The sequence below is a fragment of the Symsagittifera roscoffensis genome, chromosome 1 (genome assembly GCF_963678635.1).
Source record: "Symsagittifera roscoffensis chromosome 1, txSymRosc1.1, whole genome shotgun sequence".
Lineage (NCBI taxonomy): Eukaryota > Metazoa > Xenacoelomorpha > Acoela > Convolutidae > Symsagittifera > Symsagittifera roscoffensis.
Genome location: NC_087062.1, coordinates 18,223,734 through 18,295,822, shown reverse-complemented (window position 1 = coordinate 18,295,822; position 72,089 = coordinate 18,223,734). Strand labels below are relative to the sequence as shown.

Sequence of the window (72,089 nt, the reverse complement as noted above, 5' to 3'; positions counted from 1 at the left end):
CAAAATCTCATCAAGTTAAAGTATTGGAGGCCTTAGTGAAAATTGATAGTCATATTTTGAATATGACTATAGACACGGGTAGTCCAGTATCACTTCTGAATTTGGCGACAACGAAACAAATTCTGGAAGGACCTACGAATTCAAAATTTATTCCAGCAGAGAAGCTTAACCTGTCCGCGCAGTTTGTGGGTTACAATAAACGACCTATTTTGATATTAGTAGCATTGAAAGCGAATCTGCGTTCGGCGGGTTGGGAAGTGTTTGGAGCAATGCTGTTAATCACGGAAAGACCTATGCGGTGTGTACTAGGTCTGGATCTTCAAGGTAAACTAGGAATTCAGGCTACTCAGAAACCAGCTCCAACACGAAGATCCAGGTTTGACGTGCTACTGTGCGAGCAGTCAGAAGGTTGGAAACAAAAATTCTTTAGTCAATTTAAAGACCTTTTTGACAGACAAGGGCAGTCAAAGAACCATACTGTGAGTACAAAATTTAAATATCCTTTATGTCCGATCCAAGAAAAAGGTAGGAGAATCCCGATACACATTCAGGATAAAGTACAAGCAGAGCTAGAAAAACTACTTGCGGAAAGGCATGTTCAGAAATTGGATAAATGTACAATTGATTGTTTTATCGCTCCAATTGTCATCACAATTAAGAAAGACAATTCGATTCAGTTATCCTTGGACGCAAAACCCATCAATAGACATTTGTATAAAAATAAATATCAGATGCCAAACGTGGATGAACTGATAGATGGGGTTAGTCAAATAATCACGGCAACAGCAGAAGGTACACTGTTTTTCACCGTGTTGGATTTAAAGTATGCCTACAGTCAAATAAGGCTAACTGCGGACACAGCAAAACAATGCAATTTCAACATCGTAGGAGGTCAGGCAACGGGAACATATAGGTTTCTGACAGGCTTTTACAGGCTGGCGGACATGCCCGCTGAGTTCCAAAAAGCAATGGATAGAACATTGAATCATTCCAAAAACACCTTTTGCTTCCTGGTTCCTGGATGATATCTTAATTGTATCAAAGGGAGAAGCTAAGGATCATGAGAAATTGGTTCGAAATGTGTTGCAGAGGTTGATTGATGAAAATCTCGCATTGAAAATTTCAAAATGTGAATTTTTTCAGCCCTCTGTGAATTGGCTAGGCCATAATTTATCGGCAGAAGGTATAATACCGAAAATTACGAAATCGGAGGCCATTGCAAATCTACAAACTCCCAAGTCACTAAAACAACTTAGATCGTTCATGGGTAGCATTAATCAATTATCTAAGTTCATTCCGAATGCGGCTAATTTAACTGATAAACTCCGACCACTGTTGAAAGAAGAAAATGAAAAAAAAAAGAAAATGAAGAATGTTCGACTACCAGTGAAAAAATTTGATTGGGACAATCAACACTCTGTAGCATTTGAGGAAATAAAAAAAGCAGTAGTCAATATCGCTTTGTTAAACTATTATGATCCATCTAAAGAAACTCGAATAAAGTGCGACGCCAGTCACAGTGGCCTAGGGGCTACTCTTGATCAATGGTCTGATCAAAACGAATGGGTGCCGATTGCATTTGCATCTCGGTATCTAAATTCCCAAGAAAAAAAATATTCTACTAATGAACTCGAGCTGCTAGCAGTAGTTTGGGCTGTAGATCGCTTCAAACATTATTTATTGGGAAAAGAATTTGTCATAGCAACAGATCACAAAGCTTTAACGTCTGCTTTGGGGGAGCATAGATAGATCAAATAAAACGTATCAATCTCGACTAACTAGGTGGGTGGACCGATTACTACCGTATCAATTTAAGGTTATCCATATTCCTGGAAGGGATATGGGTATCGTTGATTATCTCTCGAGAGAGCCCAATGGAGATCCATAGCCTGAATCTGAATTAGATGAGAGATTTGTAGTGACTTCGATTGAAAACTTTCACAAAGCGCTCGACTGTCTGAGCAGTCGGTTTATCGAAACGGATCAAAAGATTGACGTTAACATTCTAGAACAATCTGGAATAAGAAGCGAAATTAACCACTGTAAAGACAACTCATCACACGGTTGCTATGGTGACCGGTTTGTTCAAAACTGGACAAAGCTCGACCGGAACGAAAACGGTCAAAGCTCGCGTTTTCAAAGAGAACCGAATGAGAAAAACACAATAAGCAAAATCTCTCGTATTAAACAGTCGGGTAAAAATTCAAACAAAAAAGATTGCAATAAAATTTCAAACCAATCGGCGATCAGTAGAAGGATGGACAAAAACCAATCGGGGTCAGGAAAGTCGAAGAAGATAACGACCAGACAAAATGAAGAACGAAGGGACGAGTTGACGACCAGACAAAATGAAGAACGAAGGGACGAGTTGACAGAGCAGGTGACGGAAACTACTTTTTCCCGGACACGTATGGTGAAAAGAGGAGCGTGCAGCAGACAGGACTCGGACACTTCCGATTCAGACTTACCCCAAGTCGAGTGGCGAACAGTAAAGTGGTCAATCAAACCCAAAAGACATAAAGAGATCACATCTGCCAACTCAGCAGAGACAAACCTAATCTCATTTTGGGACCTCATGGGGGGGAGAAAAATCTAGTAACCCGAAAAGCTTACTCGAACTCGAAGCACGGACAGTATTGGAAGATAGAAACAGACGAGAACAGAACTTGGAGACAAATGTCCAAAGAGAAAAACCACCGATAATAGAAGTGGATCTTACGGCTGAAAGTCTGTCCGAGAGCCCAGAAGTCAGTGTGATTAAAAAGAAAAGATAACTCACAAATCCAGGAAAGACGACCCTTGACAAGTGGAGATGAGTACAGAAAATAGTCTCGACAACCTTACAAAGTTGTTCGACAGAAACCTGTTAGTAGAGTTGATCTCTGAGGATGCTTGGATGGATAGACTTCTGCGAGTAATTGAAAGAAACGATCGTCATAGTTTCGAGTTGATGGGTCCCTATACAAATCATCTCTGGCACCAACTCTCCGTGGTGGATGATTGTATATTAGTGGACAACAGGCTGGCTGTTCCGGGGCAATTGCCGCAAGGAGTGCTGAAGAGAGTTTATCGCGGTCACCCAGGTCAGGAAGCGATGCTAGATGTTTCGAAATACCTGTGGTGGCCGCACATGCACAAAGATATAGTCAATCTGGCGGAGGAATGCAGAAGCTGCACCCGCTACGGTAAGAATGCTAAGTACATCATACCGAAAAATGCTAGTAAACCTCTTCCGCTGCTAATGCAGCCGGGTCAAGAAGTTCAATTAGATTATGCTGGTCCACTAAAAGACTATAAAGGAAAAAATATATATTTGCTGGTAGCAATAGATAGGTATTGAGTTTCTGTCGGTAAAGATCACTAAATCAACAGGGGGAAAATCGTCGACGAAATTTCTTCGTTCCTACATTGATATTCACGGAATACCCGAATCAATAAGAACCGACCAATTCTCTGGTTTTAAAGGTAAACTATGCGAAAATATTGTTCTGACAATAACATTGAACAAAAATTCTGTCCGGTCGGGGATCATCGCGGATGCGGCTTAGTGGACCGTACTATACAAACCATCAAAAGGAGATTGGGAGTTATGTTACTAGATGAAAATGTAACATCAACAAAACTATGTCTTAGTACAATACTTCGTGATCTCCGATGGAGTAAACAAAAAAACAATACAAATGTCGCCATTCGAAGCCCATTTTGGTCGATTTGCCAAAAACTGAATTTAAAATTCTGAGTGACAAATTTTTACGAAATTCTGATCGTTTAGATAAAGAACACCTGGAACGTTCTGCGCTCACTGCCTCACAACTCAAAAGGCGCATTGACCAGTCTCGCGATGGCCTGAAAATTGTCAGAAAAGGACAAAACAGCCGAGATATGAGCCCATTATTTAAACAGCAAGTTGACTCAGCCCATGATCGTGCGAGAGCGCGGCATTAAAGGAACTCTTGGAAGATAATGCCAGGTGGAACCACACCAGACGTGACACATCTGCAAATGAGCTAAGGCGTACTGTGGAGGATACGAGTACGATTAACCCCGAATTAGGTAAAGAAATGTTGTATTCGTGGGAGCGTGGCTTTATCGAGGATAAACCAGAAGATATCGTCAGTCAGCGTCAATGGTCACCCATACTGATCAGGAAAGATGTGGGGAGGAGAATTCGAAAGGCCCTCACAAGGCCGTTGAGAGGAAAAGTTGTTGCAGAAACGCCCTCTACTGTCAAAACAGCAGCGGGGGCCATATATAGGAAGAGTGACATTGCTAAAGCTAAGGTTGTCGTGCAGGACAAAGTGAACCATCGTCGTTCCCCAACAGGAGAAGAACCTAAGAAGAAACAGCAAAAACAATCACAACGGCAATCTGAGGAACAAGAAGAAGCTAAGGATAGTGGGTCTGACGAGGATTTACTGCTAGAGCAGCAACTTTGGATCCAGTAGAGGCACAGAGAAAATTCCAGGACAGTCCCACAGTGGTCACATCAAAAGATATCTTGCAAGGTGGTGGTCTAAATCTAGCGGTGAAAAGGGCTAAACCTAACATGGCCGGACCCTTCACCAAACCGTCTAAAATAAAAGGGGGCGGAGGCACAAAAGATTCGAAACAAGTCAATCTTAAGAATAAGTGCGCTGCCGCGGCAGACGAAGGACAACAACCTCAAGCGTGTTCGTCAAACTCAGCGGTGGTCCCAAAATCGACTTCTACACCTCACAGCACTAAAACCGGTAAAAAGAAAGAAATATCACGCAATAAATCTCCAGAAACCATTCTGGACACTTTCAACAGTAAAGATTTAACGGCAGCAGATTGGAATCGATTGGCTGATCAGGTACTTGAGAGAGGAGTACAGCGTACGGCGGCAGATATATTACATTCTAAAAAGAATGCGGGAGATGATGAAGATTCTAATAACCCTCCAGGGTTTTCAGACGAATCAGAAGAGGAAGAAACGTCTGTACGCAAAAGCGGGAGATCGAAAAAAGGACCGAGTAGATACGGTGATCCAATCAAACACTCTGTAAAGTCGATCTCATACCATAATGATCTCTTGGATTTGAATCAGGCCGCTTTAGAGGCATACAGGATCAAACTAGCAACTTTTAAACCCGATTCGACGAATTCGGTGGAAACGAAATTTGGTCTACTGGAAAAACATCTCTTTAGAAGAAAATTCGGCAGCGAGGCGCTTGATACTAACCGGTCTTGGAATGCTGAGTGGCGGGTTCCACTAAATTTGAGGAAGAGCATGAGGAGAAAGAAGAAGTGATGAAACCAAGTCGCGAATGCACAAGAGACAAATTAAGAAACAAAGCCAAAAGAAAAAACTTCTTAAACTGAGTATTAAAACTCGTATGCATTATTATTAAAATTTGATAATGTATTATAAAATTTTCTTGGTCAAGCGGGGTATGTGGTACCGCAACTGCTCCTGCATTTGCAGTAACCGTATAATGGCCTTGGCCTAATTGTTCATATTGTTATCTATAACAAGGTCAATAATGCGTGACATTTATTGTCATTGAAGAGACTAACTCTCTCAACTGTAGCTCGGCGTACAGTTAGCCGCAGATATTAGGCTGATAAAACAATACGGTTTCAACATTAAATGAACTCTTAGAAACCACTACTGTTCTCATAATAAAATACCAGAGATTTTATCCGTTATCAACAATTTGTCAACGTTTCATTTTTTTATTTATCTTTTCTTTTTTTTCGGCTTGATAGGTTTCTTCCTATTTTATGTCGGCTTAGTGGCCTCTTTTTGCCTCGTGCGACGAGCGAAAAAAGTTTGCGTGTGTGTGTTTTTGTTTTGAGTGTGAGTGGGACTTATTAACTTTTTTACTTCTTAAGTCTTGTTGAACTTTTTTCGGCTTACAGGGTTTCGGCCTAAGTATTTTTGGCGTTATTACTGCTTGGTAAATTTTCTTCCGATGCTAGTTTCACATTATGTTGTCATATGATTTGTTTTGTTCACAGTAGCGTCAGCTTAAGGTATAAATTGGAACCTTGTTTTTTTCCCACCTAACTCGCAATTATAGGTGCCACTTTTGCGGCACCTTCACAGCTTTTTGATAGCATGTGCTTTGACATTCAATAAGAAATAAGTTAACACAGTTTATGCATTTTTACACAAGCAATGCTTGTGTTTTAGTATGAACTATCTTTTTTTTCCAAATTAAGTCGCTAAAATTGTTGCAACGCAAACATTGTTGCGATAAAATGTGTTCATTTTGAAAGTGTTCATTTTGATCAATAACCAGCTATTAAATACAGCCATTGCTAAGGAATATAAAACAGACTTATTGTTCCGACTTTCGTAACGACAGTAGTGAAATATTTGTGCTCGGGGTGGTTTTTTTCTTCACACTTAAAATTGAACTGAGCTTAAATTTGAAAAGACATTTCACCTGTGATCATTTTTTGCCAAGTTATGGGGGTTTAAAAATTGCCATTTGGCCTATTTGGGACAATTAACACGAGATATATTTCGCACTGTTAGCGCGTAAGCGGAGATTTAATCCGTCATAGAAATCGTTCCAAATTGGTTAAAGGAAGCTTATTTGCCATAATTGATTTGTTGCTAGGAGCGAAATTTATCACTTGGTTTTTAATATGGCGCAGACCGAATCCTAGACCTAGCAGAGGTTTTGCTAATTCGTGGTTTATTGCCATTTTTTTGCTTTTTCTAGAGCTGCTTTTTGTCGTGTTTTTGCTAGTGTTTGCGAAGTGAAGCTTCGCTTCTGTGTTCAAAACAAGCGCTATTGATTTTGATGGATCTATTTTTTTTCAAATTTTTTTCTGACTTAGCGGCTTTCCTGTTTTTAAGAGTCGATGAACGTAGTTCAGACTCTTATAAAGGTCGCAAATACTTTTTTCGGATTTTTTTTCAGGGAAAGTCTTAAAATTTGTACAGGCTCAAATTTACTTTTTTTGCGGTTTGAATTTTGATTTCTTTTCAAGTTCAGTTCATTTCCTTTGTTAAAAGAAAGGCAAACTCCACTATCGAACCGAGAGCGGAAAGGTTAGAAAAACGTGATCGGCTTCTAGTTTCGAAACTGAAATCTAGGTTTCAGATTTCCCAGCGGAATAAAAAGTGAACCATTGATCCAGTTTTCGCAAGTTTAAATAATTTTGTCTAATGGCAATCAAAAATTCTTCTAAAATTTCAGAAGATCTTTAAATACATCTATTGTTGTCTTCGAATTTCGAAAGTTCGGATTTTTCAAAAAGTATGCGTTTCTTGACTCTTTCCATTTGTCTGTTGATGATCATATTTTATCAATTCAAATTCAACCAACCATCCAGCGCATCTGCCGTAGAGGTAACCTACTTGCTTGAGACAGCAAAGGCTTGTTGTTCGCATCCGGCCGGGATCTGTTTTTATCGCAAACTTGAGTTTTTGTGCTTTTTTGCACTATCCCATGTCTATTTATTTTTGTCGGATTAGTCTTAGTGCCCGTTGCCCGACTTTTTTTGAAGGGTCAGTTTTCGTCCAAGCTCCTGTCACACCCATGATTAAGACGACAATGCCCGGGAGTTTGATTCTAGGCCGTAGCTGTATTAAGGGAAGTTAAAGTTTCGGCTATTTTAGATTGTCTGTCTGCTGATTTTTGCGGGCTTAGTTCACTCTTAGAGGACTTTTTTTGGCTTTAATTCAGCATTGCGAATGCTCCTTATTTAGTTTCAAATGGTGCAGGTAATTTTTTTCACAATCTTATAATTTTTTTTTCGAAAAATGATTTGAAGGTTTTTTAGTTTTTGATTTTTCTTTTCTCCTTTTTGTATCACAAATCGATCGACTTCTATCTTCGAAAATGAAATTTAATTATGAAATTTCGAAGCGAAGTAAAAAATTTAATTATTTATCCAGTTTTCTCAAATTGGGTTAGTTTTATCAACAAAGGATCAAGCCTGAATTGTACATGAAATTGAAAGAGCTTCAAGGCTCGTATTTTTTCTTCAAAATTTGCAAGTTGAAGTTTTTTTGGAAAACAATTCATTTTTCTGTTTCCTTGTTACGCTTGCGATTAGCAAGCGTTATCAAATCGGAATGTAGATTTTTCCGGGTTAACAACTTGTTTAACAAAATCAGTTGAATCGCTTGACATGCTCGTCACTTGACATCCTATTCAGGTAACATGCTCATTTTCATCAAATTTCAAATTTAACTACTGGGTGGATACTACTAGTTACTACAGAATAGTTTCGGGGGGGGGGGGCTTACAATTTTTTTTCGGTGAAACAAGATTGTAACCTTGCTTCCGCTTCTTAAGTTTTGTTCAGTTGCTAATATGCTTTTATTTTTGTCTTGCTTGGCATGTTTGCCTAGAGTTCCTGTTTGATTAAATTGGGTTTCATGAAAATGAATGAGATTGGGGTGCTTTTATTTTATTTTTTAAACGCTTTGGAAATTTTGCATATCTATTTTTGCAAAAATTTTGTTTTTTATTCTCACAAACGCACCGATTTCAAAAAGGGTATCCATGAAAAGACTGCCTGCACCCATGTGTGCCTGCTTACTCCTCTGGTCTCTTTTTGCTTTACCCTTTTGTCTACAGCCTTCGAAAAAGTCTTAGGTGGAATATTTGACCGATATTTTTATTGACTTTTTTTCGTTTTCTCTCAAACTAAAAAAATATATATTCTATTCATTGAAACCAAATATAAGATTTTGGTTTCAATGAAAAGAATAGATTTGAAAAGTTCCCCTCCAGAAGCTGGTTTGACCAATGTTTTTTTACACATAAAATTATGACCCTCGGAATAGTCAATTTTTTTTGACCGTTTTTTGAATCTTTTTCATTTTTTCTACCTAACCTATTAAACTTGAGGTTGTAGATTCAATGGAGATAAGTGGTAGTAGGAAGGTTCACTGCATTAGTGGCCACTCAGAATATTTTTACTCAAAAAGTTATCGTTCTTTTTTTTTTTTTAATTTTTGAACTTTTCTAAATTTTATGAAGTTTATCAAAAATACACTCTCATATCTGAGATTTTGGGTTCAATTTTTAAAAAACGGATGATGGACAGCTCGTTTGCATGCGTGACTTTGCTCAATTTTTTTGGCACAAAAAGTTAGGGCCCTCAGAAAAGTCAATTTTTTATTCTTTTTACCGTTTTTTGAAAGTTTGACTTTTCTCGAGAACTTTCCTGCCAGACGTAGGTTTTTGGGGTCACTCGAAATCCAGGTTTGATAGCAGGTAATATGAAAACGTATGGGATCCGGTTTTTTTTACTTTTTTTTCAGACGCTTCGGAAAATTTTTTTACTTTTTCAAAAATTTAGTTTTTCTCAAAAACTAGCTACCGATTTTCAAAAAAGTAGTACCAATAAGAATTTCGTCACTCTACTGTGTGCCTGAATAATCCACTAGTCTCTTTTTACTTTACCCCACTTTCTACAGACTTCGATAAAGTGTGTGGGAGATTTTTTGACCAAATTTTTTGGTTTTTTTCTTTACATTTTCCCGAAATCTAGCCTTCCAAATCTGAAATTTCAGTTTCAATCGAAATGACGTGTTGTGGGGAGCTCGTTCGCAGAAGAAATTATGCTTAAACGTTTCTCACGAAAAGTTAAGGCCCTCAAAAAAGTCAATTTTGCGATTTTTTGACCATTTTTTTGAAACTCCTTGAATTTTCGTGAGAAACGTTTAGGCGTAATCTCTTCTGCGAGCGAGCTCCACACAACACGTCCTTTCGATTGAAACTGAAATTTCAGATTTGGAGTGCCGAAATTCTTATTGGTACCACTGAAGGGCCGAAATTCTTTTTGGTACCACTTTTTTGAAAGCCGGTAGACTAGTTTTTGAGAAAAACTAAATTTTTGAAAAAGTGAAAAAGTTTTTCTTTTTTTCGGCTTGATAGGTTTCTTCCTATTTTATGTCGGCTTAGTGGCCTCTTTTTGCCTCGTGCGACGAGCGAAAAAAGTTTGCGTGTGTGTGTTTTTGTTTTGAGTTTGAGTGGGTCTTATTAACTTTTTTACTTCTTAAGTCTTGTTGAACTTTTTTCGGCTTACAGGGTTTCGGCTAAAGTATTTTTGAAGTTATTACTGACTGTCTCAATTTTGTAGTTTATCAAACGTTTACAAAAAATTTTGCAGATCAATTAAAAGGCAGTAAAGACATTCAAAGCTTCGCCCTGTGTACGAGCAGGCTTGTTTTCTATTAGAATGTTCAAAATGAAGATGTTCATATTTACAGTGAGCAAAGCGAGTTTGTGTTACAGAGAAATCGGTCGATTAATAGCAGGCGAGGTTGACGGCTCAATCTTCAGCAGACTCGACGGAAATAAGTTTGCCTTGAAAGAGAACTTACAAATCCACCTCTGCATGACAATCAGTCCCTGTGGAGAAGCGCTGGATAACGGAAAGAAACTGGACCATGATGCCAGACTGACAACAAGGGACCTGGAAACCATTGCTTCGGGTTAGTTGAGTTTTTAGTAGTTTGAATAATTTTTTCAGTATTGTGAATAGTCGAGTTGAAGTTGTGTGGTTTCTGTAATGTCTCATGTGCATTTTTTCTAAGTCAGATTTCGTTTTTTTTTTTCTAAATCTTTTCTGTTACTAGGCGAGCACTTTCCCGGATTGCTGCAACAATCGGGCAGAGTGTTCCGTAAAGAAAGAGGTCTGTACACGAAGCAGTCCTCAAATGGTGCTGACCATCAATGCGGAAGTGTGTCTTGCAGTGACAAACTCTTCAAGTGGAATGTCCTGGGACTCCAAGGCACCCTCTTGTCCTACTTCGTTGAGCCAATATACTTGTCATCTGTCAACATTGGTGCGGATGTGGTTTTAAAATGGAGTTAATGCCAATTAGTGGCAACGTTTGTTTCGTTGAACAAAACTGAGCGAAATTAATCAACCTAAAATTGCTATTTGTGACGTCGAAGGAAATCTAGTTTTTACTGCGTCAAAAAATCGAATTAAAAGCGCCGGTTTCTGATCAATTGAGTTTTTAAGGTCACCGATATTGTCAAAAATTTGTCATCAAGTAATTTAATTAAAATATCGCCAGTCGGATCTAGAGAACTGATTCCTGTACTGTGTTTTGTTCTATGCTCTGCTTAAATTGGCCTAGTGTGAAAGAAAATAATTCTTTTCTAGGGGCAAAATATTACCACACCGCGCTGGTCAGATCGATCTGCTGTCGTGGAAACCAAAACAATGAGCTAACGAAACTCAATCATCCATACTGTTTGTCACATCCCTGTGTGGGGCGAACGACCAACAGTCAAATAGCTACTATTGACCTCGACCGAGAACAGCAGCCTCTGTTGGCTTGGAACTGGAAGCACTTGGATCCTCAGGTCGAGATTGTAGATCCAACTACAGGTAAATTGGATTTTTTAATCAAAAAGAACTTTTTTGTATATTATCTGGTCGTTTCTACGCAATTTCCACTAGAATTCAATAAAATATTTCTCTGAATAATTTCTTGGGTGACATCATTTGATTAAATTCAAGCACGGGGCTTGCAGAGTTTTACTTATATTTTTTTGACTGTAGGCGTGGTCACTCCTAACTCGCCATGTCATATTAGCGGCAACTCGGACTCTTCGCGGGTTTGCAAGAGTGCTTTCTTGCACCGATACAAAAGGCTTCGAAAAGATGTGCTCCAGATAGACGACAGCCTGTCGACAATGTCTTATCAGGATGCCAAACTGAATAATAAAGAAATGTCTCAAGCGAAAAAGACTTTCAAAAAACAGATTGAGATGGCGGGAAAAGGACGATGGGTCGAGTCTGACCTGAAACAGAGCACATATGTGTTCCGTAACTGAAACTGAAAAACTGCATGAGGCAACAGTCAAAAAAGTATCTTATTCCAATTCAATTGTTTGTTTTCGGCATATCCTGCCGGTTTTAAGTTTTATGATGGTCAAAACTAGGAAATTGACTTTGCATTGATGTCATTATATGTCATTTATGATACAATCATAAATTCAATTAATGCAGTTTGCGAAATTTTAATTTTATTTTACTTGGTTGAATTTTTTCCTGATAGGTTGTTGTTTACGAACTTAAAAACTTTCGCAAATATTGTGCCACTTTTGGGGCACCTTTACAGCTTTTTGATTTGTGCTTTGTCATTAGATTAGTAATAATTTAACACAGTTGATGCATTTTTACACAAGCATAGCTTGTGTAATAGTATGAACTCTCTTTTCTTTCCAACCTAAGTCGCAAACAAGCGCGGATCTAGGAATTTCCCAAGGTGGAGGGCGGATTTTCAAAAAAAAAAATTTGAATTTTGTCGACCGTTTTATTAAGGTCAATCAAATTGATTTTCTGAGCTCTCCCAATGACCCTAGCAGGCAAATTTTTGGAAAAAAGGCGTTTTTAGGCACTTTTTGGAAAATTTCGACCAAAAAGTTGCGTATTTTCGGCGCGCGCTCTCCCCCAATTAGTATAGATTGGCGACTGCGGCGCCTTTAGAAAAATCAGCCTTAAAGGTCAGTCAGCCTTAAAATGATATTGATATCTCAAAATAGTACAAAAGGGGGACCCTTTGGGTCGGCAGGGGGTCGAATCCCTAAAGAAGTCACCCCCCCCCCCTAAATCCGCTACTGGTCGCAAATATTGTTGCGATGCAATTTTTGCGGCAAAATCTGTCTCTTTTTGAAAGTTCATTTTGATCCAGCTATTAAGTGCAGCCAATGCTAAGGATATCAACACGGAGTGTTTTTTTTTACAAATAGCACTTTAGCTTCAAGGTATCATGAATCTGTAGCGTAGAGGTAGGGATGCAGACCAACAAAATAAGAGGGTTCGAACCTGGTAAATTTTGAATAAACTTTTTCGTATACTATTTAAAATGCGTCCGCTTTTTAAATTGAGGCATGTTAGCTGGTAAATTTCTTTTCTTTTCAATTCGACTGGTACTGCTAAAAACTCGATTTCAGAAATTTTCTAGCTCAATTTATCTCGCAATTTTTTAAAATGCATAATTGTTACATAATGTGGTTTTATGCTTTGCGATTTGTTACAAGAAAAGTTAGTGTGGATGCTTTCAGTTTGTTATATTCAAAAAAATTGAAATGAGCCATTCTATGGTGGAGTGCTCTCCGCGTACTTTCGAAGTTGCAAGTTTTGTTGCTAAATATGACTGCTCAAAATTTTTTAGCTTCTAAGATCTGACAGTTTTTCTGATTTTTAAAAAGTTTTTGAAAAAATAAGATAAAAATAAAGTAGCCCAAATTTAAAATTAGCAACCCTATAATGGGGTTTTTTCAGTGGTTGCAAATCATGCATTGAATTGTGTCTGCTCTAATCTTTTAAGCTTCTGAGAAATGACGTTTTTGAACGATTTTCGGAAAAGTTTTCAAAAAATTAAGAGTTTCACTTAATTTTAAATTCACAATCCTCTGGTGGACTGCTTCAGTGTAATTTCAGAGGTTGCCAATCTTTCGTACAAACTTGTCTATTCAAATTCTGTAAGCTTCCGAGATATAACGTTTTTTTATTTATTTTTAAAGAATTTTTAAATTGACTAAAAACTATTCCCCAGTTTGAAATTAACTATCTTATGGCGGGATGCCCTCAAGGATTTTCAGGATTTTGGAACTGCTCAAATCCTTTTGGCTACCGAGATATGGCGTTTTTATGATTTTAAAAAAAAAGTCCGAAAAGTTTAGTTTTAAATAAAGCTAACAAAATTGAAATTAGCTACCCTATACTGGGGTACTGTCAGGGTTGACTCCAAATGCGTCTGCTCAAATTGTTTTTGCTTCCGAGATATGACTTTTTGACTAATTTTTGAAATTTTTTAAAAAAAATTAATAAAAAACCCTGACAAAATTTGAAATTAGCCATTCTATGGTGGACTGTCATCAGGGTACTTCAGGTACTTACAAGTTTTGTAAATCTTCCTAGTACAAAAAAAACTTCATAGTTTGAAATTAGCAATCCTATGATGGAATGCCCTCAGGGATTTTCAGGTTTTGGAAATTCCGCCTCCAAATTTAACTGCTCAAATCTTTTTGGCTACCGAGATATGGCCTTTTTATGATTTGTAAAGTTTTCGAGAAGTTTAGATTTGAATAAAGCTAACAAAAGTGAAATTAGCTACGCTATACTGGGGTACTGTCAGGGTTGACTCCAATTGCGTCTGCTCAAATCGTTTTTGCTTCCAAGATATGACATTGATTACTTTTTGAAAATTCGAAAAATTAATATCAAAAACAACATTAATAAAATTTGCATTTAGCCGTTCTCTGGTGGAATGATCTCAGAGTACTTGCAAGGTTTGCAAATTTTGCCTCCATATATGACTGCTCAAAGCGGTTTAGCTTCCAAAGTATGACGTTTTTTTCTTCATTTTTTGAAAAAAAAATTGCGAAAAAACTTGGATTGAAAAAAGTTCGAAAGTAGCAAATCATCCAATTACCAAATCGCTCGAACGACTAGACTAAATAAACCAATTTTTTGGTAAACTTGTTGGTTTACCAAGTTTAAAAGTTTTTCATAGTTTGAATAGCTTGCTTAAAAATTTTTTTCGAACCATTCAAGTACAATTATGATAGTAGGGGGGTCATTAAATTTAGATGGATCCCCGTAGAAATTTTTTCAGACCTTAAAATTAATGAATACATGGTTAGCTGTTTACTGGTCATTCGATCAGTAATAAGTTAACAGATTTAATGCTTTTTCGTTCATCAAATGAACCGAAAAAAATCGATTTGTTTCAAACTACAGTACAATGATAAAAACTCGATTTCAGAATTTTTTCAACTCTATGCATCTCGCAAGTTTTTTAACTTTATACTTAGTTTTGCTTTATATTATACAATTTTTTGGGACAAAATTAAACTAAGTGTAATTCTGCATTTTTAGAAAAATGCGAAATATATTGAATTGAAAAAAATGTGGCTTCATTACATAAGTAGAGCACTTGCTGTAGTTTCCATAACCCATTCCAGGCCCATTGTCAAAATAAAATCTGTGGAAGTCTAATTTTCTACTAAATGACCTAAACCAGCATACGCCTAGAATCCAGAAAAGGAACTCATGATGAAACCTTGATTAACAATCCTAAGAAACATATCCTGAGCTCTTTTCAGCAGCATCATTGCATTAAACTGGAAACGATTGATAAATTGAAAAAAAAATGAACTTCCCCAGTTTTGAAAGTAACCTGCAACACGCTCAGTCAAAGAGGCTATGCTGCGCTTCGCAAACTCTAGCGAGAAATCAGCAAAGAAGCAGAGCTATACAGTGAAAAAAAATAGAAAAAACAAGCCTCGAAAATTAAAACTGCTGTGGCTGATTCGATCCGAACAGCAGAAGATTTAAGAGTCTCACGTTCTCGAATCAAAGCAACAGGCTGTTAACAAAATACTAACCCTAGCCACAGAGAAAGGTAAATATGCACATAAATTGCCAGAACGATGCAGCAAAAGAGGCACCAAATACATTTAGACACAATTTTACAAAAAACAATTAGGAATATAACAAAGTATAGGCATCTTTACATGTCGAAAAAACTAGAGGCATCTTTACATAAACTTTGCATGTAAAAACAAAAAACGAATTTAGATGCTTTTAGTGTGTTATATTCCAAATTAATTGTGCATTTGTAATTGGTGCCAGTTTTGTTAGCATATTTATTAGCATATTGAACTGCTTTAATTGAGGCTAGTTTTTGTAAATTGTCCAGGCATCGTAGCGCAGATGCGAGGACAAAAGATTATAAATCTCCCGGTCGCAGGATCGATTCTGCCCCAGCTAAAGTTTTATTTTTCAAGGTTTTTTCTTTTTTATCACGTTATGGAGCTACTTTTTGTCGTTTTCTGGCTAGTGTTTGCAAAGTGCAATTTTGCATCTGTGTAAAGATCGGTATAGATTTTCTTTCGGTTTTCAGGAAAAGTTTTCCTCAAGTTTGTTCAGTTTTAGTTTTCAGATTTGTTCGGGGTTAGTTTTCTCAAATTGATCCTGTTCAGGGTCAATTTTACTTATTCGCGATTTGACTTTTGAATTTTATTATTTCCGTTCGTTTTTTTTTGTTAAAAGGAAGGCAAACTCCATTATCGAATAAACTGTAGCAAATTGAGATCGACTTTAAATTTCATAACCGAATTTTACTACCTCTAGCTACCAACAAAGCGGCTACAGTTGCTATTAAGTTGCAAATGCTATGCAGCAAAAGTGCCACCAAAAACATGGCCAAAAGATATATGAACAAGAGTTATTGAACACGAGTTAACAGAAAAATTACTGACTTGCTTTAAAAAATCTCAATTTTCGAACTTGAAAGAAACAAAAGCTTTAAAGCTCTTTGAATTTCCGGAACAATTTATAATTTAACTTTTCGTAATAAATTACCTAATTTGAGAAAACTGTATCAATAGTTAAAATCTTAAATTGCTCGGAAATCTGATGATTAATTTCTATTGTCGAAGTGAAAAGTCGATCACATTTCCAAGCAATTTAAAAGTTTCTTTATTGATTCAGGTTTCTCAAGTTAAGTTAATCAATCAAAATTGTGTCAATTAGAACTTGTTCTGGAAAACCAAGGAGCTTTAAGGCTTTTTTCTTTGAAGTTCGAAAGTTGATATTTTTTCGAAAAACAAATCAGTTTTTTTTCTGTTTACTCGCGTTTATTGACTCTTATCTGATGGCTATGTTTTTTCGTTACACTTGCTGTATAGCATTGGCAATTTAATAGCAACTGTAGTTGCTTTATTGATAGCTAGTGTTAGTAAATTTTCAAGTGATCATGGTGCAGGTGCGAGGAAGTGAGAGTCTTTTTCTCCAGATCCGGCACAGAGAATTTTGTTTTTCAAAGTGGTTTTTTTTACTTTTTCTTTTTTAATACTTTTGCCATTAGCAGGGTGTTGCAACCGGCTACTGAACTGTTTTCCAATACCTTCCATATTTTAGGTAGTAGTGGGTTGTGTTCAAATCAGGCGGTGATTAAGAGTTGATGAACGTGCTATGAGTTTTTTTCGTGATTTTTGAAGAAAATTCCTAAATTGCTAGAATTTTTACAGAAGTGCTTTCATACATATCAATGCATTCATGAATGCTTCTAGCAATATATGCTTTTATAATTCATTTCCATTTCAACTGCTAAAAATAATGTATATTGCACTATCCAAATACGCAAGCGTACAGATCACGAAAAACGAGATCAATTTGTAGTTTCGAAAGTGGATTTTTGATTTCAGATTTTCAAGCGGAATGAAAACTTTACTTATTGATTCAGTTTTTGTAAATTGAGTTAATTGATCAAAAGAGTGTCAATCAAAAATAATTTTGAATTTCAAGAGCTGTAAGCCCTTTTATTTCTTTACTTTGAAATTCTAAAGTTGATACATTTTTTGAAAAAAAAAGTAATTTTTTCTTTTCTGTTTCCTTGCGCCCATTGACTGTTTTCCCGCTGTATGTTGGCTATGTATTTTATCATTAAATTTTTTAAAAGTTTTTGAGACTCGTTTAACGTAATTTCAGGAAAAGTCTTAAATTTGTTCATACTCAAGATTCATTTTTTACGGTTTGAATTTTGATTTCTTTTTAAGCTTAGTTCATTTCCTCTGTTGAAAAGATGGTAAACTCCAAATATGGAGTTTGTACTTTTTCTATAAGTTTCTTTAAATTTGAAAATCGAAAAACTATTACTAAATCTTTGTTTTTTCCATTTCAAAGAGCTGTAAACCCCCTATATTTTTGTACTTTGAAATCAAAAATTTGATTTTTTTTTCTTTGAAAATACAAGGAAGCTTTACTCTCCATTTCCTTGCTTGAATTGACTTTCCCCCCTTTCTTCTGGTTCTGTTTTTATTTTCATCAAGATTACTCGGAAATTTTTTGGTTTATTAAGACTCGTTGAACGTAGTTTCAGGAAAAGTCTTTAAAGTTGTTCAGGCTCGAGATTTTTTGCGTGGTTTGAATTTTTTAGGCTCAGTTCTTTTATTCTGTTAAAAGATGGTAAATTTACCGTTGAACAGCAGAGATTTAAAAACCACGGAAAACGTGATCGATTTCAAGTGTTGAAAATGGAATTTATTTTTAAGATTTCTCAAGGGAAAAAATTTTAATGCGGTTTTCTCAGTTTGGAAAAATTGTATCAAAAAATTCCAATCACGGTATGTTCTTGAAGTTCAAAGAACCTTAAAGCCATCTATTTTTCATTTAAAATTTCGAAATTTAATTGTGAAGTCTGTATTTTTTCATTTCAAAGAGCTGTAAAACCCCCTTTATTTTTTTTACTGTGAAATCAAAATTATGAAATTTCTTGAAAACAGTAAAAAAAACTTCGTTTCGTTGCGTCCATTAAGCGTTTTCCCACTGTGTGTTGGCGATGTATTTTTTCAATATATTTTTTTGAAATTTGTTGAATTATTGATACTGGTTGAACGTAATTTCAGGAAAAATACTGGTTGAACGTAATTTCAGGAAAAATCTTAAATTTGTTCATACTCAAGATTCATTTTTTACGGTTTGACTTTTGATTTATTTTTAAGCTTAGTTCATTTCCACTGTTGAAAAGATGGTAAACTCCACCATCGAACTACAAAAATTGAAAGGGTACGAAAAACATCATTGAGTTCAAGTGTTAAAAATGGTATTTAATTTTCAGATTTCTCAGTGGAATGCAACTATTAATGAAATTTTCTCAATTTGAAACAATTGTGTCAAAAAGTTCCAATCACAAGTTCATGAAGTTCAACGAGCCTTAAGGCCATCTGCTTTTCGTTTTAGTTTTCGAAATTCAAATTTGAAACTTGTACTTTTTCTATAATTTTCTTTAAATTTGAAATTCGAAATACGATTACTAAATCTGTGTTTTTTCCATTTCAAAGAGCTGTAAACCCCCTATATTTTTGAACTTTGAAATCAAAAATTTGATTTTTTTTTCTTTGAAAATACAAGGAAATTTTACTCTCCATTTCCTTGCGTGAATTGACTTCGCCCCCCCTCTCTCTTCTGGCTCTGTTTTCATCTTCATCAAGATTACTCGGAAATTTTTTGGCATATTGAGACTCGTTGAACGTAATTTCAGGAACAGTCTTAAAATTGTTCATGCTCCATATTCAATTTTTGCGGTTTAACTTTTGATTTCTTTTTAAGCTTTGTTCATTTCCTCTGTTAAAAAGATGGTAAACTCCACCATCGAACTGCAAAAATTGAAAGGGTACGAGAAATGTCATTGAATTCAAGTGTTGAAAATTGTATTTAATTTTCAGATTTCTCAGTTGAATGCAACTATTAATGAAGTTTTCTCAATTTGAAGTAATTGTGTCAAAAAGTTCCAATCACAATTTATTGAAGCTCAACGAGCTTAAGGCCATCTGCTTTTCGTTTTAACTTTCGAAATGCAAATATGGAGTTTGTATTTTTTCTGTAATTTTCTGTAAATTTGAAATTCGAAATACGATTATTAAATCTGTGTTTTTTTCATTTCAAAGAGCTGTAAACCCCCTATTTTTTGTACTTTGAAATCAAAAATTTGATTTTTTTTTTAAAATACAAGGAAGTTTTTCTCTCCATTTCCTTGCGTGAATTGACTTCGCCCCCCCCCCTCTTCTGGCTCTGTTTTCATTTTCATCAAGATTACTCGGAAATTTTTTTGTATATTGAGACTCGTTGAACGTAATTTCAGGAACAGTCTTAAATTTGTTCATGCTCAAGATTCATTTTTTGCGGTTTAACTTTTGATTTTTTTAAGCTTAGTTCATTAGTTTCCTCTGTTAAAAAGATGGTAAACTCCACCATCGAACTGCAAAAATTGAAAGGGTACGAGAAATGTCATTGAGTTCAAGTGTTGAAAATTGTATTTAGTTTTCAGATTTCTCAGTGGAACGCAACTATTAATGAAGTTTTCTCAATTTGAAATTATTGTGTCAAAAAGTTCCAATCACATTTTCTTGAAGCTCAACGAGCTTAAGGCCATCTGCTTTTCGTTTTAATTTTCGAAATTCAAATATGGAGTTTGTACTTTTTCTATAATTTTCTTTAAATCTGAGATTCGAAATACGATTACTAAATCTGTGTTTTTTCCATTTCAAAGAGCTGTAGACCCCCTATATTTTTGTACTTTGAAATCAAAAATTTGATTTTTTTTCTTTGAAAATACGAGGAAGCTTTACTCTCCATTTCCTTGCTTGAATTGACTTCACCTCCCCTTTTTTCTGGCTCTGTTTTCATTTTCATCAAGATTACTCGGAAATTTTTTGGCATATTGAGACTGGCATATCGTTGAACGTAATTTCGGGAACAGTCCTAAATTTGTTCAAGCTCCATATTCAATTTTTGCGGTTTAACTTTTGATTTCTTTTTAAGCTTAGTTCATTTCCTCTGTTAAAAAGATGGTAAACTCCACCATCGAACTGCAAAAATTGAAAGGGTACGAGAAATGTCATTGAGTTCAAGTGTTGAAAATTGTATTTAATTTTCAGATTTCTCAGTGGAATGCAACTATTAATGAAGTTTTCTCAATTTGAAGTAATTGTGTCAAAAAGTTCCAATCACAATTTCTTGAAGCTCAACGAGCTTAAGGCCATCTGCTTTTCGTTTTAATTTTCGAAATGCAAATATGGAGTTTGTATTTTTTCTGTAATTTTCTGTAAATTTGAAATTCGAAATACGATTATTAAATTTGTGCTTTTTTCATTTCAAAGAGCTGTAAACCCCCTTATTTTTTGTACTTTGCAATCAAAAATTTGATTTTTTTTTGAAAATACAAGGAAGTTTTACTCTCCATTTCCTTGCTTGAATTGACTTCGCCCCCCCCCTCTTCTGGCTCTGTTTTCATTTTCATCAAGATTACTCGGAAATTTTTTTGTATATTGAGACTCGTTGAACGTAATTTCAGGAACAGTCTTAAATTTGTTCTTGCTCCCGATTCATTTTTTGCGGTTTAACTTTTGATTTTTTTTAAAGCTTAGTTCATTACTTTCCTCTGTTAAAAAGATGGTAAACTCCACCATCGAACTGCAAAAATTGAAAGGGTACGAGAAAGGTCATTGAGTTCAAGTGTTGAAAATTGTATTTAGTTTTCAGATTTCTCAGTGGAATGCAACTATTAATGAAGTTTTCTCAATTTGAAATTATTGTGTCAAAAAGTTCCAATCACAATTTCTTGAAGCTCAACGAGCTTAAGGCCATCTGCTTTTCGTTTGAATTTTCGAAATTCAAATATGGAGTTTGTACTTTTTCTATAATTTTCTTTAAATTTGAAATTCGAAATACGATTACTAAATCTGTGTTTTTTCCATTTCAAAGAGCCCTATATTTTTGTACTTTGAAATCAAAAATTTGATTTTTTTTCTTTGAAAATACAAGGAAGCTTTACTCTCCATTTCCTTGCTTGAATTGACTTCACCTCCCCTTTTTTCTGGCTCTGTTTTCATTTTCATCAAAGTTACTCGGAAACTTTTTGGTATATTGAGACTCGTTGAACGTAATTTTAGGAACAGTCTTAAATTTGTTCATGCTCCATATTCAATTTTTGCGGTTAAGTTTTGATTTCTTTCTAAACTTAGTTCATTTCCGCTGTTAAAAAGATGGTAATCTCCACCATTGAACTGCAAAAATTGAAAGGGTACGAAAAACGTCATTGAGTTCAAGTGTTAAAAATTGTATTTATTTTTCAGATTTCTCAGTGGAATGCAACTATTAATGAAATTTTCTCAATTTGAAATAATTGTGTCAAAAAGTTCCAATCACAAGCTCATGAAGTTCAACGAGCCTTAAGGCCATCTGCTTTTTGTTTTAATTTTCGAAATTCAAATATGGAGTTTGTACTTTTTCTATAATTTTCTTTCGAAATACGAAATACGATTACTAAATCTGTGTTTTTCCATTTCAAAGAGCTGTAAACCCCCTATATTTTTGTACTTTGAAATCAAAAATTTGACTTTTTTTCTTTGAAAATACAAGGAAATTTTACTCTCCATTTCCTTGCATGAATTGTCTTCGCCCCCCTTTCTTATGGCTCTGTTTTCTTTTTCATCAAGATTACTTGGAAATTTTTGTTATATTGAGACTCCTTGAACGTAATTTCAGGAACAGTCTTAAATTCATTGATGTATTAAATTGAGCACCATCGAACTGCAAAAATTGAAAGGGTACGAGAAATGTCATTGAGTTCAAGTGTTGAAAATTGTATTTAATTTTCAGATTTCTCAGTGGAATGAAGCTTTCTCAATTTGAAATAATTGTGTCAAAAAGATCCAATCACGAGATATTCTCGAAGCTCAAAGAGCCTCAAGGCCATCTGTTTTTTGTTTTTAATTTCAAAACTCAGTTATGAAGTTTCAGTCATGATTTTTCTGTAATTTTCTTTAATATTGAAATTCGAAATACAATAACTTGTGTACGCTCGAGTTTGAGTTTTCGCAGCTTGACTTGAGTTTTTTTCAGCTCTGTTCAATTCCTGGTTAGAAAAAGATGGCAAACCCCACTTTTGAACAGTGTGAAAATTAAGTTTTTTCAAAGCGTGATCGTTTTCTCAGTTCGAAAGGGGTTTTTAGTTTTGAGATTTCCCTTCGGAGTTAAAACTTAACCTAGTGTTGCATTTGGAATGATGGACAAATCTTTTCATGTCTGCATACCTGCTATTTTCTCCGAAAGTTTCAGTGGGGAGATTGTTGGCCATTTTTTATCCAAATTTATCTAAAACTACCCACCCTTCAAACAAAAGAATAAAGGTTTAATTGAAAGAGCATATTACAGGAACGCCTGAATAAACCGCTACGCATTAATTTTTGTTGAAAAACAGTTCATAGTTTTACAAAAAAGCTTTTGTAATTTAATTTTATTGTGAAAACGGGTTCTGGAAATCGTCTTTGCATAAGTAGAAAACAATATGGCTTTACGAAATCCATTTTCTGTCGTTTTGATCTGTTTCGTGAATCTTTAGGACAGTTCTCGAAAAGTAGCCTCCCAAATATGAGATTCCAATTGAAAACACAGGGTGTGGAAACGTTCCCTGCATCAGCGGTTGCGCCCTAATTTTTATAGATAGAAATTGGCTTTAGAAAATTTCATTTTCTGTCATTTTGACCGTTTTAATACTTTTTTTACTTTTCATTTTCCTATCCTCACAAATTTGAGATAAAAGCTTCAAGCTACGAAAATTTAATCGAATTTTTTTCATAGGCGGCCACTCTCCAATTTTACGTAGAAAAAAAGTTGTGGCTGTGCTGGTTTTTTTTTGTTTTTGTTGACACAGAGATAATGAGATGACGAAACTTTTCTCGACAAAACCGTCATCAGTTCTGTGCTATCTTTTGGTGTTTAGTTTTTGTGCACTAACATTGAGCACAAAAGTTATAGCAGGCTGAACCGGGTGGCTTTTGACTGATTGGCTTCGTAAAAAAAACTGAACTTGCTAACTCTGCCTAGGTAAACAAAACAATTAAATCGTTAATTTGGACGAGTTATATCTGTTTTAATATGGTACGTTTATTGCTGCGCAGTGATTATTATTCATTTTCCTATCCTCACAAATTTGAGATAAAGGCTTCAAGCTACAAAAAGTTCATCAAGATTTTTTCACAGGCGGCCACTTCCCAATTTTACGTAGAAAAAAAATTGTGGCTGTGCTGTTTTTTTTTGTTTTTCGTTGACACAGAGATAATGAGATGACGAAACTTTTCTCGACAAAACCGTCATCAGGTATGTGCTATCTTTTTGTGTTTAGTTTTTGTGCACTAACATTGAGCAAAAAAGTTATAGCAGGCTGGACCGGGTGACTTTTGACTGATTGGCTTCGTAAAAAAAACGGAATTTGCTAACTCTGCCTAGGTAAACAAAACAATTAAATCGTTAATTTGGACGAGTGATATCTGTTTTAATATGGTACGTTCATTGCTGCGCAGTGATTATTATTCATTTTCCTATCCTCACAAATTTGAGATAAAGGCTTCAAGCTACAAAAAGTTCATCAAGATTTTTTCACAGGCGGCCACTTCCCAATTTTACGTAGAAAAAAAATTGTGGCTGTGCTGTTTTTTTTTGTTTTTTGTTGACACAGAGATAATGAGATGACGAAATTTTTCTCGACAAAATCGTCATCAGTTATGTGCTATCTTTTTGTGTTTAGTTTTTGTGCACTAACATTGAGCAAAAAAAAGTTATAGCAGGCTGGACCGGGTGACTTTTGACTGATTGGCTTCGTAAAAAAAACTGAATTTGCTAACTCTGCCTGTGTAAACAAAACAATTAAATCGTTAATTTGGACGAGTAATTCTGTTTTAATATGATACTGCGCAGTGCTGCGCAGTGATTATTATTCATTTTTCTATCCTCACAAATTTGAAATAAAGGCTTCAAGCTACAAAAAGTTCATCAATATTTTTTTCAAAGGCGGTCACTTCCCAATTTTACGAAGAAAAAATTGGGGCTGTTCTGTTTTTTTTTTGTTTTTTGGTGACACAGAGATAATGAGATGACGACACTTTTCTCGACAAAATCGTCATCAGTTATGTGCTATCTTTTTGTGTTTAGTTTTTGTGCACTAACATTGAGCAGAAAAGTTATAGCAGGCTGGACCGGGTGGCTTTTGACTGATTGGCTTCGTAAAAAAAATGAACTTGCTAACTCTGCCTGTGTAAATAAAACAATTAAATTGTTAATTTGGACGAGTAATTCTGTTTTAATATGATACTGCGCAGTGCTTATTACTAAGTACAAGGGTTTTGTTTTTAGTTTGATTTTGTTATTATAGTTTTTTCGGTTTTCAAAAACTGAACAAAGTTTTTTGGCTAAATATTCCAGGCTTATTTCATTGCTAATTACCCCGGCGATCAGCAAGTGTATGGATATAGAATACTTGATTTTTTTTCCGTTAAAATTTTTTAAAACTGAATGATCAAAATTAGAAATGGTACATTTAGGTTCAGTTCATAAAATGTTCAAATTTGTTTGCGTCTCCGGCTTTTTTGGTCTGCAAATTACAAAGACGCCTGTTTTTTTTTTCAAACGGGAAATAGTGGGTTCAAAAACAAAAATTTGTAGTCTAACTATTTTTCTGCTTTTGTTATTTTTTTGGCCGAGATGCCACATTGTAGAGTTTTTTTTCCTTTTGTAGTGGCTTTTAGTGTTTCGAATTATTTCTGCTGTTTTTAATTTTACTAGCCTTGAGTTTGTTTGTTTTTTTTTGTTTTGTTTTTTGCTCGAAATTTTTGTTCTGCCCAATTGATTTCGGCTGAGTGACCTCATTTTGTGTCGTTTCAAGGGGAACATAAATTTTTTGCTCACCTCTGGAGTGCACAAAATTTTTAGACATAAATTTCTTTCAAGTTTTGTCGGTTAACTGGCGGGGTGTTTTGTTTCTGTAATATTTGGTAAATTGTTCATAATTTTTTCTCCATTTTCAAGAGGGCAAACATAGTTTATGGTTTTTTGGTTCTTAAACAAGCCAAAACTTTCTGTTAGAATAGAAAACTCTCTGTTTTTATTAATCTATCGGTTTTTTCGGATGCAGAATCAAAAATTGCGTGAAAATTGTTATAGTTTTTACACTTGTGAGAGCAAGGTTCCTGTAATCGGGAACTAGACTTATTTTCACGTAAATATGTTTTCTTACTTATTTTTCAAGAAATTTAGAAATAAGAGCAGTTTTTTACAAACTGTTATGCTCAATTTCCTATAATTCATTCAATTATAATAACGATCCCTTATTTCGAAAAAAAAAACTATAAAAGAAAAAGTTGGTGTTTTAGTTTTGATATCGTTTTTTCGTCTGAATTTTGTTTGGCTCGTTTTTTTTTAATGCTGATATGTAATCTGGTAGTTTAGTATTATCTTTTTTTTTCAATGCATGGATTTGTTTTCAATTTTAAAACGATTCTACTATAATTGAAAATTGTTCGGCTTATAAATTTAAGTTTTTTGCTCACTTTATGCAGTGGTTTCACTCATACTTGAGACTTAAAAGCTCCAGAGTTCAATTCCAGTCTAAACTTTTTTTGTGAACTGAAAAGTTTTGCCTACATTAGACTATCGTCTGTCTGATTACTTTTGTCCGCCTAGTTTCCGCAGAAAAAACTTTTTTGAGAATAGAACACTTGAGGATAGCATTCACAATGATACAAGTAAAGTTTATAATTGTGATTTACTTGTATCATAGCATTCACAATGATACAAGTAAAGTTTATAATTGTATTCCTTTTTTGTTACCAAATATTTCTGGCTTTCTTTGCAAATTTTTTGTGAAAAAAGAATCGATTTTTTGAATATTGTTTTTCGAATATTGTAAATTTTTTGATAAATTTTTTTAATTGTTTTCATTTAGAATCGTTCATTTTTGCATTGCAAATGGTGCAAAGCTTAGCTTTGCTTCTGTTTAATTTTTAGGGTGTGTTTTAGGATTGAATGATTTTTTGCGATTCAATTTGATGCCATAGAGTTTTGTTTTCATATGTCAAAAATTCATGCTGAAAAAGATCATACAATACTAAGTTGTTTCTTTGATTTTTTGAAGTTTTGACTTGATTTGTCTACGAAGATGTATGGCGAGTGTCGCAAGAGATTCAGAAGTGGATTTTTCGGCTGAAATTACTGGAGAAAAAATGAAGTTACGTGTTTTTTGTTGCCTTTGCGGATATTTTTGTCTTTTTCATTGTTATCTGTTTTTGGCATTCAGTTCGCTTAACGTTGCGTATCAACTTTTTTAAAGTTTGATGTAATTGGGTTTTTCTAGATTTTCTGCTAATGTTTTGAAGAAATTGTTGGAAGCTTTAACATTTTTTTTTGTGTTTTTGTTTTCTTATTCATTTATTTTTTTTTCATTGTTATCTTAATTTATAGCAACTTTTGATGTTAAATTTGATGTTTTTGATTTTTTCTGTTGATGTTTATATCCATTTTTTTTGTTTGATATGCAGGTTTATAGTTGGTTGCAAAATTTTAAGCAAATTTTTGAGCATATTTAAGAACTTTTGGATCTCGGTTTTCTTAGAATTTTCATCTGTTGGATATGAGAAAGAATAAACGGAGTTTGTGTTGCCAAAATTTTTTTGCATGTTTTAGGTTCTAACTGAAATGTTTTTACACAAACCGACTTGCGAGTTCTGGGTCGTTTTACGCATTCTCGTTTTTCTAACCGAACTCAAAAATAAAACTGCTGAGCCGGTGGCAATTTGATAGCACTGTCAATTAAATAGCATCTATTGTATCTGCTTTATTAGTGGCTAGTCTTTTTTCCTGTTTTCGCTTTTTTGAAGCTTTTTAGGGTTAATTTTTGCCGTTTTCTCGCTGGTGTTTGTTTGCGAACTGCCATTTCGCCTTGGTCTAAAATATTATAATTGTCACCTTCAATTTGACCTGTAAAGTTGCTTAAAGGGCCCTATGGCGCCAGATTGATGAGATGACGATATAAACTTTTTTTGTCAAAAGTTGGTCCAAAAGACGAGGATATTTGGCACTTTTTCTACACATGTAGCGTACAGCACCGAAGGTGGAGGCTCGAAATATTGATCTGATCAACTTAAGAAAATGGTTTGACAAAAAATTGAAACACACCTAGCGTGTATCTGATCCAACTCAGGCTCATTTGATTCATATGTAATTTGAAATTATCCATAAAATTGTGAGTAAAACTGTTCAACATAAAAATTTGTAAATTCAGTTTTAGAGATATGTTAATAATATACAAACATTAAAAATTGAAAAGAATTCAAAATGGGTAGGCATCTAACAAATATATCAAATCTATCTAAGCGACAAAATTCAAAAACCCTCTTGAATTTCGTGGAAAGGATGAACATAAAAGATGAACAAATTAAGTGGATTATTTGTAAAGACTGTTTCAAAACTCAAATGAAGTTCAGGAGGCCTGTAAAACAGGCGAGGAGTTTTGTCGCGAAGGGGCGAATGCGGACTTTTGTTTGACGGCGTTGATCATGTTTGCGGGTGAAAATGAGAATATGCCTGGAGTGTGGTGTCCCCCTGCCATGTGATGAGACTGCAGGGCGGGAGGGGAGCCGGTCATCCCAACTGAAACAATCACTTATAACTTTAGTGATCAAAATCAACTAATCGACAAAATATTAAAGGTATTTAAACTAAGACGTCTTCTGCTATTGATGAAGCAGAAAAAAAAAGATTATGCCTTTCTGCAAAACTCAAAAAGAATAGAATCTAAATTTACACGGGTCGCTTTAACTGCATCGAACCAGCACAAATGGACTTGACTCGGTTTTGTAATGAGATTTTAATCGAGTCGGAAAAGCCTCTAGAGGCCTTGACTTGGTTGTTCAGTCGAGGTCATGCCCATTTTTTAGTTTTGACAATTTTTGGTTTTGCTTTCATCATCTGACGAATCCAGAAACTCGTTTGTTTGCAAAAGGAGTCGAGAAAATGAATGTTTTCCTATTCGATTCTAACTTACATGAGTGGGCGGCAGGGTTGAGGAATGCAGCCTGTGGATTCATGGCTGCCCCATTGTGATAACTGTTCATGCCCAGAGTGGCGGCGGCTGCATTGTTCATGGTGGAATAGGCGTTGCCAGGGGTAGATCCGTTCACACCCATCGCTCCTGGCCCATATCCACGGGGTGACAGGAGGTTCGTGTTCTTGCCGAAGCCTGCATAAAAGCCACCTGATTCAATGCAACGTCCAAGTTTAAATTGACAAGAATTAGCTAGGATAAAAATGTTTAGCCCAGGTTTCAGCTAAATAAGAAAATCTATTTTTAGTTTATTATTTCATTAAGTGCTGGTTTTCACGCACAGTGAACGTTTCTTTTCAAACTTTTTTCTCGGCTTAAAAATTACTCCTAGCGTTTTTCCGGTTTTCTCGAAATCGGCACCAAATCACAATAATTTCAAATGGTTATTTCGTGAAAAATTGCGCGGCTTTTTTATGCAGAAAATAATTTGATTGGAACCGGAACCAGTTTGAATGCTTAATTGTTGAGTAACTCACCTAACGAGTACTGCGTGTGATCATTGACTGTGTCTTCGAAGTAGCTGACCATGTTGGTGTGATGTGTGGGGGGTAGGGCGGCCAGAGGATTCTGATTGCGAGTCATGGAGTACAGTGCCTCTGCCAAGTCAGCCGCGCGCTTCAGAATTACTTCTTTTGGGATCTTCTCGGGGTCTCCCGGGTGACGAGGAATGAGGCGTGACAGACGCTGGAACCCGAAATCTATCGTCGGCTCACTCAACGCTGCAAAGAAATGAAATAGACTGAGTGTTTCAGTATTGAGTGCTCCTGAAACTAGCATAAATCTGCAAAATCAGTAGTAGTTTTGATTATTCAGCGATTATTTGATCCAATGGATAGAGAACGTTAATCTGATTCGGAGAAATTTTTCAGCGTGTAGTGGCTTTATCTGGTTTTTTGGGATGTTTTTTTAATTGAATTATTGTGGTACCTGTATATACAAATCTGCCTGGCGCGCCCTTGCAGAACTGTTTGCTCTTGTAGCTCAGTGTTACCTCAACCACCCCCGGAATGTGTCTGGGTGGGGTTTGCACCCGGATTGCATGTGGGGTGACCAGTTCACTCCAGACTATCATGGTTCCAAAGACCACCTGGAGTCCGTCGAAGAAGTTGTCGCCGACTATGATGACCGTGGATCCTCCCGTAGTCCACCCTTCGCTGGGGAGATTGCTTTGATGCATGGTGTCGCAGCTTAAATATAAATAGGTTTCCAGAAAACAAACTGCAAACTAATATCTTTGTCTACGTGTTTTTTGTTGCCTTTGCGGATATTTTTATCTTTTTCATTGTTATCTGTTTTTGGCATTCAGTTCGCTTAACGTTGCGTATCAACTTTCTTAAAGTTTGATGTAATTGGGTTTTTCTAGATTTTCTGCTAATGTTTTGAAGAAATTGTTGGAAGCTTTAACATTTTTTTTTGTGTTTTTGTTTTCTTATTCATTTATTTTTTTTTCATTGTTATCTTAATTTATAGCAACTTTTGATGTTAAATTTGATGTTTTTGATTTTTTCTGTTGATGTTTATATCCATTTTTTTTGTTTGATATGCAGGTTTATAGTTGGTTGCAAGATTTTAAGCAAATTTTTGAGCATATTTAAGAACTTTTGGATCTCGGTTTTCTTAGAATTTTCATCTGTTGGATATGAGAAAGAATAAACGGAGTTTGTGTTGCCAAAATTTTTTTGCATGTTTTAGGTTCTAACTGAAATGTTTTTACACAAACCGACTTGCGAGCTCCGGGTCGTTTTACGCATTCTCGTTTTTCTAACCGAACTCAAAAATAAAACTGCTGAGCCGGTGGCAATTTGATAGCACTGTCAATTAAATAGCATCTATTGTATCTGCTTTATTAGTGGCTAGTCTTTTTTCCTGTTTTCGCTTTTTTGAAGCTTTTTAGGGTTACTTTTTGCCGTTTTCTCGCTGGTGTTTGTTTGCGAACTGCCATTTCGCCTTGGTCTAAAATATTATAATTGTCACCTTCAATTTGACCTGTAAAGTTGCTTAAAGGGACCTATGGCGCCAGATTGATGAGATGACGATATAAACTTTTTTTGTCAAAAGTTGGTCCAAAAGACGAGGATATTTGGCACTTTTTCTACACATGTAGCGTACAGCACCGAAGGTGGAGGCTCGAAATATTGATCTGATCAACTTAAGAAAATGGTTTGACAAAAAATTGAAACACACCTAGCGTGTATCTGATCCAACTCAGGCTCATTTGATTCATATGTAATTTGAAATTATCCATAAAATTGTGAGTAAAACTGTTCAACATAAAAATTTGTAAATTCAGTTTTAGAGATATGTTAATAATATACAAACATTAAAAATTGAAAAGAATTCAAAATGGGTAGGCATCTAACAAATATATCAAATCTATCTAAGCGACAAAATTCAAAAACCCTCTTGAATTTCGTGGAAAGGATGAACATAAAAGATGAACAAATTAAGTGGATTATTGTAAAGACTGTTTCAAAACTCAAATGAAGTTCAGGAGGCCTGTAAAACAGGCGAGGAGTTTTGTCGCGAAGGGGCGAATGCGGACTTTTGTTTGACGGCGTTGATCATGTTTGCGGGTGAAAATGAGAATATGCCTGGAGTGTGGTGTCCCCCTGCCATGTGATGAGACTGCAGGGCGGGAGGGGAGCCGGTCATCCCAACTGAAACAATCACTTATAACTTTAGTGATCAAAATCAACTAATCGACAAAGTATTAAGGGTATTTAAACTAAGACGTCTTCTGCTATTGATGAAGCAGAAAAAAAAAGATTATGCCTTTCTGCAAAACTCAAAAAGAATAGAATCTAATTTTACACGGGTCGCTTTAACTGCATCGAACCAGCACAAATGGACTTGACTTGGTTTTGTAATTTTAATCGAGTCGGAAAAGCCTCTAGAGGCCTTGACTTGGTTGTTCAGTCGAGGTCATGCCCATTTTTTAGTTTTGACATATTTTGATTTTGCTTTCATCATCTGACGAATCCAGAAACTCATTTGTTTGCGAAAGGAATCGAGAAAATGAATGTTTTCCTATTCGATTCTAACTTACATGAGTGGGCGGCAGGGTTGAGGAATGCAGCCTGTGGATTCATGGCTGCCCCATTGTGATAACTGTTCATGCCCAGAGTGGCGGCGGCTGCATTGTTCATGGTGGAATAGGCGTTGCCAGGGGTGGATCCGTTCACACCCATCGCTCCTGGCCCATATCCACGGGGTGACAGGAGGTTGGTGTTCTTGCCGAAGCCTGCATAAAAGCCACCTGATTCAATGCAACGTCCAATTTTAAATTGACAAGAATTAGCTAGGATAAAAAATGTTTAGCCCAGGTTTCAGCTAAATAAGAAAATCTATTTTTAATTTATTATTTCATTAAGTGATGGTTTTCACGCACAGTGAACGTTTCCTTTCAAACTTTTTTCTCAGCTTAAAAATTACTCCTAGCGTTTTTCCGGTTTTCTCGAAATCGGCACCAAATCACAATCATTTCAAATGGTTATTTCGTGAAAAATTGCGCGGCTTTTTTATGCAGAAAATACTTTGATGGGAACCGGAACCAGTTTGAATGCTTTATTGTTGAGTAACTCACCTAACGAGTACTGCGTGTGATCATTGACTGTGTCTTCGAAGTAGCTGACCATGTTGGTGTGATGTGTGGGGGGTAGGGCGGCCAGAGGATTCTGATTGCGAGTCATGGAGTACAGTGCCTCTGCCAAGTCAGCCGCGCGCTTCAGAATCACTTCTTTTGGGATCTTCTCGGGGTCTCCCGGGTGACGAGGAATGAGGCGTGACAGACGCTGGAACCCGAAATCTATCGTCGGCTCACTCAACGCTGCAAAAAATGAAATAGACTGAGGGTTTCAATATTGAGTGCTCCTGAAACTAGCATAAATCTGGAAAATCAGTAGTAGTTTTGATTATAAAGCGATTATTTGATCCAATGGATAGAGAACGTTAATCTGATGTCATTCAAATAATTTACTATTGCGGGTACTGAGGAGAAATTTTTCAGCGTGTAGTGGCTTTATCTGGTTTTTTGGGATGTTTGTTTAATTGAAGTATTGTGGTACCTGTATATACAAATCTGCCTGGCGCGCCCTTGCAGAACTGTTTGCTCTTGTAGCTCAGTGTTACCTCAACGACCCCCGGAATGTGTCTGGGTGGGGTTTGCACCCGGATTGCATGTGGGGTGACCAGTTCACTCCAGACTATCATGGTTCCAAAGACCACCTGGAGTCCGTCGAAGAAGTTGTCGCCGACTATGATGACCGTGGATCCTCCCGTAGTCCACCCTTCGCTGGGGGAGATTGCTTTGATGCATGGTGTCGCAGCTAAAATATAAATCGGTTTTCAGAAAATCGAACTAATATCGTTGTCTATTTGCGTACGGCGCTTCAGACAGTTTTTTCTCCGAAGATGTCATGTTTCAAATAGAAATTGTTCTGTTTATGATAGTCGAAATTTTTGTCCCGACTTTCGAAAAATGTGACGGAATATTTGTGCTCGATGTGGTTTTTTCCCTTAGAATTTTTGTGTCATCTGCAAGGTATTGACGCGTTGAGCTCAATTTAAAAAAGCTAATTCATTTGTGGATATTTATTGTAAATTAAGGGGGGCTTGAAAATTGCCAATTGCGTCAACTAACGCATGTATTTTGTCATTTAAAAAAGCATTTCGCTGACTTTAAAGGTTCGTCGCAACATACATTCAGCTGAGGGAATCGCACATACGAGCTGTCTTGCTTAGTATTTAGATCGGGTCAACGCTTTTCCCGGTTAGAATATCGAGCGAAATAGTTTTCTCAATGTATCACAATTTATCATCGTAAATTAGTTCACAGTTTCCTAGTTAAGAGTAATTTTTGAGCAAATTAATGTTTATAATTCATAACATGTAGGCTATTGCTAAACAGGTCTAGGGTTTAAACGTCTTCGTGTTATGTCCAGTACATAGTGTAGTGCATGTGGAAAGATGTTGAAAATATTGTGAAAATAAGACTGCGTAAGACTGGGCAGAAGAACTTGTAGTGAAAAAGAGGGTGTATGTTGTCAGTTGAGATTTGAAGATTGAGTAATGGGCAGATTTGATTGGATTAACTTTTATGGAACCAATTTCAAGTACCCACACCTGATCTCCCCTCAGCCCCGTAGTAGCCCATACTCTATACTCTCATGTGCTACCCCTTGCACGCTCCATTACACACAAATCCCCTAATTTATACATTCCAATGTCCCCCTGTATACTTCTTCCAAATCCAACACGGGTCCCAAATACACATAGATTACATTACATGTACACACTTTAAGTATAGACATGGATGTCCCAAATGATGTGTATTCTGATTGTTGTATTTTGGACTGCTGAGCTAATTGTGCATAAGTGCCCAACCGAATCATTCGCAAAGGGATTTACGGTTGAGCTCAGATTTTTTATAGTTCTCCAGTGCTTTCAGTTTATGTTCATAGTGCAGAAATGAGTTAATTGAAAATGACAGTGATATGATGTAATTTTTGTGCAGTTCCATGAAAACAAGTAAACAATTCTGATTAGGGAAAGTACATGAAGTGGTACACAATAAAGTCAGGGTGAGTTTACCTGAAGCCGGTCAAAGTAAATTTTTTTTCAGGTAAATTATAAGTTAACATATGGTTTAAATTGTTGAAAAAATATCAGCTCAGACCTTTTAATCATATTGGTTTTGATGATTCAATGCAATTCGAGTTAAAAACGATTTTTGATTCGACTAACCAGAAAGTATTCGAATAAAGAAGAGTTAGAAAATGAGGTTAAAGGGAGTAGTAGTGTAACGAGTACAAACTAACATGCATCATTAGGGGACAGTTTTGAGGGGTGGTGTGCCGCTAGTGCGTTGTGGTGGGGGTGTCCTCCTCCGCCCCCGCCGGAGAGTGCCGCGAGCCCGCCGACTCCACCGCCGCCACCCGCCCCGCACTCACCCTCCGATGGGTCCAGTCTCCGCGTCCTCCGCCCGTGTTTGCTGTTGTTGTGAACAAACATGTTGTCACTGACTGCAAGCACGTGACCGTCGACGTTTGGAGTGCTGCTGAGAACCACCTGGAATCTACGCATGTCACGTGGGTTGCCCGCATTCTTCAGACAGTTCTGATTGCACTTGAGGAAAAACTTGAGGAAGTATCTGAAATAAAAACAAAAGCACATTTGTAAGTAATGACATTTTTCTGGAAATTTTTGCTTAAAAGGTAATAATTAAATAAGATAAATGTCAACATTGTCTTGGAGACACCTTTTTCTTTTGGGAAAATATGAATACAGATTTCATTCTTTCCTCTGAAAGTTACCCAAAAAGGATAAATGATTAATATCAATTAACTTGAACTTTTGGCCTTCAACTTGTCATATGGCAGTGTTTGAAAACAACGAAAAGACTTCAACAAAGTTATTTAATTTAATCATCAAATAAATTTGTTTTTAAGACGGTGTATGCACTTGGGAAGGGGCCAGCATCTAAGCTGTTCCTCGAATTTGATTAGAAAGCTAGCCCATGCCAGTCCATATTGTAAACGGATTCAAAATTAACTTTGCCTCGAAATGCCATTCATGTTAAGAAATTGTCGGTCTCTTTAATTTGAGTCTCTTAATTTTATTGTATTCCCAACAATAGACTTAATTTCTGGAGCACCTCTCTTTCTAAATTGCTAAGTGGCCAAAATGCGAAAGAAGCGACACTTGGCTCTAAATGTGAACTTCCCAATAGCATCTTCAGGAGACTTATCAATTAATCTAATTGATGAGCCAGTTAAATTTTGGTGAAAATTTTCGACATTTAAGAGCAATCTCACGAATCTGAGCGGCAAAGAACTATTCTGAGGTTAACGTTTAGATAAGAATTAGAAGAACAAGCCTGGCTAAAAGATAGATAGTATGATTGCATTTTCTCTCTAGTCCCAAATTTGTAATGCACTTTTCAGATAAAGACTTCGTCCAACTCATGTTTCATCATTACAAGGCAACCAAGTTATTTTTGTGCCGCGGCGGCGCATCTTTTTTCGTAGTGGGCCTCAAGATATAAACCTTTTAACTAGAATTCTTATCGCGAAACTTAAAATTGGACCCCATTGAGAATTCTGCAATACTCTAAAGGCAAAACTGCCCTCATTTTCTAAAAAAGATCTAAAATATATATATATATATATATATATATATATATATATATATATATATATATATATATATATATATTTTTTTTTGCAATAAATAAGTTTGTAATTCTAGACGCTTTTGTTTCCACCGAAATTAATTGCAAGGTTAATTACTGAAATATTAAAAGCTATTTGTGACATGTACTTTGAAAGTATCAAAACGACTTGTTTTCATTACCGAGTGCCTTTTGAATGGAGAATTCTCAAATGCACAAAAGGCTATTATATCTCTCTAGAGATCATTAGACAATGCATTTCAAATCCCATTGAAATTTATGCCTGCTTTATTCATCAAAATTTCTGTGATTTTCTTTTGAAAGTTTGTTTTGTTTTTTTTTGAAAAAAAAAACGAATAACCGCTATTTTAGTCTTTTTTCCATTTTTTTATTTTTTCATTTTTCTGATAATTTAACATGCCGTTCTATTAAGAGGTTCAAGTGCTAATTGGGGTCCCTTGAGCAGCGCAAATTTCATTCAATGCCTCCTTATTAAATCAACTGGTGTAGTTTTTCTGAATAATATCCACTCATTACGAATTCCACTCTCATCTCTCAGCACGCAAACAGTTGACTTTTGGGCCTGCAGGGAAAAGACTTCTTAAATGATTCTTCCAAACAAACAAACAAGGCTCTTCTGATGGGTTAATTCAATTGAATTTCTAATGTTTGTGCTATTATGCGACGGAATAATTCAATTTTAGCCCCCGTCTAGAGTCAGAATGATACGAGAGCTCTTAATCAACTCAAAAATCAAAACAAAAGCGAATTTAGTGCTGCAATTTTGAAAACATTTTCCACTAATATGTATCGAAATGTTCTCAACTCTATTTTGATCTCACTGAAAAAAAACGACAGTTTATGTCAGTCGGTTTGAAAAATCAATATCAAGTCGTTTCATTTTGTGGTGTCGCATGGTATAAAATCCTTGACAGTGACCCTTGTCTTGCGAATAAAATGCGTTATGATTGTTTTTACCTGTCAAGAAGTAGTCAAGCAGAACAAATTTACTCATATCAGGGCGAAGCCCTGAAGTTTCCGACTGCCTTTTAAGGTCTATGGATCAATAATAACTGAAAAAATTTAATGTAACAAAATAAAACTAAATTTGTTTTTTAAGTTTGAGATTTTTTATGAAAATCATTCCCCCACACGCAATATAAAATACAATGACATAGATTTTGCTCCTAGCAACAAACAAGACTGCTCGTATATCAGGGCAAAGCCCTGACTGTTCCGACTGTCCTTTAATTCATATCGAAAAATTTTTGAGAAAAGAAAGTATTGAAAGTCGGTAAATTTTGGGCAAAATTTTGAGTCGTACAAAATAAATGCGACCTCCATTCAATTTGGAACAATTTTGTTGTGCGGGATAACTTGTCTCGCATAAATAATTCGCGTTACCTTCTCAGCATTATGAATACTCTTCAAAGCGCGCATAAATTACTCCAGAAAATGGCCAATTTGGCATTTTTCAAACCTCCAAAACTTTACAAAAAAGTTTTTTTAAAGTTTGAATTCAGGAAGTCGATATCTTCAATGAGGTATAAAAAAACTTAGTTGAAAACAATTATTTCAATCGGCGAAAATTGACTGATTAAAAAACACACAGAGCATAAATATTCCGTTTTCTTCGAAAATCGGAACAAAAAATTATGGCAAATAAGCTTCGTTCAACCAATTCGGAACAATTTCTAAGACGGATTAGATCTTCGCTAACGCGTTAATAGCGCGAAATATATCGCGCGTTAATTGTCTCAAATTGGCCAAAATGGCAATCTTTAAACCAACTAAACTTTACGAAAAATGATCACGGTGAAATCTCTTTCCAAATTTAAGGTCAAGACAACAATACTTTTTGAATGATAAAAAAAATTCGTTAAAACAGGCACAAATATTCAGTTACTTTCGTTACGAAAGTCGGAACAACTAGTACCAGAACCTATTCTGCCCTTGCAAGTCTGTTGGGATAAATTTATCTTTTTTAGCTAATGGTTATCGTAATGACTTGTTGTTCCGACTTTCGAATTTTTTTATATCATTCAAAAGGTATTGTTGTCCTGAGCTTAAATTTGAAAAAATATTTCACCTGTGATCATTTTTCGTAAAGCTATGAGGGTTTAAAGATTGCCATTTTGGCCATTTTGACCAATTTGGGACAATTAAACGCGCAATATAATTCGCGCTATTAACGCGTAAGCGAGATTTTGGATAGCAATTTTGGTTTAAAGATAGCAATTTTGGCCAATTTGGGACATTTAACGCCCGATATTTCGCGCTATTAACGGTAAGCGGAGAGTTAATCCGTCTTAGAAATCGTTCCAAATTGGTTAAAAGAAGTTTATTTGCCATAATTGATTTGTTACAAGGAACGAAATCTATCTTTTTGTAGTTTATTTGGCGTGTGGGGGGATGATTTTCTTAAAATTTCAAATTTAAAAAAAAAAATTTCAATTTATTTTATTTCATTTAATTTTTTTCATGTATTACTGCTGCTCAATAAACCTTAAAAGGCAGTCGGAACATTCAGGGCTTCGCCCTGATACGAGCAGTCTTGTTTAAAGCTTTCATAACTAATTAATCTTTTTTCACAAAAACAATATGTTAACAAAGCTGCTAGAAAGAAAAATATACATATCAAATGATGCGCTCGCGGAAAAAACCCCCAGGATAAAACTCACCAGGATAAAATCCCCCGGGATAAAATCCCAACAGATATAATCTCCCAGGACTAAATCCCCCATAAGATTTTCCCCTCATATGCGATGTCAAGTGCATGAAGCATTTGGTAAAATTGAGATGTCTCAATTCCATTTGGAATTATTTTATTCGGTAGCAGGGCAATGTACCCTATTCCAATCTATCCTATACCATTCTCCCCTATGTCAATTAATTAACATAATATTTTAATTGGAATCGGAATGATAACAGCACGCACTACTGCATTCAAGTTCAAATTTTTGGACTCAAACTGAATGAGTCTTCAACTTAAGCAAATTTTTCGGTCGGAACAACAATCTTGTTGAAAAACGTGTCGGAACAAATTTCAAAATAGGTTATAAAGTCAATGGAAAAATAAACGAATATCTGAACTATTTTCTCTCCTATGGCACCTAGCAAAGAATAAAAACTAAAATAATGGTTCAGTATGATTTTTTGTGCTTAACCATTGATTTAATTTTTAATAGATTTTTTATTCTTTACGATTTTTTTTTATTCTCCATTGTATACAGTATTTATTTCCAACTTTTCTCTTCAAGCAGGGGAAATGATTAAACTCTCCAAGAATAGGGGGAAATAGAAAAAGAGATCCGAAAAAACTAGTCTCAAAAACGCGTCCCAACGAGTCTCTGACAAAATAGGTGAAAAATTGATTTTTTGTGCATATTTATGTGAGGATGACTTGATGAAAATGAGATGTTTGGATCGATGAGTGAGAGTAGAAGTTTATGAGTTTATGAATGGGGGCTTGAAAGTTAATTACGTTCACAGGTTATTGCGCATAATAAGGCCCTAACCCCTCTTTGCCACCTACTCTAAATGCAGCAAACCCGGGGAAGAAGCCAGGCTCCACTGACTATGTAATATAAAACAGCTATCTCCCCATTAAACACTTGAGTAGCTACTCCCCGAAGTTACCCTCTTTCTTCCCTTCTTAACCCAACAAAAACAAAGTTACTTTTCATTCGCTTTTAAACCCCAAATTATTTGACAATGAAAGGTTTCCATTAAAAACAAAAACATCCGAATGATTTGCCCATAAAGAAGGAGCAAATTTGAGTTTTAATGTACGATTTTGCCTTTGAGCCGTCTTGCATTTGCAAATAGTTTATATTTTGAAAACGTTTTTTTTTTTCGATTTTCACTGAAAACAAATTTCTTAATTTTTGTTTGCGAATTATAGTTGTTCGCCTAGCGTTAGTTTGAAAGACTAATTTCTTACATTGATATGAAATTGATGAATTTTGCAGCAAACAATCAAAAAAACAATATTGAACTGTACCACTTGCTCGAATGTAATCAACGTCTGGTTTAATCAATGATTGGGCTGCATTCAAAAATTCGCCCGTGAAAATTAAAAACAAAATCCTTTATGTTTCGCTCCTCGGCATTTGTTGCCTCACAAAGACTTATTTGCTGATTGGGTGTCATTTTTCTGATGCTCACCTGAAGAAAAACTGTCAAAAATAATTAAAATAAGATTAAACGGGGCTTCGGGCTCGTTTTGATTAAAAGTGGGCGAAATTTAAAATTGCGTTCCGTTTTGTTGTTCTTGCTGAAAAAGAATCTATTTCTCAAGAGCCCCTTGCGAATTGACTGAATTATAATTTTTCATGTCAATCTTGTCTTGTGAAAAGTGAAAAGTCTTCTGGGACCGGGTGTTATTTTCATCAGTTTCTGCCAATCCCCCATTAAACCCAAATCGCATTCCCCTAACAACAATATTCGGCAGTCTTACGAACTTTTTTAGTAAATTAACACTTAACCACAACCCTCTATTGAGATATATAACCGGTTAGTTTTCTGGTTATAAGTATAGTTATAAAAATTAGTGATTTAAACAGCAGCCAAGGGCGCTAGATTGGGTCGGTATAAGACTGAATTGCTCCGAAATGCAATTGTAGACTGTAGTCTAAATTAGCTGTCCCGTTCGCTTAGATTAGACCCACACCCCTACATTCAGACGATCCCCAACCAGTAATGGAATGTGACAGTTCATTTCTAGCTGGGATCAATTGCCCCGAGCCAACAATTCGATCACGCTTTTCTTAACAGCCAATTTTTGAATAACCAAAAATGTCGACCTTATCACAGCCTTATGTACTTAACGCGATTGAAATTCAAATTCATTTTCAAATTTTTTATAATACCCCAGCAAGACCGTTCTTGAAAAAACAATTGGGTAATATTGGATGGGGTAACTTCAGTTGCTCACTTAAAAGTCAAAATTCTGGGTTGATTTCTGGTCGATTTAGATTACGTAATCGTGCTGGCTGATGTTTTACGTCAGATAATTTGTTGTTTTGATTAACAGCCGCAAAATTAATCATCAGGTTGAGTTATTTATCTCGAGTTGATTTGAGAGCCCGCCGCCGGCAGGGCAAATTCCCCCACCTGAGACCGGGGGCAGGCCATGGAGTTATCATAAATATTAACTTTACTGCTTAATGGACTAAAAGCATGATAAGCTAAAAGAGCAACCGGAAAATTAGTTCCAAAATTTACAGAAAAGTTTCCCAGAAAAATATTTCTTGTTTTTTTTTCGAAAATTCGTTGTTCCGATAATCGAATTTGTAGAAGGACGTTCGTATTATGGTTTTTTATCTACGGAAAATCAATAAATAATTACATAAATTTGAGTGGGTATTCACACATTTTGCCCCGCAAATCGTCCACTAAGAAAGCGGCGATTAAATAACTGAGCAATAAGTTATGTAATAACGAAATGTGTTAAATTATGGGGCAAAATCAGCCACTAATTTTAAGAGGGGTGAAATGTGAGTGATACATGATAATGAAACCCTTCTAGTTGAGATTCGAGCAAAATCTATCACTTTTTACTTTATATGGCGTGCGGGGGTATGATTTTCACAAAAAATCTCAAATAAAAAAAATCAATTTTTTTATTTAATTTTTTCATGTTATTATTGCTCCATTGACCTTAAAAGGCAGTCGAAACATTCAGGGCTTCGCACTGATACGAGCAGTCTTGTTTGTTCTTTATGCCTTTCACCAGAATTTACTTTTAATTTTAAAATCAGGGAAAGGAAAACTCTAAGGCATAGGAAGAACTATTCAGAAAAAACCTAATTTATTATTCATATTTACATGCACTATAAAACTAAAATTTTCAAGTCTTTTGACGAAAAATGCTGCGGATGTATTATGAACGAGTACCTATAGACAATTGAGTTAAAGTGAATTATTAACTTTTGGGTAAATTTGGATAAATGCCCAGGAATGTGCGGTTGGCTTTTTGGGTCCAATTGGAACCACTTTGCAGATTAAATTCCTCTGAAAAAATTCAACAAGAGGGGAGCCGAAATGGCTGGAGTGTTGACAGTGCAAATTGTTCTGTTTTCACCACACAAACAACTTTTAATCCACTTCTGTTTGTAATATTAATTCCACAAACTGAATCGATTTTCCAAGTGCCCAATCAATTAAAACTCATCCACTTAATCTTTTGCGAAAAAAAATTAATTTAACTTTTGTTTCAAAAATAGCAATCGTTGAAAGGGAAAGACGCGAGGAACCTGGAACGCCTCAAAATATGACGCCATAAATATTTAAGAAAATGTCTACAAACAGAGTTTTGCATCAAGTAACATAAAATTTTCATTGAAGTAACAGCCAAAAAAAACCCAAAATATGTTTAAAAAAATATAGCAGCCAAAAAAGGATAAAAAAATTGATTAAATTGCGGTTAGAACTTATGAGATTTATTTTTGTGAAACTAAACTACTCGCAGAATAAAATTGAGAGCTGAAATTTTGAATCAAAGTTGATATTCCGCAAAACTTTGACTTTTTGCATCAAAAGCCGAATTTTTCATGTGTCTCTGATCATTAAAAGTCTGCTTTTCTCTGCTTTTTTCACCATTTGCTTTTCAACTCGGAATGGCCATAACTTTGTAGTTTTTTTTTTAATTTATGGAAGTTATTACTGTGGCGACAGAGCAGAGCAAGAGTAATTGTACTAATCGCGCGAATGTCAGGGGAGCAGTTGGGAAAATTACGGGTCATCATCATCACCAGACTTCATCATTCACACCCCTCCTTAACTTTCCTGTTACACTATACCGAAACAGATTGCAACAAAAGTACAAAGGATTTTTCATTGTCTGTTGTCTATTTTAGCCCCAGTACATTTTGGCCATTATCCAAATCTATGGTTGAGTGTTTTGATGTAGCCTGTTGAGCATTTATTTATGTTTGTTTTCTATGCGCAATGAAATCTGAATGAAAAAAAAAACAAATAAAATCATTGAAAGGCACATAATAATGACTGTAATTTAGTTTTTTGGTTTTTGGAGATTAAAACAAAAAAATCCTCCCTATGTAAACTGAAAGTTGAGTGCTGCACGTGGAGGTTACATTATCCAAAAAACCTCACATGGTATAGAGCGAGTGTGGCATCCTATTATAGCAGTTTCGGTCATTATTTGGGTTTCAAAAGTTTTGATTAAGTTGACCAAGTATCGAGAAAAGCTGGAGTGCATTTTTTGGTATTCGGACTTATTTTTTCGGTAGTTTATTTTACGGTTTGTTCTCCCTACGTGGTTTAGTGTTCTTTTTACAAGCTCAGCTGAAAATTGAAAATATTTTCAACTAATTACCAATTCGATCTTTTTGTGTAATTATGAAGAATACCGAAAGATTTATCAGGTCGGATTGGTCTATGTTACTTGCACTGCACAGCAACAAGCTACCCTCGTTTTTATTAAAAGTTGATAACCCCTTTGTTTAGGCACGCCTCTCTAAATGTCGACTTTCTAACGCAGGGTAGACCAATTTTTTTTCTGACATACGGTTCAAAATAATGATAGTGGAAAATTGAGACGGTTGATCATTATGACCAACAGCAAGCAGCAAAATTTTTTTTATATATTTTTAGAGCTCTACTGACCTGTCGATGATAACTGGGTCACTTGGTGTTTCGTTTCTGTTGCCACAACTCTTCTTGTCACAACAACGACTGAAACAGATCAATCACAGTTATGCTTTCAGATGCCTTAAAACGTGATCTAATTTTCTCACAATTTTGAAGTTTTTTAATTAGACAAAAATCAGGCACTTTTTGCAGGTTTACAGAAAATAAAAAGTTCTACAATCGGGTCATGCATGTAGAATGGATACTCGAACTTTCGAACTTCTGTTTCAATGCCATTTAAAAATCTGAAAAATCTGTGCCTACGCTATTAAGCTGATCACTGCTGTTAGCTTATCAGCATAACGCATATCTGAACTCAACATGCAAAATCAGAGACCCATCTGAGCGTCTGTTTCCAAACCCGGCCGGCCGGGATATCATTTCACGCTTAATCTGCTCCGGCTAAATTGAGAGCTTTTAGCCTAATCTAATTATTCCAAGCGGAAAATCGCCCATAAAGAAATGGAAAATGGAATTCTGCTATATTTCAGATATCGTGCATTAAATTTTTCGGGCATAACGGGTTGTTAAGAACGTCATGAATACGAAAAATTAAAGCCTTTGAATGAAAGGTAAAAAGAAAATAAGCCATTTTCGGTTAAAGTAAGTTTCGGTTACCTGCACATGACCTCGTGTGTGAGTAGTACCCTGCACATCTCAGGGTTTTTGTCCTGACCTTCGTACCAGATGGGCTGTTTGGTGACTGAGTCAATAAGCCGAATGTAAATGTCTTGTTCTTGTCTGATACCTGAAAACAGAACTCCATCATCTAATAAGTTCAATTAAAACTTGAAAAAGTTCAAATGTAGTTTTACTCTGAAACTTTTCATTCTGTAAGTACAAAAAAAGTGTTACCTTAAGCTATGATAGCAGCCAGCGATCAAAACAAAAATACAATACTGTACGATTGCACAGCAAGTAGCCCAGAATCTTCCGCACTCAAATTTTATTTAAGAAAATTATTTAATGAAAGATTAAGTTTCACGGTCATTAATTTTTTTCATCATGTAAATAGAATTTTTTTTCAGAAAAAAAATAAACAAGGTATAAGGAATAATTTTAGTTTTTTTTGTAAACCAGCTGTAAACTTCAAAATTAAGTTTTCAACTGCGAGTTGTTGTTACTGCAAGCGTTTTATTCACAAGAATCATGAAAGATTTAAAAAAAATTGAGTTTTTTTCAAATTATCTAAAGGTTCAACCAAGTCAAATCGCAGTGTGACAAGAAACCCTTAAAAATCCGAAAGTGATACTTGAAGTTTTGTCCTATTTCAACGTCATGTAGGGTTGCTGGAATTTGGACTTACCGTTATTGTATAGGACTTGAACCCTGTAGTGTATGCCATTATTACTCTTGTCCTCCCCCTCCCCTCCCGCCCCGTTCACCCCCTGCAGAGCCTCGTTCTCGATGAAGTCCACAAACGCAGTCCGCTCTATCTCCACCGGCTGTCCCGTGCGGTCGTAGAGGGCCACCACGAAGTGGAAGAAGTTGCTCTTCCTCAGGTTGTTCGGAGGCTGTTTCTCGAAGTGAGCTCGGGCCAGGCCGATCGTAGCCACAGAGGCGCTGAACAAGCTTTAGGTGTTGTAACTCAAATTTTTTTTTAGTAATTCAACTGCCAATCGACAAGCTACGAAAAAGTTGGCCATGATTTACACTTCGATATGGAGTGTTTCATGACATGACCAAGCGGGCCAAATCAGTAATGTTATTTTTTCTAGTTGTGAAAACTGAGGATAAATTTTTTGATAGGAATATTGAAAATAGTTTGAGCCGAAAATGATATAGATTTAAAAAAAAATAATTGGCTAGCAAATTTGAAAAAATTTCAGAAGTTTCATTTTTTTTTGAAAAATTTGAGAATATTGCCCATGGGATTGGAAATTTAAGAAGACACGTTTTATCTGAGTCGATGCAATTTTTAACTTATCCCACAAAAACAGTTTCCGTGAAATTTTTGAATTTCGAATATTTTTTAATATTCAACTTCTACTTGACTAATTTTCCATAAAATTTTTTTGGTATGTTAAAAATCCAAAAACGCGCTGTCTTACTTTGTCGCAGTTGCAGCACTCAATACAGCAGCTGCCGTCTCCAGTTTAGCCGCAGCGGCAGCCAAGTTGCCAGGTGTGTTGTGCGGCTGAATACCAGAGGAACCGTTTCCAATCGCACCCGGCGACCCATTCGCTCCTCCCGATGTCGCCGAAGCCAGCACTGCCGCAGCCGCGGTCACGTGATTCTGAACCCAGTTCGAAGTCTGCATGTGATGCGATGAGTGAATTCTGGAGTCAGAAACGGGAGAGGTGTTGACATTCGGGAAAATAATTGGCGAAGATTGGGATAAGTTGTGGTGCTGTTGCTGCAACTGGTGATGTAGCGACGAGGCGGCAATGATTCCGGGATGCACTTTGTGTTCTTCAAGGTCGTTTGTGACTCCGTGTTGATGAAGTTGCTTCAAGGCGTTCACTGCGTTTTCGGCCGCAGATGAATTGTGTATAATATTGAGGTGATTATTGTTTATGTGGTTGTTGTTAATGTTGTTGTTATTTGTGGAGTGTATGTTTAGTTGGTTGGGAGTGGTTAGGGGCGTTGATGATGATGAGGTTGAGGTGGGGGATGATGAATTGATGAGGAGATTTGTGTTGTTGGGTATGATGGATGAAGGGGTTAGATTTGGGAGGGTGGCGATGGCTGAGTTGGCGATGGAGGAGGAGGAGGTATGGTTGGCGCTGCTGCTAGCACTGATACCGCCGCAGTTGTTGGTTATATTATTGGCATTGCCCTTCGGGAATGGATCTTGAAGACTGAACATTGGGGATTTTAACTTATTCTGCTTCGCTTTGTGTGTGCAGCTCCAATATCAATACGCGGGTAATAAGGGGCGAGTTTGGCTCACCGGCGCTGAACAAAGTATTAAGGCGATCTCTTGGGTCTGCGAGTGAATCGAACTTTGTACGACCCAATTGGGACAAAATCGAGAATGAAAGTGGAAAGTAGAAGCTCCCGCCGGATTTTACCTCTTTTTTGCTCTTTTTCCTTCTCAAAATCCCCTGTTCTACAATCATCCAATCAGAGCTCTCCATCTCTCGCCCTTTTCACCTATCATCATCCTTCAGCCCTGTTCCTGTTGCCGTATTTCCAATACTTTTCCTGCTATTTTCCAATTCCGTTTTTATTTACCTGACACAGCTCGATAGAGGGGGATATTAGAATTGTAGAATTTAAAGGGCGCGGGAAGAGGGATTAGATTTTGGGGCAGAATTTATTTCATCGGCTTTAGAGTTGATGCCTCTTGACTGTGGCGGAGTCAACACTACAAATATATTGGGGATTTGAGCCCTGCTCCCAGCCAGTATTCCAATTTATTCCCTCAATTAGCCCTAAATCTCCGATTGATGCGATCAGATCAATCTGACGCCCGCAAAAAAGTTAATCCTATTCTTTCAAAATTGCATAGCACACTTTAAACAAATGACACGGAAGAGGAGTTTCCTATCAATGTGTTTTCATCAAAATATATAATGTGAAAACTAAACTCAATTGTTTTGAGTACACCAAACGTTTACTATTCAAGTCCACCAAAGAAAATATAGAAAATAAAATCCAAAATTTTAGTCTTTATTATCTTATGGAATAGTGCAGAAGGCCTGCTAAAGAAATCCATAAAAGATCTCATAAAACTAAGTAAACCAAGAATTGTCAAGATTAAAGTTTTTGACAAGCGTGAGGAATTTCATGATGAGTCTTTAATGCAGATCCTATCTTGGGCAGAACAGTATCTGATTTTGGGGTGGTTTGATACGCAGAGTGCGCCCTGTCAGAGGTTCGAGACTCTAACTACATAAAGGGTTGTCACCTTTTAGAACCAACTCATTTTTGCTTGCTTGCAAAGAAAACATCACAATTTTTTCTCGTTCAATTTGTGATATTAATCAAGCTAGAGATTATATTTCAGTTCAGCATCAAGCTGGAAATTACTAGGAACAAAAATTTGCACTCGATATGTTTTGGAGCTAAAGTTTGACACTGCATCCGAGTTTCGCTTACGCTGCTTACAATGCGTACAAAATTGACTAGCGTTGGTTTTTTAAGATTTAATTTTGTAAGAGCAATAACATAGAAAAACAAGGTTAGCCAGTTAAAGTAGCATACAATGTTTCAACCACATTAATTTTAAAAAATTTCGAAAAAAAGCGCTTGTTTCGTTTTTTGCGCGTGATGTGATGTGATCAGAATGCGTAATAATTTAACGAATTAGCACAAGTGTCTTCGAAAGAGAATAACAAACGAAAAAATAGAAAAAAGTTTCAAAAAAATATTCTAAGGATCTTTTTTCAATTTTTTTGCACAACAGTCTTAAAACCTTTTGAAATTTTGAACCTCGGTCGTTTTAATCGCTCGAATTTCGACTGAAACTCCCGGTGTTTCTCGACACTGATCGGTGTTTCTCGACACTGAACAAGTTTTTGAAAATTTTTTAAAAAACCGTTTACATTACGGTTGAAACGGTTGAAAGGGTTTGAACGAGATATATCACTCGACCCATTCCAATGATTATTTGTGGTACTTGATTTTGCGTGGACAAAATAAAATACGCTCGAAGATAAAGTTTCTCCCCATTTTCAATGATTGGAACAAAACAACAACTGAAAACTACTACCATTAATCAAAAATCAGGTGAAAATATTTTCTCAGGGCGTTGAAACTTTTGATTGAAAAGTGAGAAATGCAATGAAAAATTAACAAAATTGAAAAGAAACAAAAGATTAAATATGAAAATTGGATCAAAATATTTATGCGTAGAAATCAAAAAGAGCGATATTTTAAAAAAAAGTTAAGTTTAACAATTGTTTTTTGAAAGAGTTTCTAAAACTTTGAAAAATTTAGTTCAACATACCTTTTACTGAGTGGAGTAACTGCGATAAATTTACCTGAAGAAAGCAACATATCTCTTAAACGTTTGCAAACTTATTCATAGATATAAGGTTTGACCCAAAAATTTTAAGATTTTGATTGACTCGACCCTGATTTTGACTGACTCGCCTTGATTTTGACGGAGTCAATGGAATAAAAAAAATATTCGAGTTTCATCGACATGGGCGTGCTATTTTTGGCTGATTTGACCCAGCCAAAAATATAACAGACTCCATCGACTCAAGCGTACTACGTTTCGACCAAAACCACAGAAAACCATATCATGCACTAAAAACTCAGTCATACCGTTTGAACACCGTTCGGCAATGGAAATATTACGATTACGTTTTTGAAATACAGAAAACGAATGCGTAGTGTTTTTTCTATAATAATTTTTTTTGTCAGTAACAAACACTTTCATTTGATAGTCAATGTTTCAAAAATTTTAAAGGCCATTTAACATATTTTAACTAAAACTAAAGTTTCAAGAGAAAAACATTGGAGAAAGTTTTTTTTTGAAAAAAAAAACAATTTTCTTCAATTGAAAATTTAACAATTATCAATTAAACTTCTCATCAATTGTTTTGCAAAACCAATTGAGTACCCTCAAAAAGCTGTTTTCTTAATTTTTGTAATCTTATACCAAGCCTTGCTTTTCGGCACTTGTAAATCTATTTCGGCTTCGTTTTTGGATAGATTTTTAAGTTGTGCCCTATTTTTTATTCCATAGAAAGCCTGTTTTGAGTACAACTTTCGTGTTCTAGATTGCCCGTTTGATTGACCTAAGCAGGTCATCTGTCTATAAACTTGTATCTTATCTCAAAAACATATAGGCTATCAAGCAGGGGCGGATCTAGGATTTTCTCGAGGGGGGGGCGGATTTTCAAAAATTTTCCAAAATTTTGACGACGTTTTTTTTTTTTTTAGGTCGACCAAATTGATTTTTATTTTTCGCGCTCTCCTAAAGCACTGTTTTGCCCTTATTTAGGCAAAATTTTCTGCGCCGCAGGCAAATTTTTGAAAAAACAGTCAAAAAAGCCGTTTTTGGGCACTTTTTGAAAAATTTTGACAAAAAAAAATGCGTTTTTTTGGCGCGCGCTCCCCCCAAAAATAGCATTTATTGGCGCCTTTAGAAAAATTTTAGGGTCGGTCGGCCAAAAATGGATTTCTGAAAAAGTATCAAAGGGGGGACCCTTTGAGTCGGCAGGGGGTCAAATCCCTGAGGGGGGGGGGGGGGGGGCGTCCGCCCCCCCCCGCCCCTTCCCCCCTAAATCCGCCCCTGCTATCAAGTAAACGTAAGGAGTTCAGATATATAATCAACACGTCTTAATTGCGTTTCTAAAACCGCAATCTATACACCTGCTACATGCACCCACCCACTTCACCCACTTTGCTCGACAGAGCCAAAATATAACTTGATCAGCTGCTTCGGAACAAAAGAGGCGTACATTTTTCATACATTTAAAGCATTGCATAAAAGTTCTATGACTAGCTTTTCCCCAAACATAGAATTTATATGATTAGCGTTCTTCTATATACAAGCTGTTTTGCCGAAACTGTATGACCCGCATTTCTCCCTAAGAGTTTTTAAAAGTTGTTTAATTTGAATTTCTGATTTTTCTCAATCACAGTAAAAAAGAATTTTTTCGAAGCAAAGATTTTCACAGACAGCCTGCATTTGCATAATTGCTACTCTATTCAAGGTTTGGGATTAAACATGAAGTTATCAGAAACATTTTTTGGTATGGTCAGAATGCTGCTACTTAAAAATGCATTGGTTGAAATTCAATGCCTGTTTGTTTTAAAGATAAAAGTTTATGTATCCATATGAATCAAAAAATTCAATTCTGGTTTTTCATAAAACATTCATTGTTTTATGTTTTATTTCATAAAAATTAAAACATTCAAAAACAGGCCAAAGAAGGTGTTTTTAGGACCAAAAAGTTTCATAAAAATCTCGTTTTTTTGGCGCGCGCTCACCACTCAAAATTAGTATAAATTGGCCCCTAAGGCGCCGTTAGAAAATTTGTGGGTCCATCAGCCAAAATTGGCATCTAAAAATAGTACAAAGGGGGGGCCGATTCCCTGAGGGGTCGAATTCCTGAGGGGGAGGTAGACGCTCCCCCACCTAAATCCCTGGATGTCATAATCAATGTGATTTTTTTTTCGTCGCATTTTCTTGCGTTTTTGTATTTGGCTACTTGTTCCGACTTTTGATACGAAAGTAACGGAATATTTGTGCTCGGGGTGGGTTTTTTTTTCTTCAGACAAATGTCGACTTTTTAACTAGCCATTTTTGACGGATTTTTTTTATATCATTCGAAAGGTATTGTTGTCTTGAGCTCAAAATTGAAAATATATTTCACCTGTGATCATTTTTCGTAAAGTTACGGGGGTTTAAAGATTGCCATTTTGACCAATTTGGGACAATTAACGCGCGATATAATTTGCGCTATTAACGCGTAAGCGGAGAGTTAATCCGTCTTAGAAATCGTTTCAAATTGGTTAAAAGAAGCTTATTTGCCATAAATGGTTTGTTACAAGGAGCAAAATCTGTCCTTTTGTACTTTATGTGGCGTGTGGGGGGATGATTTTCATAAAAAAATTTCAAGTTTTAGAAGACAAAAAAGATTTCATTATGTTTTTTTTCATTGAAATTTTTTATGTTATTACTGCTCCATGAACCTTAAAAGGCAGTCGGAACATTCAGGGCTTCGCCCTGATACGAGCAGTCTTGTTGTTCCGACGTTCGATACGAAAGTAACGGAATATTTGTGCTCGGGTGGGTTTTTTTTTCTTCAGACAAATTTTGAATTTTTAACTAGCCATTTTTGACGGAATTTTTTTTTGTATAATTCAAAAAGTTTTGGTGTCCTGAGCTCAAATTTGAAAAGATATTTCACCTGTGATCATTTTTTGTAAAGTTATGGGGGTTTAAAGATTGCCATTTTGGCCAATTTGGGACAATTAACGCGCGATATATTTCGCGCTATTAACGCGTAAGCGGAGAGTTAATCCGTCTTAAAACCGTTCCAAATTGGTTAAAAGAAGCTTATTTGCCATAATTGATTGGTTACAGGGAGCTAAATGAAACTTTTTGTACTTTAAATTGCGTGTGGGGGGATGATTTTCATAAAAAATTTCAAATTAAAAAAAAAAATCTTTTTAAATTTTTTTACATTTAATTTTTTAATGTTATTACTGCTCCATAAAAACCTTAAAAGGCAGTCGGAACATTCAGGGCTTCGCCCTGATACGAGCAGTCTTGTTCATTTTGTGCAAGTTACTGGAGTAAATTCCTACAAGTTCCAGTTTTTTTTCAGCTTTCTTTATGATGCTTAGTAAAAGTACCAGAGCAAAAATTTATTGATTTTTGACATCCCCGGAATGCGTAAAATCAACTAGTTTTGGTTCCTACCACGAAATATAAAGATATATCAAGATTCAAAAAAGATAAGCCATTGCTCATTATGCATAATCCTAGTCGAAATCCCGCTCAAAAGCCGCCTCACCGAGTTTTATTTTTGAGAAAGTTTAGTTTGCTGGATGGACCATATTGGGAAGAAACCGCAAAAACAATGAGTAATTGATTCTCTTTTAGCTCACTTTGTATTTCAGAGGCGGAGGTTATTATTTAATGAATTGCCCATAATTTGCATGCAAAGCAAAAAAAATTAAGTAGTTGTTATAATTCACAAAACAGTTTTTGAAATTATCAGAAATAAAATAAATCTGAAAAAAAAAATTGACTAGATCTGGCAATCAAAGAAAAACTTTTACAACTTTTACGAATTAAATTCAATGAAACTTCTGAGGAGCTAAACAAAAACGACGAAAAAAGGGAGTCAAAGGTCTTAAATAATGATTTGAGTTTTTTTTACGTTAGATGTATTGAATTGAGCATTTTCTATAGTTTTAAATAAATTCATTTAAGTTTTTGCTGTGTTTTGTTTCTGAGAAACAGAAGGCATGAAACTGGCCATTTTAAGAAACCGAGAACATTTTTAATATCAGCACTGAACTTTGTTTTGATAAGGGTTCTATCTGGGGATTTAATTTTAATTACCCAAGAGTATATCTAATGTATATTTTGTCTTATGTAAGGAATTCCCAAAAAAAACAGTGAATCGCCAGATCTTTTTGACATTTTTCAAAGCATTTCTAGCTTCAGAATTCGCTAATTTTGAGGAGAGTAAAAAAATTTAAGTGCCGTAAAGTTTTCAGCTTGTCTAAAGTCTTTAAAATCACTCTAAAAACCCCATCAGAACGTATAAGAACAAGCAGTAGCAGAGAAAATTCGGGAAAATTGATTCAATTTAGGGATACAAGTGTGATAGAAGGGTTCCAGTAAAAACCAAGTCTGACGAAGGGTCCCGAATCACGCTAATTCTAAGCTAAGCAAACATAGCAATTTGGCAATGGACGCGGCTCTTTTTACATTACGGATCCTGCTAGCTTCTCGGAATCCCTTATCCTACTTGCACTAGTTTAGGATATCCGCTATGAACAATTGGGTTCCAATTATTTTCATTTTTACATCAAATTGGAACTAAAAATTTCGAAATATTTATGTTCTTGAGCAACTGGTAAAAAGATATTCGTTAATTGATACTTTTGATGTATTTTTTGTAGACCATAGTTATCGATTAGGCGCCATTTGTTGCTCTGAGTAATTTTTCGAATCGATTACTTCATTCACTGGTAGTGTCTATTTGGTGGCTGGCATATATTTCTTGGCTTTCTACGAGTGTTATCTCTTTGTTGCGACTTTTGAATTATCCGTGGTTCACCAGCGGATTTAGTGGGGGGGGGGTGGTAAGCTTGCAAAAATTTTAACATCTAAAGCATTTGGATTTCTTACACTCAAAAATAAAAAGACAGATTACCTACATCTATTTTATGTAAAATTATGGGGATTTGAAAATTGCCAACTTGCCAATCAATGTGCGACTTGTAAGGGTACCGTGTGTGGCTAAAAGTTTTTCAAAGGATTTTTCAAAGGGTAAAAAAACTGTTTAAAATTTAACATTTTGGGGGAGCGATGGTGAAGTGGTTACGTCTCCGCCTCTCAATCGAAAAGTCGGATGTTCGTTTGAGGCCCACCATGATCCGTGCTCGTTGCTTGAGGGTGAAACAACATTACCCAGCCCAGAAATATAACCAAAAAAATGCATGCAGTTCTTAAACAGGGGCACAACAGCGGTTCGCCGTGATGAGCTGTACAGCTCTTGTGTTGGTTCTTTCCCCCGTGGATAAAATGGTCTTAAAAAGTAACAGAGGCGTCTTATTAATTCAAAATAACTTGGTATTAGATGAGAAAAAATATCGTTGTTCTTGACAACTATTGTGGGGGAAAGGTTTAAGAAGAAAGTGAGTGATTTTTCTAAAACATCAAGCATGCTTTTTCTAAAACTACAGCTGATACTATACTATAAAGGGCAGTCATAAAGAACAGTGGTAGATACTCTAAATGACAGACGGAACATTTAGGGCTTTGACAGTGGGAACATTCAAGAATATGATATGTCGTCTTCCGATTGATCACAAAAATTGAGAAGGGATTTTGGATTTGACTCACCATTGAACTCTAGTCTAGGTACTACAAATAAGCGTCATATGGGGATGAGAGATGTATCATGTTAAGAGATATTCCAGTATGACTCGAGTCGCCATTACAAAATCGAGTTTTCTGTGTCCCGAATGAATAACGGTCTGACAAGCGTGACGAGTTTCAGGATGAGTCTTTACTGCAGATCCTATCTTGGGCAGAAGAGTATCTGATTTTGGGGTGGTTTGATACGCAGAGTGCGCCCTGTCAGAGGTTCGAGACTCTATCTACATTTTCACGTTCAATTTGTGATATTAATCAAGCTAGAGATTATATTTCAGTTCAGCATCAAGCTGGAAATAACAAAGAACAAAAATTTGCACTCGATTAGTTTTGGAGCTTAAGTTTGACACTGCCTCCGAGTTTCGTTTACGCTGCTTAAAATGCGTACAAAATTGACTAGCATTGGTTTTTTAAGATTTAATTTTGCAAGGGCAATAACATAGAAAAACAAGGTTAGCCAGTTAAAGTAGCATACAATGTTTCAACCACATTAATTTTAAAAAATTTCGAAAAAACGCGCTTGTTTTGTTTTTTGCGCGTGATGTGATGTGATCAGAATGCGTAATAATTTAACGAATTAGCACAAGTGTCTTCGAAAGAGAATAACAAACGAAAAAATAGAAAAAAGTTTCAAAAAAAATATTCTAAGGATCTTTTTTCAATTTTTTTGCACAACAGTCTTAAAACCTTTTGAAATTTTGAACCTCGGTCGCTTTAATCGCTCGACTTTCGACTGAAAATCCCGGTGTTTCTCAACACTGACCGGTGTTTCTCGACACTGAACAAGTTTTTGAAAATTTTTTAAAAAACCGTTTACATTACGGTTGAAACGGTTGAAAGGGTTTGAACGAGATATATCACTCGACCCATTCCAATGATTATTTGTGGTACTTGATTTTGCGTGGAAAAAAAAATACGCTCGAAGATAAAGTTTCTCCCCATTTTCAATGATTGGAACAAAACAACTACTGAAAACTACTACCATTAATCAAAAATCAGGTGAAAATATTTTCTCAGGGCGTTGAAACTTTTGATTGAAAAGTGAGAAATGCAATGAAAAATTAACAAAATTGAAAAGAAACAAAAGATTAAATATGAAAATTGGATCAAAATATTTATGCGTAGAAATCAAAAAGAGCGATGTTTTAAAAAAAAGTTAAGTTTAACAATTGTTTTTTGAAAGAGTTTCTAAAACTTTGAAAAATTTAGTTCAACATACCTTTTACTGAGTGGGGTAACTGCGATAAATTTACCTGAAGAAAGCAACATATCTCTTAAACGTTTGCAAACTTATTCATAGATATAAGGTTTGACCCAAAAATTTTAAGGTTTTGATTGACTCGACCCTGATTTTGACTGACTCGCCTTGATTTTGACGGAGTCAATCGAATAAAAAAAATATTCGAGTTTCATCGACATGGGCGTGCTATTTTTGGCTGATTTGACCCAGCCAAAAATATAACAGACTCCTTCGACTCAAGCGTACTACGTTTCGACCAAAACCACAGAAAACCTAGTTGAATATCATGCACTAAAAACTCAGTCATACCGTTTGAACACCGTTTGGCAATGGAAATATTACGATAATTTTTTTTGTCAGTAACAAACACTTTCATTTGATAGTCAATGTTTCAAAAATTTTAAAGGCCATTTAACATATTTTACCTAAAACTAAAGTTTCAAGAGAAAAACATTGGAGAAAGTTTTTTTTTGAAAAAAAAAACAATTTTCTTCAATTGAAAATTTAACAATTATCAATTAAACTTCTCATCAATTGTTTTGCAAAACCAATTGAGTACCCTCAAAAAGCTGTTTTCTTAATTTTTGTAATCTTATACCAAGCCTTGCTTTTCGGCACTTGTAAATCTATTTCGTCTTCGTTTTTGGATAGATTTTTAAGTTGTGCCCTATTTTTTATTCCATAGAAAGCCTGTTTTGAGTACAACTTTCGTGTTCTAGATTGCCCGTTTGATTGACCTAAGCAGGTCATCTGTCTATAAACTTTTATCTTATCTCAAAAACATATAGGCTATCAAGTAAACGTAAGGAGTTCAGATATATAATCAACACGTCTTAATTGCGTTTCTAAAACCGCAATCTATACACCTGCTACATGCACCCACCCACTTCACCCACTTTGCTCGACAGAGCCAAAATATAACTTGATCAGCTGCTTCGGAACAAAAGAGGCATACATTTTTCATACATTTAAAGCATTGCATAAAAGTTCTATGACTAGCTTTTCCCCAAACATAGAATTTATATGATTAGCGTTCTTCTATATACAAGCTGTTTTGCCGAAACTGTATGACCCGCATTTCTCCCTAAGAGTTTTTAAAAGTTGTTTAATTTGAATTTCTGATTTTTCTCAATCACAGTAACAAAGAATTTTTTCGAAGCAAAGATTTTCACAGACAGCCTGCATTTGCATAATTGCTACTCTATTCAAGGTTTGGGATTAAACATGAAGTTATCAGAAACGTTTTTTGGTATGGTCAGAACGCTGCTACTTAAAAATGCATTGGTTGAAATTCAATGCCTGTTTGTTTTAAAGATAAAAGTTTATGTATCCATATGAATCAAAAAATTTAATTCTGGTTTTTCATAAAACATTCATTGTTTTATGTTTTATTTCATAAAATATAAAACATTCAAAAACAGGCCAAAGAAGGTGTTTTTAGGACCAAAAAATTTCATAAAATTCTCGTTTTTTTTCGGCGCGCGCTCACCACTCAAAATTAGTATAAATTGGCCCCTAAGGCGCCGTTAGAAAATTTGTGGGTCCATCAGCCAAAATTGGCATCTAAAAATAGTACAAAGGGGGGACCGATTCCCTGAGGAGTCGAATTCCTGAGGGGGAGGTAGACTCTCCCCCACCTAAATCCCTGGATGTCATAATCAATGTGAATTTTGTTCGTCGCATTTTCTTGCGTTTTTGTATTTGGCTACTTGTTCCGACTTTTGATACGAAAGTAACGGAATATTTGTGCTCGGAGTGGGTTTTTTTTTCTTCAGACAAATGTCGACTTTTTAACTAGCCATTTTTGACGGATTTTTTTAATATCTTTCGAAAGGTATTGTTGTCTTGAGCTCAAAATTGAAAATATATTTCACCTGTGATCATTTTTTGTAAAGTTACGGGGGTTTAAAGATTGCCATTTTGACCAATTTGGGACAATTAACGCGCGATATAATTTGCGCTATTAACGCGTAAGCGGAGAGTTAATCCGTCTTAGAAATCGTTTCAAATTGGTTAAAAGAAGCTTATTTGCCATAAATGGTTTGTTACAAGGAGCAAAATCTGTCCTTTTGTACTTTATGTGGCGTGTGGGGGGATGATTTCCATTAAAAAAATTTCAAGTTTTAGAAGAAAAAAAAATTTCATTATGTTTTATTTCATTGAAATTTTTTATGTTATTACTGCTCCATGAACCTTAAAAGGCAGTCGGAACATTCAGGGCTTCGCCCTGATACGAGCAGTCTTGTTGTTTCGACGTTCGATACGAAAGTAACGGAATATTTGTGCTCGGGTGGGTTTTTTTTTCTTCAGACAAATTTTGAATTTTTAACTAGCCATTTTTGACGGAATTTTTTTTATATAATTCAAAAGGTTTTGTTGTCCTGAGCTCAAATTTTAAAAGATATTTCACCTGTGATCATTTTTTGTAAAGTTATGAGGGTTTAAAGATTGCCATTTTGGCCAATTTGGGACAATTAACGCGCGATATATTTCGCGCTATTAACGCGTAAGCGGAGAGTTAATCCGTCTTAAAACCGTTCCAAATTGGTTAAAAGAAGCTTATTTGCCATAATTGATTGGTTACAGGGAGCTAAATGAAACTTTTTGTACTTTAAATGGCGTGTGGGGGGATGATTTTCATAAAAAATTTCAAATTAAAAAAAAATAATTTTTTTTTAAATTTTATTACATTTAATTTTTTAATGTTATTACTGCTCCATAAAAACCTTAAAAGGCAATCGGAACATTCAGGGCTTCGCCTTGATACGAGCAGTGTTGTTCATTTTGTGCAAGTTACTGGAGTAAATTCCTACAAGTTCTAGTTTTTTTTCAGCTTTCTTTATGATGCTTAGTAAAAGTACCAGAGCAAAAGTTTATTGATTTTTGACATCCCCGGAATGCGTAAAATCAACTAGTTTTGGTTCCTACCACGAAATATAAAGATATATCAAGATTCAAAAAAGATAAGCCATTGCTCATTATGCATAATCCTAGTCGAAATCCCGCTCAAAAGCCGCCTCACCGAGTTTTATTTTTGAGAAAGTTTAGTTTGCTGGATGGACCATATTGGGAAGAAACCGCAAAAACAATGAGTAATTGATTCTCTTTTAGCTCACTTTGTATTTCAGAGGCGGAGGTTATTATTTAATGAATTGCCCATAATTTGCTGCTAGCTTTTCGGAACCCCTTGTCCTACTTGCACTAGTTTAGGATATCCGCTATGAACATTTGGGTTCCAATTATTTTCATTTTTACATCAAATTGGAACTAAAAATTTCGAAATATTTATGTTCTTGAGCAACTGATAAAAACATATTCGTAAATTGATACTTTTGATGTATTTTTTGTAGACCATAGTTATCGATTAGGCGCCATTTGTTACTCTGAGTAATTTTTCGAATCGATTACTTCATTCACTGGTAGTGTCTATTTGGTGGCTGGCATATATTTCTTGGCTTTCTACGAGTGTTATCTCTAGGTAAATTTCTTGTTGTTCTGTCTTTCAAAGAAGGTGACGGAATAATATTGCCTGTGGTGGTTTCTTTTAGTGAAAATTTGTTGCGACTTTTGAATTACCCGTGGTTCACCAGCGGATTTAGTGGGGGGGGGGGGGGTAAGCTTGCAAAAATTTTAACATCTAAAGCATTTGGATTTCTTACACTCAAAAATAAAAAGACAGATTACCTACATCTATTTTATGTAAAATAATGGGGATTTGAAAATTGCCAACTTGCCAATCAATGTGCGACTTGTAAGGGTACCGTGTGTGGCTAATAGTTTTTCAAAGGATTTTTCAAAGGGTAATAAAACTGCTTAAAATTTAACATTTTGGGGGAGCGATGGTGAAGTGGTTACGTCTCCGCCTCTCAATCGAAAAGTCGGATGTTCGTTTGAGGCCCACCATGATCCGTGCTCGTTGCTTGAGGGTGAAGCAACATTACCCAGCCCAGAAATATAACCAAAAAAATGCATGCAGTTCTTAAACAGGGGCACAACAGCGGTTCGCCGTGATGAGTTGTACAGCTCTTGTGTTGGTTCTTTCCCCCGTGGATAAAATGGTCTTAAAAAGTAACAGAGGCGTCTTATTAATTCAAAATAGTTTGGTATTAGATGAGAAAAAATATCGTTGTTCTTGACAACTATTGTGGGGGAAAGGTTTAAGAAGAAAGTGAGTGATTTTTCTAAAACATCAAGCATGCTTTTTCTAAAACTACGGCTGATACTATACTATAAAGGGCAGTCATATAGAACAGTGGTAGATACTCTAAATGACAGACGGAACATTTAGGGCTTTGACAGTGGGAACATTCAAGAATATGATATGTCGTCTTCCGATCGATCACAAAAATTGAGAAGGGATTTTGGATTTGACTCACCTTTGAACTCTAGTCTAGGTACTACACATAAGCGTCATATGGGGATGAGAGATGTATCATGTTAAGAGATATTCCAGTATGACTCGAGTCGCCATTACAAAATATGAGTTTTCTGTGTCCCGAATGAATAACGGTTACTGTTCAAGTAGCACAGAATGTTCCGATCATAGTATTTAAAAAAATACAAAAAAAACATATTTTTCTAACTAGTGTTTTTTTAAGTGGTGTGATAGAAAGATATGAAAAAAAAATTAGACTTTAAGCATATTCTACAGTAATAGTAAGATAGGCCAATTGGAAAACAGTTTTTATCGAAAAATGATAAGAAAAAAGAAAAAAATCGTTAAAACAATTTTTAAAAAATTTTCAAAATTTTAAAAGTTTTGAATTTTTTTTGCAGTTTTTGATTCCCAAAACTTTGCCAACAACTCCAAAAACTAATTTTACTATAACTAAGTTTTTACGGCTTAAAATAAGCATAAATAACCAATGTAAGCCTGCACGCTCACCTTATTAGATCGAAATTAGACGAAAATTCAAAAAATTCAAACCGGTTTTTCTCATCATTGAGAAAAAATTTTAGGAATTTATTAAAGTCGTTGGAATTACAACTGAAAAGGCTTCAATACGATATATCACTCGACCCATTCTGATGATTATTTGTGGCACCTTTTTTTCGTGGAAATAAAAAAAAAGATAAAAAAACTAAAACACACCCGAACACAAAAATTGTTGGAACTTAGTTAAAAGTTTATTTTGCAAGGATAAGTGATTGTGACCCTGATCGATCACCATCAATATTACTCGAAATTCAAAATTTGTTATATGTTGATAGCTAAAAATTTTATTATTGCTCTTAAATTGACTCTATAGTGTAAATGCGTTAATAGCTTGTCGGTGATACTTCTGCAGCTGCTTAATTTTCCCTTCAAATCCATTCAAATCCGTCGTTTGATCACCTTTCAAGTAAAACCCTCCAGTCTTATGAAGTGAACAATCAAACATTCACAGTTATTGTTTGTGGTATTTTATAAAAGGCTCTCCAAGTTTTTCCCCAGGCAGTGGGATCCCGTTCCCAATTAGGTATTGTACACTAAAAGAGTTGACACTAATTAGCCATAAACGGCCCTTAAAGAGCAGAATAATCCCTGTTCTGGGATCGTAAAAATAAAATTGTCACACGATGCGCCCATTTAGTTCCAATCACTTGGGATTTAGGTGTTGAAATTATGATGAATATATGTAAAATCGGTCTCTATACTTTGCAGTGAATTATCATATTTCTACCATTTAGCTTGTAACTTACATATTTCCAGAATACAAATTGACAAATTAGGAACCTTGAACATTGCAACAAAATTTGAAATCGAAATAAAATCGGAACCAAAGTTTTAGTGAAAACTATATGTGCACTACAAATACACTGGAATTTGAGCCTCCAGATGAATAAAAGCTTAATTTTTCAATTTTTTTTGCAATTATTTGGTAAAAATAGAATTGAGCGAACAAATTCGAGAAGCTTCCGTCCACTGGACAGTCATTCATCTGAATAACTCGCAGAAAAAGGAAGATTAGACAAAAAATAGATTAAAAAATATTTTATAAAAAGAATAAAAAATTAAACCCCAGAAAAAAAAGAAAATCAGAAAAAAAAATTAGTTTAGTCCAGAGCCGTATGAGTATTCAATAAAGAAAAAATATATAAGAATAGAAAATAAAAATTGCAAATTATTATATTTTTGAATAAATCGGGGCCAATCGTTTGCAAAATAGCCCGAGAGCAATCCAATCACGACCCTTTCTCCCTCTTTGTGATCGAACCCATTGTCTGCTGTTCAACCAGGCCTAACTCAATTAAGCCCATTTGGATGTGGGCTAATCGGATTATGCATGCAATGGGATCTCCAGCCGACTTCTTGGTCCACCAGCTAAACACTCTCGAAACGCGCACAATTAGAGCCTTTTGTTGTTGCAATTAGAAAAATGCTCCTTGCCATCGGCCAAGCAGCCCTTCAATCTGCAACAATTTGCAATATTTCATCTTTTTTTTCGTAGAGTTTAAATATATTTTGCTAACGAAGGATATGTTTGATGACATACATCAGGATTCTGAACATCAGCAGAGTCATTGGATGTTCAACTAAATTGTAACTTAAATAAACTCGTGTAAATATGCTCGCAAAATCAAACTGTTTCATTGGAAAAAATGGATCACACAAATTTAAGACACAGACCAGACATAGTTTGAATTGAGCGTCATTACCAATCTCACAACCAAGAGCGGCGTTAAAAAGTAAATGCATTCCACAAGGATGGACCCCATGATCATCCAAAGGTTCTCCTTGCTACTAATTCACAACATCGAACTATTACTTTAACCCCTAAAATTATATAAAGGCGACCAATATATACTAACTTTGAGGGGGAGCGCCAGCCAAAAAAAACGCAAATTTTTGTTCGAAAGCTTCAAAAAATGTTCGGCTAATTTTCTCAAAAACTAAAAAACATGCTTCGAGAGAGGTCAGAAAATCAATGTCGTTGAACTGAAAAATTATTTATTGTTTTCTATCGATATATTGATCAATCGTTCAATTGGGAACGTGAAGAGTGCAATTCTTCGGAGGAAAATTTTTTTTCAAGTTTTTTTTTCTAATTTGGATGGTTAGAAGGAGCTACGAGACTTTCACTGAGTTCAACTTTCATTAAAAAAACAACAAAAATGAAAAAATATATAAAGAAAATTCAAGAGCAAAATCTGAGTTGTTCATAGTTTTGTAAGAAGCTTTTCGCTCTGTTCGCTAGTTGTTTTGGCTTAAAATTGAAAAGTTTGAAAGATTGAGAAAACTTTATTAAAATGTTCAAAATCAATCGAATCAGGACTAAGAGAGCCCCATCTGACTCAATCTCATCTGAAGTCTTTATTTATTCGCGTAGAATAATAAAATATACCAAATACAAAAAAGTCTTTCAGATTTCACAGCTGTTTTGCAGACTTGACAGAAATTTTCACTATTTCTGAGCTTTGCCCTAAAGTACAAGTGACTCAGAAAAAATTCCAGATCCGAAACTGAGGTCCGAAAAAATACAGTTCTCTGTTCAGTTCGGATCTTAGAAAAAGATTGAGTTTTGGTCCAGGTGACCTTCTCATAGAGCAATTTCGGATAAAGAATACTGTCTGATCGTCAAGCTATCTAATTTTCGGCCGGATAGATTCGTGCAACTTCTTAGTTTAATACCGATCTTAATCTTATTGTTATATTTTCTAGTCTCAATAGATCTAATATATAATGGTTTTCTTGCGAGATTAGAAGAGAGAAAGAGACAAATGATTTCTAAGCCGAAGTATTTTTTCTCTGGCTGAAACTATTAGTAGTTTCAGCTTTACAAAATAACATAAGTTTTCGTAATGGATCATGATTGGTTAGTTCTAAATAATTTACAGCGATAAATATCAAAGTAAACATTAAGTTTTTTTTTATATATATCCGGCGCTCAGGAAGTTTTTAAAATCAAAATTTTTTTTCTGAAGGATGGTTGGAGAATCTCCTAGATTCTTTGAGGAGAGTGACGATTGATTGTGTCAGTGTAGAACTTGTTGTTGAGATCTATTAAGATTGAGAAATTGTTCTTAACCTTAAAATTTGTGCCATTCAATTTCGAAAGTTAGAGCGAGACTACGTGCATTCGCAACTATTCGTTCGTATTGATCGAGTAGTGAGATAAAGGTTGACTTCTCTGAGTGAAGCGCCAAGTGACAAGGATCCATGCTTTTGAACTTATTACCGAGTTGGCCATTGTTCTTGTTCAAGGATACTTTTGCTACAATATTGGCTCCAAATTTTATATTCTGTGAGGGTTGTGAGTGCGGCAAGCAATACCAAAAGATTTGCCATTCCGTTGTCGGAATTTAGTCGAGTTTTCTTGTTTTGAAGTATATATGAAATTTCAAATAATCTAAGAATGGTTTTGTTTTCTAAAATCCTTTAGCAGGTTTAGTTTTGTACTTATGACAAGATTTCATTTGGGGAACAACTGGGTCTAGATTTTGATAATTTTGCCAGTGGAATATTTGTTTGTGGAATAGTACTGCCAACAGGGTCTTTTAGCTCAATGACTCTATTTTTTGTGTATTTTTTGTTTTTGTCTAATGGTCTTGCAAGATCTGCATTTATCAAATCTTGTATTTTTTTGATGAGAAGGTTTTATATTTTTGTTGGATCTGATTTTTTGTTTTTAAATGTGTAATTAGTTTTATCCATGAGGAAAATGGTCTAAATTGAAATGTGTTTTTTTTCTCTTAAATCTAGTTTTAAATGGTAATTTTGACTTTCTATATGAAGCCGAAAAAATTCTAAATTGTATATTTTGTTGCGATTGACGTCAATTTTTGATGCATATTTACATTCCAGTCGTGTTGATGTTTTGTCTCACTTATGGTTCGGGTTTGACTTTTGTGCGAAGAGAAACATAATAGATTTCTGATCTGTAAAGAGATCTGTTGAATTTTCTGATCCAAGAATTAAAAATTCGTATTCTGTTAGTGTGCAAATTATAGTTGTACTTTTTCTCATAAGTGTAGAGCATCGCAATTTTGATGTGCACAAAATCGAAAAAGCTGAGATTCATTTCGTTTTATTTTTTCTTGATTGAACTCAGAGTGCTGCGCCAATTCCAAAGTTATAAGCGTCGCACATCGCAAAAAATCTTTCCCTTGAACTCTCTTGAACCTTTTTTGATGTTAGATTGTCCACTCAGAAGTGTTTTGATGACTTAAAATAACATAGAATGCTCTGAGTTATAATTGCATCACTTAAACATATTTACTTGAAAAGTTTAACATTCCAAAAAATACTTGGTTCTTGGCTTTTCTTTTTTCATAATGATTGTAGTTTCATAATAGCATTTACTCTTGATTTTAGAAGTGTTATTGTTGTTCTTTCAATCTTATGACCTAAAATTTGATTCGGTTGGGCAGAAAATAGTGATTTATCTGAGGCTTCTTTCACGTTTTTTGCTTCAAAACTTTTGAATTGTTTTTTTAAAGTTTGAAGTTTTTCTATATTTTTGCGATTGTAGAAAAACATCGTCTAAATTTGTGATAACGTTTTTACCTAAATTTAGAGTCTAAACATTTGCTCATAAATAGGGAAAAAGCTGCTGTTCCTAGAGAAATTTTATAGAATAGTCTGTTCAATTCGTAATTTTGGTTTCGACATTTGAATATATGCGCTCTCCATATGCAGCTGTTCTGTGACATTGTCCGTGTGAGTGTTGTGAGTTTTAATTGTGTTGGTTCTGTTGTAGTATTGCAACTCCGCTAATTTATTAGTGAATTTAAATATCTCGCGTCGTGTAATCTTTTTTTTTAAATCTCTCCTTTTGCTGAAAAGATAATTGGGTTTATGAATAATATGGCTTTTATTTTGTTTGTTGTTCTCCATTTAATGATGAGATATGTGTGTATCGTTCGAGTATGTCCAGGACTCTATTTACTTTGTCCGGTAAGTGTAGAGGTGCTTTTGAAAAAAGGTGTTTTTTGAGGTATTTTTTGAAAACTGGTGTTTTTTTTGAAAATTGGTTTTAGTGGAAGATGTAGTGATGAATGAGTTTTTCCGACCATTTTTTTCTGATGTAGCATGCTGTTCTTTTTTCTGCTGCCACTTTTCTGTATTTTTGTATAAAATCACCATTAACACTTCAGTCAATTTTGTGTTTTTGCAACCACGTGCAATCAAAAATCAGCTTTCTGTACTAGTGTTTCTATTCTTATGGCGAGTTGTGTTATTGATTTATTTGGTAGTGTACAAAAGTCTTTTTGATGTTGTTTGTTTCTTTCTGAATCAAATTTTTTTTCAAAATTTTTGCTTAAAACGTTTCCAATCTGGTTTAACTTCTGTTGGTAACACTGAAAACCATTTGTGAGCTCCTCCGTTGTATGTGGCTTGTATTAAAACTGTACGACACTGAATCCAACTTTGATGAAGAAGTGTGTTTCTAAGTTTTGAGCTGTATCAGTTTTTAAGTCATCTTCAACTGAATAGTCGGGGTCTGTTCCTGTGAAATTTTTTTCTGATGCGATAGATGAATCATCCATGTGGTGTAGATACATTGTCACTTGAAATGATTCTGTTGTGTTAGGTATTATGGCTAAAATAGGTAAGTTGGTTTCGACCTATTTTATGATGTTGTAAAAAAATGGCAATGGTATTTCAACTCTTTTTGTATCTGGGTGGTAACCTAGAGTTCGTATCGGGTATTGTTCGTATCCAAAGTTTCTCCTTGCTACTAATTCACAACATCGAATTATTACTTTAACCCCTAAAATTATATAAAGGCGAGCAATATATACTAATTTTGAGGGGAAGCGCCAGCCAAAAAAACGCAAATTTTTGTTCGAAAGCTTCAAAAAATGTTCGGCTAATTTTCTCAAAAACTAAAAAACATGCTTCGAGAGAGGTCAGAAAATCAATGTCGTTGAACTGAAAAATTATTTATTGTTTTCTATCGATATATTGATCAATCGTTCAATTGGGAACGTGAAAAGTGCAATTCTTCGGAGGAAAAAATCTGAGTTGTTCATAGTTTTGTAAGAAGCTTTTCGCTCTGTTCGCTAGTTGTTTTGGCGTAAAAATGAAAAGTTTGAAAGATTGAGAAAACTTAATAAAAATGTTCAAAATCAATCGAATCAGGACTAAAAAAGCCCCATCTGACTCAATCGCATCTGAAATCTTTTATTATTTGCGTAGAATAATAAAATACACAAATACAAAAAAGTCTTTCAGATTTCACAGCTGTTTTGCAGACTTGACAGAAATTTTCTCTATTTCTGAGCTTTGCCCTCAAGTACAAGTGACTCAGAAAAAATTCCAGATTCGAAACTGAGGTCCGAAAAAATACAGTTATCTGTTCAGTTCGGATCTTAGAAAAAGATTGAGTTTTGGTCCAGGTGACCTTCTCATAGAGCAATTTCGGATAAAGAATACTGTCTGATCGTCAAGCTATCTAATTTTCGGCCGGATAGATTCGTGCAACTTCTTAGTTTAACACCGATCTTAATCTTATTGTTATATTTTCTAGTCTCAATAGATCTAATATATAATGGTTTACTTGCGAGATTAGAAGAGAGAAAGAGACAACTGATTTCTAAGCCGAAGTATTTTTTCTCTGGCTGAAACTATTAGTAGTTTCAGTTTTACAAAATAACATAAGTTTTCGTAATGGATCATGATTGGTTAGTTCTAAATAATTTACAGCGATAAATATCAAAGTAAACATTAAGTTTTTTTTATATATTTATCCGGCGCTCAGGAAGTTTTTAAAATCAAAATTTTTTTTCTGAAGGATGGTTGGAGAATCTCCTAGATTCTTTGAGGAGAGTGACGATTGATTGTGTCAGTGAAGAACTTGTTGTTGAGATCTATTAAGATTGAGAAATTGTTCTTAACCTTAAAATTTGTACTGAAGTTGCAAATATTGTGCCATTCAATTTCGTAAGTTAGAGCGAGACTACGTGCATTCGCAACTATTCGTTCGTATTGATCGAGTAGTGAGATAAAGGTTGACTTCTCTGAGTGAAGCGCCAAGTGACAAGGATCCATGCTTTTGAGCTTATTACCGAGTTGGCCATTGTTCTTGTTCAAGGATACTTTTGCTACAATATTGGCTCCAAATTTTATATTCTGTGAAGGTTGTGAGTGCGGCAAGCAATACCAAAAGATTTGCCATTCCCTTGTCGGAATTTAGTCGAGTTTTCTTGTTTTGAAGTATATATGAAATTTCAAATAATCTAAGAATGGTTTTGTTTTCTAAAATGCTTTAGCAGGTTTAGTTTTGTACTTATGACAAGATTTCATTTGGGGAACAACTGGGTCTAGATTTTGATAATTTTGCTAGTGGAATATTTGTTTGTGGAATAGTACTGCCAACAGGGTCTTTTAGCTCAATGACTCTTTTTTTTGTGTATTTTTTGTTTTTGTCTAATGGTCTTGCAAGATCTGCATTTATCAAATCTTGTATTTTTTTGATGGGAAGGTTTTATATTTTTGTTGGATCTGATTTTTTTGTTTTTAAATGTGTAATTAGTTTTATTCATGAGGAAAATGGTCTAAATTGAAATTTGTTTTTTTTTCTCTTAAATCTAGTTTTAAATGGTAATTTTGACTTTCTATATGAAGCCGGAAAAATTCTAAATTGTATATTTTGTTGCGATTGACGTCAATTTTTGATGCATATTTACATTCCAGTCGTGTTGATGTTTTGTCTCACTTATGGTTCGAGTTTGACTTTTGTGCGAAGAGAAACATAATAGCTTTCTGATCTGTAAAGAGATCTGTTGAATTTTCTGATCCAAGAATTAAAAATTCGTATTCTGTTAGTGTGCAATTTATAGTTGTACTTTTTCTCATAAGTGTAGAGCATCGCAATTTTGATGTGCACAAAATCGAAAAAGCTGAGATTCATTTCGTTTTATTTTTTCTTGATTGAACTCAGAGTGCTGCGCCAATTCCAAAGTTATAAGCGTCGCACATCGCAAAAAATCTTTCCCTTGAACTCTCTTGAACCTTTTTGATGTTAGATTGTCCACTCAGAAGTGTTTTGATGACTTAAAATAACATAGAAGGCTCTGAGTTATAATTGCATCACTTAAACATATTTACTTGAAAAGTTTAACATTCCAAAAAATACTTGGTTCTTGGCTTTTCTTTTTTGATAATGATTGTAGTTTCATAATAGCATTTATTCTTGATTTTAGAAGTGTTATTGTTGCTCTTTCAATCTTATGACCTAAAATTTGATTCGGTTGGGCAGAAAATAGTGATTTATCTGAGGCTTCTTTCACGTTTTTTGCTTCAAAACTTTTGAATTGTTTTTTTAAAGTTTGAAGTTTTTCTATATTTTTGCGATTGTAGAAAAACATCGTCTAAATTTGTGATAACGTTTTACCTAAAATTAGTGGTCTAAACATTTTCTCATAAATAGGGAAAAAGCTGCTGTTCCTAGAGAAATTTTATAGAATAGTCTGTTCAATTCGTAATTTTGGTTTCGACATTTGAATATATGCGCTCTCCATATGCAGCTGTTCTGTGACATTGTCTGTGTGAGTGTTGTGAGTTTTAATTGTGTTGGTTCTGTTTCCGTATTGCAACTCCGCTAATTTATTAGTGAATTTAAATATCTCGCGTCGTGTAATCTTTTTTCTAAATCTCTCCTTTTGCTGAAAAGATAATTGGGTTTATGAATAATATGGCTTTTATTTTGTTTGTTGTTCTCCATTTAATGATGAGATATGTGTGTATCGTTCGAGTATGTCCAGGACTCTATTTACTTTGTCCGGTAAGTGTAGAGGTGCTTTTGAAAAAAGGTGTTTTTTGAGGTATTTTTTGAAAACTGGTGTTTTTTTTTGAAAATTGGTTTTAGTGGAAGATGTAGTGATGAATGAGTTTTTCCGACCATTTTTTTCTGATGTAGCATGATGTTCTTTTTTCTGCTGCCACTTTTCTGTATTTTTGTATAAAATCACCATTAACACTTCAGTCAATTTTGTGTTTTTGCAACCACGTGCAATCAAAAATCAGCTTTCTGTACTAGTGTTTCTATTCCTATGACGAGTTGTGTTATTGATTTATTTTGTAGTGTACAAAAATCTTTTTGATGTTGTTTGTTTCTTTCTGAATCAAATTTTTTTTTCAAAATTATTGCTTAAAACGTTTCCAATCTGGTTTAACTTCTGTTGGTAACACTGAAAACCATTTGTGAGCTGCTCCGTTGTATGTGGCTTGTATTAAAACTGTACGACACTGAATCCAACTTTGATGAAGAAGTGTGTTTCTAAGTTTTGAGCTGTATCAGTTTTTAAGTCATCTTCAACTGATTAGTCGGGGTCTGTTCCTGTGAAATTTTTTTCTGATGCGATAGATGAATCATCCATGTGGTGTAGATTCATTGTCACTTGAAATGATTCTGTTGTGTTAGGTATTATGGCTAAAATAGGTAAGTTGGTTTCGACTTATTTTATGATGTTGTAAAAAAATGGCAATGGTATTTCAACTCTTTTTGTCTCTGGGTGGTAACCTTGAGTTCGTATCGGGTATTGTCTTAAAGTATTATGATTGATGGTGTAAAAGTTTATTTAATTGGAAAATTTAATTTTTTGTGATTGTGTTTTTGATAGATATACATTTGGTTCGGAAATATATGGTTGGTAAATATCATCTGGTTCATCGATGTGTTCCAATGGCTTTTCACTTGGTTAGAATTATGTTGTTGTTGATTTCGATGGAAATTATCATCGTGTTTTGAGAAGTGCAACTTATTTCTGTTTTTGAATTGTCCATTAGTTGCGGATTTTTGTTTTGTTGAAAAAGTGTGTTTTCTATAGGTTGGTCTTATCATGGAAACGTTTATTTTATTGTGGTTTTGAGTTCTTAGGTCGTTGCTGATTGTAGCTATTATCTCAAAAAAATTGTGATTTTATTAGCGAATGTGGTTTTTTTCTGAATTGGTTTGCTAGGGGGTTACTGATTTTATTGTTTTGTTATAAAAATGATCTGCAAAATAGTCCTAATTTTTGTTTCTTAGTCTATTAAAAAAAAACCTTTTTTTAGTTTCAGCTCATTGTGTTTGATTTTCACTTTGCACTTTTTTCAGGGAAAGCAATGATTTAGCTGTTTACTGTATTTTGTATGGGAACGGTGTCTTTTGTTTGTTATATGGTGTTGTGATTGTTGCGTGAATGATAAGATGAGTTACTGTTTTCCGCTGTTACTGGTATTCTCGTAATTATTTCTTCATACTAAAGTGTGATTGTGTGTGAATATCTTGTTGGTTCAGTGCTGCGGTTCCATTCAGGTTTTCTTGTGCATGCATGAATGTTCAATTCTTGCTTTTGTCAATTGTTCTATCGTGAATCATTGTTTTATAATTTAATGGTGTTGTACCTGTTGTCAATGGAGGTATCTCTAGATAGTTCTCATGTACTAAAATAGTTTAAATTGCAAGGGTTGAAGTATTGTTAAGCATAATAAAAAACATATTATGATCAACCTTTAATCAAACTTTATTATCCATGAATTTTTTTTATATCAATGAATTTTTCGCGAATTGCATTTAAAAATCGTGTGAAGAGTTATGTTTCTGTTCTGACTACTGAATGTCGGGATGTTTGAGGTGCAGATACATAGATTGTTTCAACTGTGTCAAATGTGGAGACGCAATTGTAAGCGATCAGAAAAACATCATTTGCGAACATTGAATCTGCCCGTTGTGAGTTTTAGTGTTGTATGTTTTTGATATTTTCTAAAAAAAAATTGAGAAGCTCAAATCTATATTATCTGTTTGTAATCTGGGTGATGTTTAATCTGGGTGATATGTAACGTAATGTGAGGTTATATTACATATGCTTGCTATGCTTGGCAGGTAATGGTCTATTTTTTGTTTTTAAATTTTTACTTCTGGAAATTTTTTTGTAGGCAAAAATATACTTGTCTGCGTGATGGGCCCTTGTTTGGACTTATGAAAAAAGGTAGGATATAATTTTCTTCGATATTGTTGTCGTATTGAAACATTCCTATCGGGTAATACTGTTAATGTGTAACTTTCAATGAGTCGAATAGCTTCAATGGAATGTCCTAAAATCCAACCAAACTTTGTTGATTATAACTTCAGAGGATTCCAACAAGTCAAAAAGTAGAAACTCAACAGTCACACAAGCGGATGGTAATGTCATATCAGTAAGTTCACTTTTTTCCAATCGAAGGCGCAAATAAACGTGCGCATTTGTTTGGTGGCATTTTGCAGCAAGAGTTGTATTTTTGTTTACTTTTGCTGCATAAAAATTATATCTGCGTAACTTCTGATGTGTTTGCTTTCTTTTTTTTTGTAACTATTTTTTGATTGATAGTGTTTGAGACTTATCACCAGCTGCTTGCGCAAATGCTAGTTCATGAGAATCTTAAGCTTGAGGTTGATGTTCCATTCTGGTAAATAATAGAAATTTAATCAGCTTTTTTTCCCGCTTTCTTTACTGAGTCGACAGAATTTGTCCCCTTTTTTTTGGCATTTTTTCTTGAAAGCTTCAGCTAACCAAATAAGGTTTCATTTTGTTGTTGTTGAGTTTAAATTCGTGTGGCTTTCTCATAAAGTATTGGATAATGTACATCGTTTGTTCTTTACGCTATCTTTTTTTTGGCTGGATAAGTTCGTGCAAATTTTCAGTCTAATATCGATCCTAGTCTTACTCTTATTTTTGTTAGAATCAATAGATATAGTTTATACTGGTAATCTTGCGAGGTTAGAAGAGAGAAATGGTAACTGCTTTTTAAGTGAAATTATGTTTCTCTGAAAAGCCTTGAAAATGATCATTGGTTTTAGTAATGGATCATGATTGGTAAGTTCTAAATATTTTACAGTGTAAAATATCAAAGTATATAAAAAGTACTTTTTTGAACTTGTTACAAAAATGTGAACTCTTATAAAAAGCTGTTTTGAAGTTAGGTCTGAATTGCTTGTCATGTAACATTCAAGCTTTCTTTTAATTCTTCACAAACCATTTCGGATCTATAAAAATTAGATATGGCATCCGATGTTTAAGATCTGGAAGGAAATACTGTTTAGGTACGAGAAAAAAGACAATAGTAAAAAATCAAAACCAAATGTAATAAATAAAAACTAATTCTGTTGTTTTCAAAATCGTTTCACAAGGGAAAACTGTGTCGCTGATTTACCTACGC

General features: G+C 35.1%; 2 protein-coding genes and 1 pseudogene across 3 annotated transcripts in view; 1 reads left to right on the top strand and 2 right to left on the bottom strand.

Moving 5' to 3' along the window:
* LOC134839395 (adenosine deaminase domain-containing protein 1-like) overlaps window positions 1–12,067 on the top strand; it is a 136,558-nt gene extending 124,491 nt beyond the window's left edge. Inside the window, exons 6-9 of the mRNA XM_063854956.1 lie at window positions 10,230–10,429; window positions 10,574–10,783; window positions 11,110–11,337; window positions 11,512–12,067. Coding sequence (XP_063711026.1) covers window positions 10,230–10,429; window positions 10,574–10,783; window positions 11,110–11,337; window positions 11,512–11,786 — 913 coding nt within the window. The 3' untranslated portion in view covers window positions 11,787–12,067. The remainder of the gene's footprint in view (window positions 1–10,229; window positions 10,430–10,573; window positions 10,784–11,109; window positions 11,338–11,511) is intronic.
* A 15,524-nt stretch (window positions 12,068–27,591) lies between these two features.
* LOC134850558 (transcription factor COE3-like) lies at window positions 27,592–30,626 on the bottom strand (annotated as a pseudogene).
* Window positions 30,627–30,727: 101 nt separating this feature from the next.
* LOC134838899 (transcription factor COE1-like) lies at window positions 30,728–46,352 on the bottom strand. Of its 2 annotated transcripts, none has more exons than XM_063854208.1 (9): window positions 45,275–46,352; window positions 44,530–44,786; window positions 43,842–43,971; window positions 43,200–43,268; window positions 34,351–34,550; window positions 32,467–32,727; window positions 31,986–32,228; window positions 31,449–31,658; window positions 30,728–31,059 (listed from the first exon to the last, which is right to left on the bottom strand). In XM_063854208.1, exons 1-9 carry the CDS (start codon window positions 46,030–46,032, stop codon window positions 30,890–30,892), a joined length of 2,298 nt encoding a protein of 765 aa, XP_063710278.1. In that variant the 5' UTR covers window positions 46,033–46,352; the 3' UTR covers window positions 30,728–30,889. The 2 variants fall into 2 exon arrangements, with proteins under 2 accessions (XP_063710278.1, XP_063710287.1); XM_063854217.1 differs by having other exon boundaries at window positions 31,449–31,643; window positions 45,275–46,350.
* Window positions 46,353–72,089: the final 25,737 nt, after the last annotated feature.

Bases quoted from the DNA above. Each gene is read 5' to 3' on its own strand.
- LOC134838899 (XM_063854208.1), bottom strand. From the start codon at position 46,032: ATGTTCAGTCTTCAAGATCCATTCCCGAAGGGCAATGCCAATAATATA. The intron at 32,728-34,350 runs GTGAGTGCGGGG...TTTATATTTTAG, and splicing joins GAGACTGGACCCATCGGAGG to CTGCGACACCATGCATCAAA. The intron at 32,229-32,466 runs GTACCACAATAC...CATTTTTTGCAG, and splicing joins AGGCAGATTTGTATATACAG to CGTTGAGTGAGCCGACGATA.